The sequence below is a fragment of the Globicephala melas genome, chromosome 19 (genome assembly GCF_963455315.2).
Source record: "Globicephala melas chromosome 19, mGloMel1.2, whole genome shotgun sequence".
Taxonomy (NCBI): domain Eukaryota; kingdom Metazoa; phylum Chordata; class Mammalia; order Artiodactyla; family Delphinidae; genus Globicephala; species Globicephala melas.
Window position 1 is genome coordinate 4,423,837 of NC_083332.1, and position 72,089 is coordinate 4,495,925.

At 39.7% G+C, this 72,089-nt stretch overlaps 1 protein-coding gene and 1 pseudogene across 1 annotated transcript; both read right to left on the reverse strand.

Annotated features, from left to right (window-relative positions):
* Positions 1 to 6,533: 6,533 nt before the first annotated feature.
* LOC132594006 (zinc finger protein 677-like) lies at positions 6,534 to 7,731 on the reverse strand (annotated as a pseudogene).
* A 10,205-nt stretch (positions 7,732 to 17,936) lies between these two features.
* On the reverse strand, positions 17,937 to 49,480 carry LOC115847716 (zinc finger protein 677). The gene is given in 6 exon segments (XM_070044240.1): positions 17,937 to 19,622; positions 34,767 to 34,786; positions 34,788 to 36,081; positions 42,572 to 42,698; positions 44,094 to 44,185; positions 49,333 to 49,480. Coding segments are annotated over 5 exon segments (1,599 nt in total). The 5' UTR covers positions 44,109 to 44,185; positions 49,333 to 49,480; the 3' UTR covers positions 17,937 to 19,479.
* Positions 49,481 to 72,089: the final 22,609 nt, after the last annotated feature.

The following is a 72,089-nucleotide window of genomic DNA, read 5'->3' on the forward strand; positions in this document are numbered from 1 at the left end:
TGAAAAAGGAGAAGTTACAACAGACACCGCAGAAATACAAAGCATCCTGAGACTACTACAAGCACCTTTATTCCGATAAAATGGACAACCTGGAATGGACAAATTCTTAGAAAGGTATAACCTTCCAAGACTGAACCAGGAAGAAACAGAAAATATGAACAGACCAATCACAAGTAATGAAATTGAAACTGTGATTAAAAATCTTCCATTAAACAAAAATCCAGGACCACATGGCTTCACAGGTGGATTCTATCAAACACTTAGAGAAGAATTAACACCCATCCTTCTCAAAATCTTCCAAAAAATTTCAGAGGAAGGAACACTCTCAAACTCATTCTATGAGGCCACCATCACCCTGATACCAAAACCAGACAAAGATACTACAAAAAAAGAAAATTATAGACCAATATCACTCATGAATATAGATGCAAAAATCCTCAACAAAATACTAGCAAACAGAATCCAACAACACATTTAAAGGGTCATACACCATGATCAAGTGGGATTTATCCCAGAGATGCAAGGGTTGTTCAATATAAGCAAATCAATCAATGCGATACACCATCTTAACAAATTGAATAAGAAAAACCATATGATCATCTCAATAGATGCAGAAAAAGCTTTTGACAAAATTCAACACCCACTTATGACAAAAACTCTTCAGAAAGTGGGCATAGAGGGAACCTACCTCTACATAGTAAAGGCCATATATGACAAACCCACAGCAAACATCATTCTCAATGGTGAAAAACTGAAAGCATTTCCTCTAAGATCAGGAACGAGACAAGGATGTCCACTCTTACCGCTATTATTCAACATAGTTTTGGAAGCCCTAGCCATGGCAATCAGAGAAGAAAAAGAAATAAAAGGAACACAAATTGGAAAAGAGGAAGTAAAATTGTCACTATTTGCAGATTACATGATACTATACATAGAGAATCCTAAAGATGCCACCAGAAAACTACTAGAGCTAATCAATGAATTTGGTAAAGTTGCATGATACAAAATTAATACACAGAAATCTCTTGCATTCCTATACACTAATGATGAAAAATCTGAAAGAGAAATTAAGAAAACACTCCCATTTACCACTGCAACAAAAAGAATAAAATACCTAGGAATAAACCCACCTAGGGAGACAAAAGACCAGAATGCAGAAAACTATAAGACACTGATGAAAGAAATTAAAGATGATGCCAACAGATGGAGAGATATACCATGTTCTTGGATTGGAAGAATCAATATTGTGAAAATGACTATACTACCCAATACAATCTACAGATTCAATTCAATCCCTATCAAATTACCAATGGCATTTTTTACAGAACTAGAACAAAAAAATCTTAAAATTGGCATGGAGACACAAAAGACCCCAAATAGCCAAAGCAGTCTTGAGGGAAAAAAAATGCAGCTGGAGAAATCACACTCCCTGATGTCAGACTATACTACAAAGCTACAGTAATCAAGACAATATGGTACTGGCACAAAAACAGAAACATAGATCAATGGAACAAGACAGAAAGCCCAGAGATAAACCCACACACATATGGTCAACTAATCTATGACAAAGGAGGCAAGGATATACAATGGAGAAAAGACAGTCTCTTCAACAAGTTGTGCTGGGAAAACTGGACAGCTACATGTAAAAGAATGAAATTAGAACACTCCCTAACACCATACACAAAAATACACTCAAAATTGGTTAGAGACCTAAATGTAAAGCCGGCACTATAAAACTCTTAGAGGAAAACATAGGAAGAACACTCTTTGACATAAATGACAGCAAGATCTATTTTGATCCACCTCCCAGAGTAATGGAAATAAAAACAAAAATAAACAAATCGCACCTAATGAAACTTCAAAGCTTTTGCACAGCAAAGGAAACCATAAACAAGACGAAAAGACAACCCTCAGAATGGGAGAAAATATTTGCAAATGAATCATCAGACTAAGGATTAACCTCCAAATTATATAAACAGCTCATGCAGGTCAATATTAAAAAAACAAACAACACAATCCACAAACGGGCAGAAGACCTAAATAGACATTTCTCCAAAGAAGACATACAGATGACCAAGAAGCACATGAAAAGCTGCTCAACATAACTAATTGTTAGAGAAATGCAAATCAAACTACAATGAGGTATCACCTCACACCAGTTAGAATGGCCATCATCAGAAAATCTACAAACAACAAATACTGGAGAGGGTGTGGAGAAAAGGGAACCCTCTTACACTGCCGGTGGCAATGTAAACTGATACAGCCACTATGGATAACAGTATGGAGGTTCCTCAAAAAACAAAAAATAGAATTACCATATGATCCAGCAATCCCACTCCTGGGCATATACCCAGAGAAAACCATAATTCAAAAAGACACATGCAGGGCTTCCCTGGTGGCGCAGTGGTTAAGAGTCCGCCTGCCGATGCAGGGGACTCGGGTTTGTGACCTGGTCCTGGAAGATCCCACATGCCGCGGAGCGGCTGGGCCCGTCAGCCATGGCCGCTGAGCCTGTGCGTCCGGAGCCTGTGCTCCACAACGGGAGAGGCCACAACAGTGAGAGGCCCGCGTACAGAAAAAAAAAAAAAAAAGACACATGCACCCCAATGTTCATTGCAGCACTATTTACAATAGCCAGGTCATGGAAGCAACCGAAATGCCCAACAACAGATGAATGGATAAAGAAGATGTGGTACATATATACAATGGAATATTACTCAGCCATAAAAAGGAACGAAGTTGAGTCATTTGTTGAGATGTGGATGGATCTAGAGACTGTCATACAGAGTGAAGTAAGTCAGAAAGAGAAAAACAAATATCGTACATTAATGCATATATGTGGAATCTAGAAAAATGGTACAGGTGAAATGCAAGAGGGAAGAGATATGGAGACATATGTACATGTATAACTGATTCACTGTGTTATAAAGCAGAAAACAACACACCATTGTAAAGCAATTACAGTCCAATAAAGATGTTACAAAAAAAGACCCCCCAAAAAATAAAAGGAGTTATACAGCAGAAACTAACACAACATTGTAAAGCAATTATACTCCAATAAAGATATTTTAAAAAAATACATATAAAAAAATACCGCAAGATTAGTTAACTTTACAGAAAAAAACAACAGAAAAACAGTATGGCACTGGCACATAAACAGAAATATAGATCAGTGGAACAGGATAGAAAGCCCAGAGATAAACCCATGCACATATGGTCACCTTATCTATGATAAAGGAGGCAAGAATATACAATGGAGAAAAGACAGCCTCTTCAACAAGTGGTGCTGGGAAAACTGGACAGCTACATGTAAAAGAATGAAATTGGAATATTTCCTAACACCATACACAAAAATAAACTCAAAATGGATTAGAGACCTAAATGTAAGGCAAGATACTATAAAACTCTTAGAGGAAAACATAGGCAGAACACTCCATAACATAAATCACAGCAAGATCCTCTTTGACCCACATCCTAGAGAAATGGAAATAAAAACAAAAATAAACAAATGGGACCTATTGAAACTTAAAAGCTTTTGCACAGCAAAGGAAACCATAAACAAGACCAAAAGACAACCCTCAGAATGGGAGAAAATATTTGCAAACGAAGCAACTGACAAAGGATTAATCTCCAAAATATACAAGCAGCTCATGCAGCTCAGTATCATAAAAACAAACAACCCAATCCAAAAATGGGTAGAAGACCTAGACATTTCTCCAAAGAAGATATACAGATTGCCAACAAATACATGAGAGGATGCTCAACATCACTAATCATTAGAGAAATCCAAATCAAAACTACAATGAGGTATCACCTCACACCTGTCAGAATGGCCATCATCAAAAAATCTACAAACAACAAATGCTGCAGAGGGTGTGGAGAAAAGGGAACCCTCTTGCACTGTTGGTGAGAATGTAAATTCACACAGCCACTATGGAGAACAGTATGGAGGTTCCTCAAAAAACTAAAAAGAGAACTACCATATGACCCAGCAATCCCACTACTGGGCATATACCCTGAGAAAACCATAATTCAAAAAGAGTCATGTACCACAATGTTTATTGCAGCTCTATTTACAATAGCCAGGACATGGAATCAACCTAAGTGTCCATCGACAGATAAATGGATAAAGATGTGGCACATATATACAATGGAATTTTACTCAGCCATAAAAAGAAACGAAATTGAGTTATTTGTAGTGAGGTGGATGGACCTAGAGTCTGTCATACAGAGTGAAGTAAGTCAGAAAGAGAAAAAAACAAATACCATATGTTAACACATATATACGGAATCTAAAAAAAAAAAAAAAAATCGTTCTGAAGAACCTAGTAGCAGGATGGGAATAAAGACGCAGATGTAGAGAATGGACGTGAGGAGATGGGGAAGGGGAAGGGGAAGGGGAAGCTGGGATGAAGTGAGAGAGTGGCATGGACATATATACACTACCAAATGTAAAATAGATAGCTAGAGGGAAGCAGCCACATAGCACAGGGAGATCAGCTCTTTGCTTTGTGACCACCTAGAGGGGTGGGATAGGGAGGGTGGGAGGGAGATGCAAGAGGAAGGAGATATTGAGATATATGTATATCTATAGCTGATTCACTTTGTTATGCAGCAGAAACTAACACAATTGTAACGCAATTATACTCCAATAAAGATGTTAAAAATATTTTTAAAAACTTATTCTTTAGCAGCAATATCATGGTTTAATTTTGGTAAATTACCAATGATACTTCTGTATAATCCTCATTATAGCCATCATAATGTCCCTGCAGTTACAAAAGGGAGGGAGCAATACAAGAAGCAAATTGTGGAAAACGTAATCTCAAATTATATGAGATATAAATCCAAGAGGAAAAGGGATTACTAGAGACGTCATCCTACTGTGTTACCAGATACTTTGTTACTGTCTTTTACCTACAACTTTAAATAAGGTGGGAGCGGTTAATGTTGGTTGTGGGGTCACACTGCATTATTTAAGAAGTTTCACACATTAAAAACCATTCAGTTTTATTAACATATATTAAGTTCACACATAGTCTAAATAAAGCCTTTCAAAATCAACGGTATGATCCTGGAACAAAATACAGATTACAAGAATTCAAAAGCATTCTTGTTCTTCTGATATAATGATCTTAGAATTGTGATTTCTGTGGTTTACAAAACTGAGACTAATCATTTAGTGAACATGAAAGGACATTAATTTTATGACCTTTTACTAAAGGGTTACCTATACTTTTCTTGTATATCTGTGAAGACGTCTTTATTTCAACCATGTCAACTAATGTTCATGACTTCTATCTATTACTATTATGACAATACACTAAGACTTTAAAAAACTGCAGTTTTTTATCCGTAAAAAGCAAGTGGTACAGCTATTTAAAATTTAGAATGATCCTCCATATACTTTAATATGAAGATGATTCCCTGAATATTTATCTAATGTCACATCTATGATGGTTTTAAATCAATGACAAGCAGTATCTCCATTTAGATTTTCATTGTACATTTTACATTTCAGGATTCTCAGTCTTCCATGGAAAAGTAGATATAAGTGATTCACACCTAATATAGAAGGGCTTCTCTATTTTTAAGGCAGCAACAGTCAAAACCATGAGTTCACATACATACTAGAAATAAAAGCATCGCATGTCATAATTTGAGAGTTATGTTAATTTTTGTTTTCAAGTAATCTCAAATAATGTCACTATAAATAAGGACACAATGTTAATAATTATACCTGTGCAATCATCCATTCCCTTGATGATCCATACTAACAAATAATTTTTCAAAGTGTTTTAATTTTGGATTATTTTCTATAATGTTCTGATTTAGACTAATACCAGAAAACAGTTATTGACTGAATGCTATCTACTATGACTTATGTGGTATTTATTTGCATTTGATTTTTTATTAAAATCTTTCTTATGTCTTTCATGTCATTAAACTTTCTTTCCAGTTTGAACTTTTTGGTGTTTTCAAATGTGTATATTTAGGACTAATGTCTTTCATCACTTATTACACTTGTAGGGTCTCTCTCCTGCATGCACTCTCTGATGCTGAGGGAGGTGACAGCTCTGGTTAAAAGTTTTGCCATATTTGGCAAAAAACTTTGCCATATTTCTCTACTTATGAATTATCTGGTGTTGAGTAAGATTTGAGCAATGGGTAAAGGTTTTACAACATACTTTACATGTGTATGGTTTCTCCCCAGTATGAATTCTCTGATGTTGATTAAGAACTGAGCATTGGGTAAAGGCTTTGCCACATTCTTTACATTTGTAATGTTTCCCTCCAGTATGGATTTTCCTACGTCTATTTAGATTTAATAATTGTTTATAGACTTTCCCACATTTATTACACTTGTAATGTTCTTTCCTAGTGTGACTACCCTGATGTTGAGTAAGTTTCGAAGACTGGTTAAGAACTCTACCACATTCGCTAAATGTGTAATTCTTCTCTCCAATATGGAGAGTCTCATGGGTAATAAGACCTGAGCTTTGACAAAGGACATTACTACATTCATTCCTTATCTAATGGTTCTCTGAAAATTGAGTTCTCTGAGGTTTCATAAGATTTGAGTCTTGGTCAATGGTATTCCCAGTTTCAATGCATGGATATCCTCCAGTTCCATTATAAACACTCTCATAATTATTGAACATAGGGCTTTTGCTTAAGGTGTCACTCATTTGATTACACATGTAATGTTGTTCCACAGTATCTCTACTATGATACCTACTGAAGGATGATGGTTGGATAAAGACTCTGCCTTTATTATCAACATTACAGAGTTCAGAACAGGGAGAAAATGTTTGTTGGTTAAAGAATAGTAAACCCTTGGTAAGGGACCTCTCAAATTGATCATATTGGGATATTCATTCTACATTTTTAAACCTCTGGTTTTCACACATGTTTGAATAAATGTTTAATCCAAGCCTATATTCATAATGATCTGAGTGATTATTTGCAGCATAGGGTCGATGACTTTCCATATTTTTCAAATTTCCTTTCAGAGAATATGGATTTAAAAAAAATAATGTGGGTCTTTGCTGTCAAAAATGTATTTTTCTGCAAATATTATTGTAAAATAGATTTTTTCCCCAATTGGACTTACATCCTTGATTTCTTTTCAGAGTAATGTTTTCAACATGGGTAAATGTCAAAACTTGTTTATGTCCATAATAATATCCTTTCAACACTTCACATGCTCCCTTACATTCCCAGTCTTTTATTAAATATAAATTTCCAAGGTGACAGCTGTCTTATTTTCCCAGCAGCACTTTTTTGGAATAAATCTTCTATGCATGGCTTCTTTGGCAACAAACCCTGAGTGTAATGAGAAGTATGGCTGAAAGATATCAAATAGCAAATTATTCCACTTACTACTTTGAGTGAATATACTTTACAATTTTAAATAAACTTGACAAACCCCTACCTAGATGAAGAATATAAGAGAGAAGACGTAAGTAAAATCAGAAGTAAAAAGAGACATTATAAATAATACCATAAAACTGAAAGTAATTACAAGACACTGCTATGAACAATATTACACCAACAAATTGGACATTTTGAAAAAAAGAGATTGAATTTCTAGAAAGATACAACCTACTCAGACTTTATCACGAAGGGATTTTAAAAACCCACAACAAAAGTACAACTAGTAAATAGGCGAAAAAAGTAATTTTAAGAATCCCTGAAGCAGATAAATTACCTGGATGATTCCAGCAACATTTCAAGAAAAAGTAACACCAATTCTCCACAAACGTTTCCAAAGTTTAAAGAGAAATTATCAAAACAGTTTCTGTGAGTCCAGGGTTACCACATATCAAAGCCAAACAAAGACAGTCCAAATTATTTTTTTAAAAAAAACCTACAAACCAATATCTGTGATGAATACAGCTACAGAGCCTTCAATAAAATACTATCAAGCTACATTATAAAGGATATTAATATAATTATATGCCATGGGGACTTCCCTGGTGGTCCAGTGGCTAAGACTCTGCCCTCCCAGTGCAGGGGGTCCGGGTTCAATCCCAGGTCAGGGAACTAGATCCCACATGCCACAACTAAGAGTTAGCATGCCACAACTAAAAATCCCGCATGTCACAACTAAAAGATCCCGCACCCCGCAACTAAAAGATCCCACATGCCGCCATGAAGATCGAAGATCTGGTGTGCCACAACTAAGACCGGGCACAGCCATATATATATGCCATGAAAAATTCAGAATTATTTGTAGAATTCAAGGGTGTTTCAACAAATAGAAACGTTAAAAGACCACATACACAGAATGAAGTTTATACCATATAATCTTATCAAATGATGCAGAGAAATAAATTGGCAATATTCAGTACCCTTTCATCATGAAAACACTCATTCTAGGAATCAATGGAACACACATAAATGTAATAAACGTATACAAAAAGCCCAGAGTTGGAGAGAGGGGGAAGATGGCGGAAGAGTAAGACGCGTAGACCACCTTCCTCCCCACAGATACATCAGAAATACATCTACACATGGAACAACTCCTACAGAACACCCACTGAATGCTGGCAGAAGACCTCAGACCTCCCAAAAGGCAGGAAACTCCCCCACGTACCTGCGTAGGGCAGAAGAAAAAAGAATAAACAGAGACAAAAGAATAGGGATGGGACCTGCACCAGTGGGAGGGAGCCGTGAAGGACGAAAGGTTTCCACACACTAGGAGCCCCTTTGCGGGCGGAGACTGCGGGAGGCAGAGCGGGGAGCTTCGGAGCCGTGGAGGCGAGCGCAGCAACAGGGGTGCAGAGGGCAAAGCGGAGAGATTCCCGCACAGAGGATCGGTGCCGACCGGCACTCACCAGCCCGAGAGGCTTGTCTGCTCACCCGCCGGGGCGGGCGGGGCTGGGAGCTGAGGCTCGGGCCTGGGCCTTCGGTCGGAGCACAGGGAGAGGACTGGGGTTGGCGGCCTGAACACAGCCTGCAGGGGGTTAGTGCACCACGGCTACTGGGAGGGAGTCCGGGGAAATGTCTGGAGTTGCCGAAGAGGCAAGAGACTTTTTCTTCCCTCTTTGTTTCCTGGTGCGCGAAGAGAGGGAATTCAGAGCGCTGCTTAAAGGAACTCCAGAGACGGGCACAAGCCGCGGCTAACAGCGCGGACCCCCAGAGATGCGCGGGAGACACTAAGGCTGCTGTCGCCGCCACCAAAAAGCCTGTGTGCAAGCACAGGTCACTATCCACACCTCGCATCCCGGGAGCCTGTGCAGCCCGCCACTGCCAGGGTCCCGGGATCCAGGGACAACTTCCCCGGGAGAACGCACGGCATGCCTCAGGCTGGTGCAAGGTCCCGCCGGCCTCTGCCACTGCAGGCTTGCCCCACATCTGTACCCCTTCCTCCCCCCGGCCTGAGTGAGCCAGAGCCCCCGAATCAGCTGCTCCTTTAACCCCGTCTTGTCTGAGCGCAGACGCCCTCCGGCGACCTACACGCAGAGGCGGGGCCAAATCCAAAGCTGAACCCTGGGAACTGTGTGAACAAAGAAGAGAAAGGGAAATCTCTCCCAGCAGCCTCAGAAGCAGCGGATTAAATCTCCAGAATCAACCTGATGTACCTGCATCTGTGGAATACCTGAATAGACAACGAATCATCCCAAATTGAGGAGGTGGACTTTGAGAGCAAGATTTATTATTTTTTCCCCTTTTCCTCTTTTTGTGAGTGTGTATGTGTATGCTTCTGTGTGAGATTTTGTCTGTATAGCTTTGCTTTCACCATTTGTCCTAGGGTTCTGTCCGTCCTTTTTTTTTTTTTACTTAAAAATTTCTTTTTCGTAATAATTATTTTTTATTTCAATAACTTTATTTTATCTTACTTTATTTTATTTTATTTTATCCTCTTTCTTTCTCTCTTTCTACTTTTTCTCCCTTTTATTCTGAGCCCTGTGGATGAAAGGCTCTTGGTGCTGCAGCCAGGCGTCAGTGCTATGCCGCTGAGGTGGGAGAGCCAACTTCAGGACACTGGTCCACAAGAGACCTCCCAGCTCCACGTAATATCAAACGGTGAAAATCTCCCAGAGATCTCCATCTCAACAGCAACACCCAGCTTCACTCAACGACCAACAAGCTACAGTGCTGGACACCCTATGCCAAACAACTAGCAAGACAGGAACACAGCCCCATCCATTAGCAGAGAGGCTGCCTAAAATCATAATAAGGTCACAGACACCCCAAAACACACCACCAGACGTGGACCTGCCCACCAGAAAGACAAGATCCAGCCTCATCCACCAGAACACAGGCACTAGTCCCCTCCACCAGGAAGCCTACACAATCCACTGAACCAACTTTAGCCACTGGGGGCAGACACCAAAAACAATAGGAACTATGAACGTACAGCCTGCAAAAAGGAGACACCAAACACAGTAAGATAAGCAAAATGAGAAGACAGAAAAACACACAGCAGATGAAGGAGCAAGATAAAAACCCACCAGACCTAACAAATGAAGAGGAAATACACAGTCTACCTGAAAAAGAATTCAGAATAATGATAGTAAAGATGATCCCAAATCTTGGAAATAGAATAGAGAAAATGCAAGAAACATTTAACAAGGACCTAGAAGAACTAAAGAGGAAACAAGCAATGATGAACAACACAATAAATGAAATTAAAAATACTCTAGAAGGGATCAATAGCAGAATAACTGAGGCAAAAGAATGGATAAGTAACCTGGAAGATAAAATAGTGGAAATAACTACTGCAGAGCAGAATAAAGAAAAAAGAATGAAAAGAGCTGAGGACAGTCTCAGAGACCTATGGGACAACATTAAATGCACCACCATTCAAATTATAGGGGTCCCAGAAGAAGAAGAGAAAAAGAAAGGGACTGAGAAAATATCTGAAGAGATTATAGTTGAAAACTTCCCTAATATGGGAGAGGAAATAGTTAATCAAGTCCAGGAAGCACAGAGAGTCCCATACAGGATAAATCCAAGGAGAAACACGCCAAGACACATATTAATCAAACGGTCAAAAATTAAATACAAAGAAAACACATTAAAAACAGCAAGGGGGCTTCCCTGGTGGCACAGTTGTTGAGAGTCCGCCTGCCGATGCAGGGAATGTGGGTTCGTGCTCCAGTCTGGGAAGATCCCACATGCTGCGGAGCAGCTGGGCCCGTGAGCCATGGCTGCTGGGCCTGCGCGTCTGGAGCCTGTGCTTCGCAATGGGAGAGGCCACAACAGTGAGAGGCCCGTGTATGCAAAAAAAAAAAAAAAAAAAAAAAAACAGCAAGGGAAAAACAACAAATAACACACAAAGGAATCCCCATAAGGTTAACAGCTGATCTTTCAGCAGAAACTCTGCAAGCCAGAAGGGAGTGGCAGGACATATTTAAGGTGATGAAGGAGAAAAACCTACAACAAAGATTACTCTACCTAGCAAGGATCTCATTCAGATTTGATGGAGAAATTAAAACCTTTACAGACAAGCAAAAGCTGAGAGAGTTCAGCACCACCAAACCAGCTTTACAACAAATGCTAAAGGAACTTCTCTAGGCAAGAAACACAAGAGAAGGAAAAGACCTAGAATAACAAACCCAAAACAATTAAGAATATGGGAATAGGAACATACATATTGATAATTACCTTACATGGAAATGGATTAAATGCTCCCACGAAAAGACACAGATTGGAGACAAATGACAATGGAGACACGATGACTCAAAACCTATGGGATGCAGCAAAAGCAGTTCTAAGAGGGAACTTTATAGCAATATAATCCTACCTTAAGAAACAGGAAACATCTCAAATAAACAACCTAACCTTGCACCTAAAGCAATTAGAGAAAGAAGAACAAAAACCCCCCAAAGTTAGCAGAAGGAAAGAAATCATAAAGATCAGATCAGAAATAAATGAAAAAGAAATCAAGGAAATGATAGCAAAGATCAATAAAACTAAAAGGTGGTTCTTTGAGAAGATAAACCAAATTGATGAACCATTAGCCAGACTCATCTAGAAAAAAAGAGAGAAGACTCAAATCAATAGAATTAGAAATGAAAAAGGAGAAGTGACAACTGACACTGCAGAATACAAAAAATCATGAGCGATTACTACAAGCAACTCTATGCCAATAAAATGGACAACCTTGAAGAAATGGACAAATTCTTAGAAATGCACAACCTGCCAAGACTGAATCAGGAAGAAATAGAAAATATAAACAGACCAATCACAAGCACTGAAATTGAAACTGTGATTAAAAATCTTCCAACAAACAAAAGCCCAGGACCAGAAGGCTTCACAGGTGAATTCTATCAAAAATTAAGGGAACCCAGTCATTCAATCCAATTACAACCTTTTAAATATAATAATAATGTGACAATAAATGATTTTGAATTTTCAAAAAAAAAAAAAATTAAGGGAAGAGCTAACACCTATCCTTCTCAAACTCTTCCAAAATATAGCAGAGGGAGGAACACTCCCAAACTCATTCTACGAGGCCACCATCACCCTGATACCAAAACCAGACAAGGATGTCACAAAGAAAGAAAACTACAGGCCAATATCACTGATGAACATAGATGCAAAAATCCTCAACAAAATACTAGCAAACAGAATCCAACAGCACATTAAAAGGATCATACACCATGATCAAGCGGGGTTTATTCCAGGAATGCAAGGATTCTTCAATATATGCAAATCAATCAACGTGATATACCATATTAACAAATTGAAGGAGAAAAAACATATGGTCATCTCAATAGATGCAGAGAAAGTTTTCGACAAAATTCAACACCCATTTATGATAAAAACCCTGCGGAAAGTAGGCATAGAGGGAACTTTCCTCAACATAATACAGGCCATATATGACAAACCCACAGCCAACATCATCCTCAATGGTGAAAAACTGAAAGTATTTCCACTAAAATCAGGAACAAGACAAGGTTGCCCACTCTCACCACTCTTATTCAACACAGTTTTGGAAGTTTTAGCCACATCAGTCAGAGAAGAAAAGGAAATAAAAAGAATCCAGATCGGAAAAGAAGAAGTAAAGCTGTCACTGTTTGCAGATGACATGATACTATACATAGAGAATCCTAAAGATGCTACCAGAAAACTACTAGAGCTAATCAATGAATTTGGTAAAGTAGCAGGATACAAAATTAATGCACAGAAATCTCTGGCATTCCTATACACTAATGATGAAAAATCCAAAAGTGAAATCAAGAAAACACTCCCATTTACCACTGCAACAAAAAGAATAAAATATCTAGGAATAAACCTACCTAAGGAGACAAAAGACCTGTATGCAGAAAATTATAAGACACTGATGAAAGAAATTAAAGATGATACAAACAGATGGAGAGATATATCATGTTCTTGGATTGGAAGAATCAACATTGTGAAAATGACTCTACTACCCAAAGCAATCTACAGATTCAATGCAATCCCTATCGACTACCACTGGCATTTTTCACAGAAGTAGAATAAAAAAATTCACAATTTGTATGGAAACACAAAAGACCCCGAATAGCCAAAGCAATATTGAGAACAAAAAATGGAGCTGGAGGAATCAGGCTCCCTGACTTCATATTATACTACAAAGCTACAGTAATCAAGACAGAATGGTACTGGCACAAAAACAGAAATATAGATCAATGGAACAGGATAGAAAGCCCAGAGATAAACCCACGAACCTATGGTCACCTTATCTTTGATAAAGGAGGCAGGAATGTACAGTGGAGAAAGGACAGCCTCTTCAATAAGTGGTGCTGGGAAAACTGGACAGGTACATGTAAAAGTATGAGATTAGGGGCTTCCCTGGTGGCACAGTGGTTGAGTGTCCGCCTGCCAATGCAGGGGACACGGGTTTGTGCCCTGGTCTGGGAAGATCCCACATGCCGTGGAGCGGCTGGGCCCGTGAGCCATGGCCACTGGGCCTGTGCGTCCGGAGTCTGTGCTCCGCAACGGGAGAAACCACAACAGTGAGAGGTCCGCGTACCGCAAAAAAAAAAAAAAAAAAAAAAAAAAAATTATGAGATTAGAACACTCCCTGACACCATACACAAAAATAAGCTCAAAATGGATTAAAGACTTAAATGTAAGGCCAGAAACTATCAAACTCTTAGAGGAAAACATAGGCAGAACACTCTATGACATAAATCACAGCAAGATCCTTTTTGACCCACCTCCTAGAGAAATGGAAATAAAAACAAAAATAAACAAATGGGACCTAATGAAACTTCAAAGCTTTTGCACAGCAAAGGAAACCATAAACAAGACCAAAAGACAACCCTCAGAATGGTAGAAAATATTTACAAATGAAGCAACTAACAAAGGATTAATCTCCAAAATTTACAAGCAACTCATGCACCTCAATAACAAAAAAACAAACAACCCAATCCAAAATTGGGCAGAAGACCTAAATAGACATTTCTCCAAAGAAGATATACAGATTGCCAACAAACACATGAAAGAATGCTCAACATCATTAATCATTAGAGAAATGCAAATCAAAACTACAATGAGATATCATCTCACACCGGTCAGAATGGCCATCATCAAAAAATCTAGAAACAATACATGCTGGAGATGGTGTGGAGAAAAGGGAACCCTCTTACACTGCTGGTGGGAATGTGAATTGGTACAGCCACTATGGAGAACAGTATGGAAGTTCCTTAAAAAACTACAAATAGAACTACCAGATGACCCAGCAATCCCACTACTGGGCATATACCCTGAGAAAACCATAATTCAAAAACAGTCATGTACCACAATGTTCATTGCAGCTCTATTTACAATAGCCAATAGATGGAAGCAACCTAAGTGTCCATCATTGAATGAATGGATAAAGAAGATTTGGCACATATATACAATGGAATATTACTCAGCTATAAAAAGAAACGAAATTGAGTTATTTGTAGTGAGGTGGATGGACCTAGAGTCTGTCATACAGAGTGAATTAAGTCAGAAAGGGAAAGACAAATACCGTATGCTAACATATATATATGGAATCTAAGAAAAAAAAAGGTCATGAAGAACTTAGGGGTAAGATGGGAATAAAGACACAGACCTACTAGAGAATGGACGTGAGGAGATGGGGAAGGGGAAGGGGAAGGGTAAGCTGTGACAAAGTGAGAGAGTGGCATGGAGATACATACACTACCAAACGTAAGATAGATAGCTAGTGGGAAGCAGCCGCATAGCACAGGTAGATCAGCTCCATGCTTTGTGACCACCTAGGGGATGGGATATGGAGGGTGGGAGGGAGGGAGACCCAAGAGGGAAGAGATATGGGAACATATGTATATGTATAACTGATTCACTTTGTTATAAAGCAGAAACTAACACACCATTGTAAAGCAATTATACTCCAATAAAGATGTTAAAAAAAAAAAAGAGTTGCTGGTTTTGGAGAAGATCAAAAGAATTTAGATAAAGATGGCATTTAAACAGATGGAAATTGAAAATTTTTTTTGATTGTGTATTCAGTAAAAACTTTAATAAACAAGAAGAAATGACAAACATTTCCAACAGGTCCAAAAAAAACAAAAGAAAACAAAAAAAACAACAAAACGCCCAGAGTTATCAATATACTCCATAGTGGAATACTGAAAGCCTTTCCTTTGCAATCAATAAAGTCAAGAATGTACACTTTCATGACTTTAATTCAACACAGTACTGTATTGCCTAGATAAAACTATCAGACCAATAAAAAAGGGGGGCATCCAATTCAGAAAGGAGGAAGTAAACTGATCTCTATTCACAGATGATAAAATCTTACATAGAAAACCCTAAAGAATCCTCATGAATAAACAAATACAGAACTCATAAACAAAGTTAGCAGAATTCAAAATATAAAATCAAACATAAAAATTAGTTGTGTTTCTATAACAGAAAAAAATCAAGAAAGATATTAAGAATATATGTACAGTGAGAGAGTGACATGGACTTATATACACTACCAAATGTAAAATAGATAGCTAGTGGGAAGCAGCCACATAGCACAGGGAGATCAGCTCGGTGCTTTGTGACCACCTAGAGGGGTGGGCTAGCGAGGGTGGGAGGGAGACGCAAGAGGGAGGAGATATGGGGATATATGTATATGTATAGCTGATTTATTTTGTTATAAAGCAGAAACTAACACACCATTGTAATGCAATTATACTCCAATAAAGATGTTAAAAAAAGAATATATGTACATTTATATTCTGTAGCATCAAAGAGAATAAAATACTTAGGAGTTAACTTAATGAATGGGTGAAAGACTTGTATGATAAAAATTATAAAAGATTGCTGGAGGCAAATAGAGAATATATAAATAAACAAAACCACATTCCATGTTCCTGAACTGGAATACTTAATATCATTAAGTTGTCAATAGTACCCAAGGTGATCTATAGTTGCAAAGCAATCTCTATCAAAATCCCAATCAAAATTTTGACACAAATAGAAAAGCTCATTCTAAAATGTATGTGGAATATCACAAAACACTAAATGTCCAAAACACTCTAGTAGAGAAAGTGTGAAGTTGGAGGCATGACACTTCCTGATTTTTAAAACATAAAACTATAGCATTTTACAACGCTGTAGTTATCAAAAAGGGTAGTACAAACATGTAGACAGAAAAAGAATAACGGAACAATAAAGAGAGCACAAATATAAGGTCTCAAGGTCATGGTCAAATAACCCCCAACAAGAGTGCCTATACCACCCAATGGGAAAAGGATAGTATCTTAAGCAAATGGCACTGGGAAAGTTGGATGTCTGAATGAAGAAGAATGAAGTTGAACTCTTACCTAACATCACTTACAAATACTATCTCAAAAGGGACTGAAGATTTAAACATAAACCTGTATCTATGTATCTCTTAGAAGAAAACAGTGGGGAAATGTCCTAAGACATTTGCTCTGGCAAAGATTTCTTGTATATGAAACCAAAAACTCAGGCAACAAAAGCAAATACAGTCAGGGTGGTCCAGTGGTGGTCCAGTGGTTACAAATCTGTCTTCCAATGCAGGGAACACGGTTTCAATCCCTGGTTGGGGAACTAAGATCCCACATGCCGTGGGGTGACTAAGCCTGCACACTGCAACTACTGAGCACGTAGGCCACAACTAGATAGCACGTGTGCTGCAACTACAGAGCTCACTTGCCACAACTACAGAGCCCATGTGCTCTGGAGCCTGTGCACCACAACTAGAGAGAAGTCCACGTGCTGCAGGGGAGGATCCTGCATGCCCCAACAAAGATCCCATGTGCCGCAGCTAAGACCCGTCAAAGCCAAAAATAAAATAAATAAATAAATATTTTTAAAGAAAAGCCAATGGGATTACATTACATGTAAAAACTCATGCACATTAGAGGAAACAGTCAATGGGGTGAAAAGGCATCCTGTGGAATAAGAGAAAAATTTTGCAAAGCATGTAACTCATATGGAGTTACAATCCAGAATACATAAAAAACTCCTACAACATAAAACATTATGTTTATGTTGCAACTCCTAGCAACATTAAGAAACAAATAACACAACGTATGGGCAAAGGATTAAATAGACATTAATCCAAATAAGATACACTTATGGACAACAGAAATGTGAAAGATACTAAAAATCAGTAATCATTTGAGAAATAAAAAAGAAAACAACAATGAGGTGTCACCTTACACCCAACTTGCATATATATATATATATATATATATATATATGCGCAAGGATGTGGAGAAATCGGAATCCTTATGCACTAAGGAAATATAAAATGTCACAATCGCTATAAAACACAATATGGAGGTTTCTCAAAAAATTAAAAATAGAATTTCCCTCACACAACAATAATATAAATTCATCAGTAAATAGATGTGAAATTAAGACTATTTCTATAACTACTCACCAAGACAGAATAAAACAAACATTGATCATTAACTAAGAAGAGAAATAAAGTAGGTAAGCCGCAAACACAGTAGGGGTAATAATTAAAAGACAAAGACATGCATAATTTTATTGGCAGTGGACATATGGGACATTCAAATTTGAATGCAACACCACACTGTCTTAAGTGTACTGAGTTGAAAATTGCCATGTACATTCATGAAATACAGGTAAAGACAAAAATACAATTAACTAACTCGGGAGAACCTATCATTTAAAAAAAAAAAGCAAATAGTTATGGAATTGCTAAACAAGAATAAGAGAAAATTTTACTCTCAATTTCTGAAAAATCATGTATATACTATTAAAATATAATCCTTCTAAATACTATAATTTCGAAATGGTTTATGCACGCATAAAGCAACCATTCTGAATCACTGGCATGTGTTGCAAGGCAGGAGAATTTCACAGAAAATGCATTACAATGAATCATTTAAAAATCTCTAATGGAAAATTTGAATGAATTATTTAAATAACAGCAGAGAAATTTGTCATGTTATTATTACTGCTATACATACACAAATTATCAAGGCTGTAACCCATACTTTAGAAGAAAAATAAAACCTTATTTAAAAATAAAAGAACATGAAAGTTGTAAAATCTGCAGAGAATCATCGATATATAAAATAATAGTTGTGATCACATCATACCATGATTCAGATACACACTGAGGAAAGTAAATGAATAAGATGACTACTTTTTGGTTGGAGAAAGGAACCACAGATTTTCACAAATACAGGGTGCCTTCTAATTATCTAAGGCCCTTCTTACCAAAGACGTTTTCATCTGAGCATGTTATACTAGATCTTTTGAATCTAAAATCATGTATGATTTTGACACAGAACTAATGAGAAAGTGAAAAAATACAGGACACAGCAAGCATAACGCCATATTAAATAAGGCAGACTTATAAAATTACAGTTATTAGGAAACTAAACAACAATTGGGACTTTAAAATACGGTAGCCAATGTTCCAAGCGCTGCTATGGAATGAACATATTCAAGACTTCTATGAGATAAATAAACATATTAAGTTATTCTACCATTGATAGATTGGGAAAGTACACTTAAAATGTCTCACGTTAGTTCATAGAAAGTAAAAATGTCTCATGTTAGTTCATTGGAAGTAAAATGGACAATTACATTCTATAATTCTGGGGAGATGCTTGATGCTATGATGAAATGACTGAGTCTGAACTTTGTAGGGTCATGTTTGAAGTTTCCATTGGATTGGGTATTCCAAGAATTTTGTCACCTAATCCCAATATCTCCATGATTCTCCTCACACAGTTCTGACTTGAGGCAGAAACAGAACTTAACACAGAGTTACTCAGAAATGTAAACAGTTTTCCCTAGAACCTCCAAAGCAACTGAACAGCAGTCAGGTCATGAGGGTCATCACAGGCCAAGAGGAGGATTTTGGCTCTCACTGTGAATGTGAGGGATAATCACTGGGGCTGAAGACGAATACACGGAGGATTTAAGAGCCTAAGACGGGAGCAGGAGATGCCCCTCTATGACAGCAACAGAAATAAATCTAGGCTTCGCAAATATCATTTCCATTGAAGCATGCCTTCCCAAGCCATATTATAAGATATGACTTCCTCTGCGATCTTTGGACCTCGCACCTGTGTCATCTGCTTCATCCATTCGCACGTACCTGGTTATACAGCTACTGTCTCCATTCCCTTCACATCTCAGGGATTCTTCTTTTACTCCAAAAAGGGGACCTGTTAATTAGAAAAATGAACGTAAGTTTTCCTGGAGATCCTACAGTTTCCAATCCAGTATTGAGCTTAGATGAGAAGAGAAGGTATTGTAGAATGTTAAAATGTTCTAGAAATTGACTTCCCCGATTACCGGTCTTTTGAAAGCTCCTTTATTGTAGTAGACAACAGTTAAAAAATCAGATCCTGAGATTCTGACCAAGATCTATTAAGTAAAAAATAAAGGGTAAAAGTCTGATTTTAAGATGTGGGCAGCACTATCTTATAGCACTGAACTTATAGAATTACCACTAATCTAGTGAAGGATGAAGATTACCTCAAGAAAGAAGGTCGGAATTATGATGAATCATCATGCAGCCTTTCTGTCTATATCCACAAACTCCCATTTTTTCCTTGAAAGCAGGGATCTGAAACTCTATTGTAGGACACAGAAGATTCCAGGAGACTTTCTACAAACGAAGGAACCAAAACCCTGTGGACGGATAAGGAATTCTGGAAGGAAGTTATCCACACCCAAGGAGACCAGGTTCCTATAGTTCTCTAACATCACATTCTTGTGAACAAGATCAGGCATTCCCACTCATCCTGAGAAAATTCTATGGCCACATTTGTGAATGTCAACAGTCCCTGAGATTAAAGAGTACATTTGCCAAGTGGCAATGGGAAGAGTTCATTATTTGACCCAAGATGAAAACAGCAAGTTAAGAGAACTGGTTTGATTTAGGACAGTGTCTTGAATTATGCAATAAAATAATTTTTTTTACACAGAAATGTTCTGTGTCATATTTCTAACTCCAAGAAAAGAGGATGACATATGATTCATGACACCACTGTAGAGACTATTATTATCTTGAAGAGAAATTATAAAATGATGGCATCAACACAGGCATATGCATTTTTGAATGTTGTACTTCCATTACACAGGATAAACTGTATATATTTCTCAGGTGGAAAAGTCATAATGAGTTAGAAGTAAAACTGTCATATTTTAATACATAAGAAAGCAAACTGGGGATAATGTAAAAATGCAGATTTTTGACTCAAGAGCTCTGGAGTGGAGCCTGAGTTCCACATTTTTAACAAGCTCACTTTTAACTAGTAATGCCAATGTCTCTGGTCCATGTACCACATATTTTGATACCATAACAGTAGAACAGCATGGTAACAATCTATGGTTAACTTTGAACTTAAAGTGTTTAATGGATTTTGCAGGTCTAATAGAATAGTAAGCATACCGGCAACAATTCTTTCTCAATATTTATGATATATAATATAGCTTTCTACCTTTTTTAACATATTATTGAATGCACCACATAAATAATTGAAGAAACATAATGTTACTCTTCCTTTTTTTGAGAATATTTTGTCAAACATTCATAAAATGGTAGAGCTTGGGTTTCACTCCAGTTTACTTGAACTAGAATTCATCTAAAAAGAACACAGACAAATACACAGACAATCCTACTCAAAGTTTATAGCAGTTTCCATAACTGGGAAGAGCAACAGAAACAGTAAAAAAGGATCAGACAATGTTAACATATCGTGCACACAGTTATACATAAAAAGAGCAACTTTGTACATATTTAAAGTGATAGAGTATGTGGAGTCCAAACTACAACACAAATGAATATGTCTACACAACAGAAACAGACTCACAGACACAGAGAACAGACTTGTGGTTGCCAAGGGGGAGGGGATTTGGGGGAGGGAGTTTGGGATTAGCAGATGCAAACTAGTATATATAGGAAGGATAAACAACAAGGTCCTACTGTATAGCACAGGGAACTGCATTCAATATCCTGTGATAAATCATAATGGAAAAGAATATGAACAAGAATATATATACCTATAAATGAGTCACTTTGCTATACTGCAGAAATTAACACAATATTGTAAATCAACTATACTTCAATAAAATTTAAAAACATAAACGTGACAGAGAAGAAAGTATACATGTCAATGAAATCAAAATTTTTACTTAGATAAATCTTATAAATCTGTGGAGGATAATCTTTGTATTTTAAAAATACACTAGGGTGCAAACATACATAGTGAAATAAAATAAATTAGAGCTATTGGTTTAAATCTTTTCATTCCTTTAAGATCTTTATAGTTTATGCTGAGCTATATTTTAGAAATTTGACACCATTAATGTAATATGATGCTTGGAAACTTTCTGGAGAATGCAAAGGAGTGATTAAAAAAAAAAAAGAGTATGTCGGCGACATGAGTGTGGAGTATAATGGAAACTGACAAAACCTTGACTGATGAAAAGGCTTGAAGAAAACCTTCACTTAAGGGCTTCCCTGCTGGCACAGTGGTTGAGAGTTCGCCTGCCAATGCAGGGGACACGGGTTCGTGCCCTGGTCCGAGAAGATCCCACATGCCGCGGAGCGGCTGGGCTCATGAGTCATGGCCACTGAGCCTGGGCGTCTAGAGCCGGCGCGTCCAGAACCTGTGCTCCGTAACGGGAGAGGCCACAACAGTGAGAGGCCTGTGTATCGCAAGAAAAAAAAAAAAAAAAAAAAACCTTCACTTACAAAACCCAGTATCTCTAATAAGTAAAGTTGAATTTTTGTATTTCAAAGCCAACTGCAAACAAAGAGAAACTAAAAAGAAATGGAGTTTCTACATTAACTGGAATGGTTTATACATTTCCCTCATTAAATCTTTCCAAGACTGTTATTAAGGCTAAAAAAATTTTGAACTTCATAGTGCAGGAAATTGGCAGAAAGTACCTGAATCAGTGAACCTCAGGTGTAATGGGATAAATTGGTATCAGGTGACTGAAGCACGCAGCGGGACACATTATCACTGCTTAGGTATTTTGGGCAAAAATAAGGAAATCAGAATCTACCAGGGGAAAATATGAGTTTTATGCAAATTCCAATCCATATATACCTCCCTTGTTCCGTATCCCTAACAGTGCATTTAAATAGTAAGTTTTTCTTACAAATAGTCTAATGTTTTCTTCAGAACTTTGAGGAATTCTGGACCACTAAAGTCAACCTGTTTATATGTGCATTTCCTTAATCCTGTTCTAAAGAGCTGATGTTGCATCCATATATCAACTAAACACTTCACTCTTCTCTTCTTCACTAAGATCCCCAGATCCAGCCCCACCCCAGTGGGAAGCTTGGCTATCAATGCCTTCCCGTGTTGATCTCTCACAAAGAGCTCTCAGTAGCTGAAAGTCATTAATTCTTGGTGAGAATTCTTCAGGCTCTGCAGGGAGCCTTGATGCAGACACCTGAGAAAAGGCTCTGGGACATGAGGGAGAAGTATTCTAAAGCACTGATTTTGACTATAATAAAAGGAAAAAAAATTAAGTAGTTGAAAATGACCACACTAGGCAACATCAGAAGTAGAGAATTAAAGGTTTGTAAGTTCTTAGCCCATGATATTTCAGGAGGAAAAGCAGACACAGCCTCTGATATAGGACTGGATATTTACCTGAGAAACTGCCGTTTCCTCCTTTCTCCTCCTGTGCTGGGTCCTTTTCTCATCAATATTATGTTGAGGAATCACACCAGCATCTTGAGAATATGCCGTCAACGGTGTCAGCACAGCTCCTTCACCTGCTCCCAGCACAGCCACAGGCAGAAGGACCTTGAAATGCTGAAAAAGCCAACCTCTCCTGTCCTTTGTCTCGGGAGAGACTGGACAAGGAAAACAAACTGAGGTTTTTCTTTGTTGTCTACACGTGTTCTCTCCTCATACAGACAACCTAAAATTCTTCTAACACAGAATATGTGGGCTGCACTGACATTCCCCTTCCAACCCCACGTACAGGCGACCCCGCTGCCTCTCCCAGGACTGAAGCTTTGTCTGAACTCTCACAAATGTAGCCGGGAGCCGACGTATTTCACCCAGGCGTCACCTTAGAATCACCTGGAGCACGTAATACAAACAACGCTGACGCTCCCACAGCACCAATAGCCAGACGCTGTGGGGAGGGCACAGGTGATGTGATTTATTGATATTGGTCATGTGATTCCGCTGGGAAACCAGATAAGAATCACTTAGCTAAACGTTTTCTCTGAAACTTTAAAGTGAATACAAATCTTTTGGGGCTCAGCTCCCCAATCTAAGAAGTTATGAATCAGCAGGTTTGAGGTGAACCCATGAAATGACATGTTTAACAAGTTCTCTGTTGGTGCTGATGTTACTACCTACAAGACCTGTTTTCCATAGCACTGAGCTATAGAGATATCACACACAGCACACCTGAGACCTCTGAGTAGGGTGAGCAATTTGGGGCTGTAATTTCTAGAAGCACTGGCTCTGTCAGCCTGATATCCTGGGGATGGGGCCTTTTTTGTTGTGGGCATGGCCCTGTCATAGCCTAGTTCATATGCCCTTGGGGAAGGGGAGGTGAGTGATTGACAGGAATCACACAATGACATTGGGATTGTGTGAGACTTTGCTCTCAGAATTCTCTCAAAAGTTACCCTGAGTCCTTAGGTCCTTTCACCCCCTCCTCTCCCTGGGGCCACATGCATTCACAAAATGATTTGCAGCGACCTCCTATCTGTAGGTGAGAGAGCCTCCGTCTTAAGAGAGGAGGTGCATGAAGGTGTTTACATCACAGCTTTCTTTGAAAATAAACCAAAGGCAGCAATGGAGGATGGATTAAAATGTTGGAAAGGGACAACAGCCTTTGGAAATGATGTCATAAATGTGTATTTGATGATACACAAAGGAAGTAATGATCAATATTAAGTAATAATGCACATTATAACTGAATTAACAGATGATTTTTTTTGGTGTTTTTGCCCTATTGTATGTGTGTTTCTATGTTCTAAGAATTGTATGGCTATAGTTTGTTCTCTCCCCACTCCTTACATAATACTTATATTTTATCACATCTATAAAGTGCATTAATTGAGATAAAAATAAAACAAGGGAAACATGTCCATTTTCTAAATATTATTTGAGAGCATTAAATATTTTGAAATATCCTATTAAGTGTGCATGCACCCATACCAATGTATTTTTTTTTTTTAAGTTTAAAGAGTTTTTTTTTTTTTTTTTTTTTTTTTTTGCTGTACGCGGGCCTCTCATTGTTGTGGCCTCTCCGTTGCGGAGCACAGGCTCCAGACGCGCAGGCTCAGCGGCCATGGCTCACGGGCCCAGCCGCTCCGCGGCATGTGGGATCCTCCCAGACTGGGGCACGAACCCACGTCCCCTAGCATCGGCAGGCGGACTCTCAACCACTGCGCCACCAGGGAAGCCCTATGAGCTACTCTTACTGGCAGCCTTGGGATTTGCATCTTGAATTCTTTTACTTGCAAAAATGCCAAATTAGCTTCTGAATATTATAGGAAAAAAATGCCTTTTTACAGATCTCAAATTACATGCAATTTTACCCCAGAAATCACGTATTTTAAAATTTTCAACGCTCACCTGATGTCTTTAAAAAATTAGCAAAAACATGTTTTGTGCTCTCTTTCAGCCACTCTAGATCTTACTGGCCACTTCCAAATGAAAATGTTTAAATGTGCTAATGTGCATTCGTAACATCATATTTCAAATGACTGCAATCTCTTCAAAGATTAAATAGAAGACGTTCATATTTAGGACCCCCCAAATCTTTACTCTCTGAATCTGAAATACCCTTCAGCCTAACACCACACTGTTCACTCTTTTCTGGGATTTTTTTTCTTGAATGACCATCTTGGATGCTGTTTATGTCATGTAGCGTTTCCTACAGTTCCATGCATACTTTATTTCTGGGAAAATTATTATTCCAGATTGATAGTTACATACACAAACACTTCTCCGTAAGTCTCAACTCCTGCTTAATACTGCCTAGACTCTGAAGCTCTCTTACAAGCATTAATAAAATTTCATTTACATAAGTATTTATATGATAATTGCACAATAATGTATTTAAAATTGTATTGCTTCTTTAGGAGCACGAACTTAACTGTTTTGTTTACCACCCTTGTAAGTGACTGTTTAATAATTGTACTTAGGACTCAAAGAGGGATGAATAAACAGCTGAACAAAGTGCAAATACAAGCAATTTACATATGTCTCATAAGATTAGGTGATCATTTAATCTTTATACAAGAAAAGAAGAGCCTGGATACTCTGAGGTCATGACTCATGAGAATATAGGGGCTTACGGTTGGGAAACATGCAGTAATGAGTGCAGCAGAGTTCACCAGCCACCTGCTGCGATTGTTAAAAAGAGCGAAAGAAATGTGAAAGATTGAAGAGAGAGTGTACAAAGACACAGAAGTGCTCACCAGGACAAGGATACTTCGGGTGGCTCTAGATTCAGGGGAGGATCTTGGAGAGATATTGGTTGTATGAACGTATAGCACCCTTTGCTTGTGCCTAGGCAAGATGAAAACCACGGAGCCACTGGACCAGATCATGAGCACCAAACATGAAACACCAGGAAATAACAATAATCCTACATTCAGTAAGACTGTGATTCTGTTATGAATTCAAGCAGAACAGAATCCCAAATCTTTTTTCTTTGTGATGTTTTTGTTACTCCCATTATCTGTCACATACCTAGTAAATATAATATTTATCAACATGTGCAGAATCCAGCAGAGGAAAATAGAGGATTCAACGTATTTGGGCACTTTCATTTTAAGCTGTGCCCACCTGGAGTTCCTGGGACTGATGTTGATGGTCTGGCGGACACTCAAGAGGCAGATGTTGCCAATGGACACACACCTGGCCTCGCTGTGAATACAGTAAACAACTTTGCGTTCAATATCATTGAGAAAATGTTTCCACCCAAACGCTCCCATTGTCCTTGGGATTCCTGTAGAGAGCATGACCAAGGAGTTGGCTATAAGCAGACGCTCAACAATCAGATCTGTGAATCTTAGGCTGTATCCAGTGAAGTGACAGAAGAGATAATGGTAAAGAAGAGAGAAATTTCCCAGGATTCCAAGTATATTCTGGGATAGGAAGATCATTTTATTGCAAAATCTCTGGTAGCCATCCTGTCAGTTCTCTGTGAATGATATTTCCCTTCTGAGCTAGAGTTTCCTGAACAGAAAGATGAGGCATGTGTTACGTGTGTCATATCAACTGAAATCCAATCTTCTCAACTTATTATTAGTTTCCACTGAGATAGTTTACCTTAATGTTCTTCTTTTAATAAGAGGTTTCCAAGATTTTAATATATAAATTTTAAAGAGCTTTTATATGTCATATGATATCACATATGTGGAATCTAAAAAGAAAATAGTACAAATGAACCTATTTACAAAACTGAAATTGAGTCACAGATGTAGAAAACAAACTTATGGTTACCAAGGGGGAAAGGGACGAAGGATAAATTGGGAGATTGGGATTGACATATACATATTACTATATATAAAACAGATAACTAATAAAACTTACTGTATAGCACAGGGAACTATACTCAATACTCTGTAATGACCTATATGGGCAAAGAATCTTAAAAAGAGTGGATATATGTATATGTATAACTGATTCACTTTGCCGTACAGCATAAACTAACACAACATTGTAAATCAACTATACTCAAATAAAAAAATTAATTTAAAAGGAAAATAAAATAAAAGCAGAGAAAATCTGAAAAAAAAAAAAAAAGAGCTCTACTGATGAGTGAATCACTGCTGTGAAGGTCATACATGTACTTGGTAACTTCTTTATTTTTCCCAAACCTGTGAGAAGGAACAGGTTACTTTTATTCTCAAGAAGAGGAGAACTTAGATACAGAGAAATTAAGTGGACTAAATTTACACCATAGTTATAGGCAGGAAAGGACTTAAACTTGACTTGTCTGATAAAAAACTTAGCACGTTTAATCGCTATGACATACTGACAAATCCAGGTAGCTGTGTTCTCCTAGTAGTTTAAATATATATTTAGCTGCTTTGATAATGTGTCATAATATTTGAAGTCAGTGGTCATTTATTTTATAATTTTAGTTGTAACAAGTTTCCATAATGTGTAAAAATGTATTTCATAGACAAATAACAATTGTTCATAAAGATTTAGTGATCTTAACCAAATGTAAATTCTGGGATTTTTAAATACTACAGAAAGCGGCCACACGGCCAAGTTGGATTTAATAAATACAAGAGCGGTTCAGCGTCAGGACCACAATAGACAGTGTCACTCGCTTTTGTGCCTGAACAAAATGTAATACCACCAAACACAGGAATTATCGAACATCATACTGTGCCATAAAGTCGTGGATATGAATCACTAATGTGTAATATAATTGCTAGTGTAGAACAATTTTTAATAATTTCTGATCATGTATTCATGAATATATTAATTCATGAGCAAAAGTATTAACAAGAAAGGTAGATTGTCTTATATTTTAACCTTTAAGAAAGTATGCAAAATGGAATCTCTAATGTGTAAAACTGTGCTTTTTATTAAGTTGGAATTAGACATTTTTAATCGATAGGAGAACATTTTTAAATAAGTGAAAGTATCACGATATATTTGTGTCTGACTGCGGCTATCTGAGACTCATCATAAATTTACATTTTTCTTATGTACTGATTCCTTTTCTTCAATAGGGAAAACAGACTCATCAAATTAAACAGACCAAAGACATTTCCAGGAGGTAACAATTACGGTCTCCATTAAGTACTTCGTATACCCAGAGTTAGAGCAAACAGTTTTATACCAGGAACTGCCATTTCGATTCACCATTTCTGCACAGGCCTAAATGACTTGTAGATTCATCTTACTGTTTATGATAAGCAGAAGGTGTTATAGGCACACACATCTGCAGTAATCCTGAAAATTTAATATATGGTTTCAGTAAACGAGGCTGAACTTCAGACTGCGTTCAAAACTATGGTTCTTCAGAAAATTAAAAGTCAAGCTGCATAATCACTTCGAATCAATGCTGGGAATCAAGGTCATTGTGGATTACACTAAATCATACTCTATAAATTAGGAGCCATTATGGATTGATGTTGGATCTATAATCCTGATCTCTCTTTACTAGTCCAGCTCAAGTCTCAGAATCATTCCATTTTTCTGTGTGGCTTTGGCGCTGGACTAGATTTGAACCCTGAAGAATTCCTCTTTCTGAGATAATCACTTACCCCTGTTCCTGATACTGGCAGACTCTCCCTCTCAGACTGAAATAGAAAATTGTAACACGACTTCTTTCAGTTCCCAGGATGCTGTGCAATGCAGTGTGATGGTTTGAAAACCAGCACCTGTGTTACATGGGGGGCAGTCAGACCCCTAGATATGGGTTTACGTTTCTGTGACCTCCCCTCCTCTCAGAACTGTATTTATCTTTTCACTTTTAGCTGCAGTGCGAAAGCAGGCTCAAGAGGATATGTGTGAAAAACTTAATTAACTTTTTAAAAGCTGTTAATTACCATTAACACTACAATCAACTTGTCATTCCCAAGGAGACCATTGTAGTGCTTTGAGAAGCTTTTTCTTTTATATGATCTGGGGAGGCAGACAGGTTCTCATACGGAATGAGCAGGAAATACTGAGTTGACTGGTGAGAGTCTGGCAATGAAGCTCTTGTATCTTGCTGACTTCTCTGCTCCCCTGAGAAATTTTTCTACCCAACAGTGAGTTCTTTCCTAATCTTCAGACCCGCAAGCACCAGCATCAGTTAAGTATGAGCAGAGAAAAAGAACCAAAGTGCCTGAGAATTTCCAAGCCCTATAAGTAAAAGGAAGGCCATGATGACAGCAATTTATATTATAAATTATTGCATATATTTGTCCAACTCAATGCCAATGAATTTGGAAGTCTAAGTGGTGATAAAGATGCTTTCTAGTAAAATGTATTTTGCCAATATGGACCCATTCTCAAGTAGTCTAAATAGAAAAATATACATAGAAATATATAAATCTATAAGCCTTTCCCCCCAAAAAGCACCTCAATAGTAAGTTTTAACAGATGCTACTATTTAACTGTCACATAAGTCATTGCTACTTGCTCAGTTCAAGAATGTTGAATGGTTACTACCATCCTCTACAATATTTTTTCCCTGCATTTTCAGCAAAATTGATTGCTTTTGTAAATAAATAAATATAAAATGTGAGTTCAACTAATCCTTTTTTCTGCATACAAATCTACATTTTTTTTCTGGGTTTACTGTTCAAACCCTCCCAATTTCCAAGCCAGAAATAAGAGCAATAAGCTAGACTTCCCCAGTAACTACTACATCTATATACACACACACACAGAGAATTTACGTTCATTTGTTATTGCTATAAAATCAGAGTGACTAAGATTGTTGTGGTCTGATAAAAGAAGAGGGATAAGCATGAGATGGAGGCTTGGAAGGTTAGTAGGTTGATTAGTAGTAAACCTACTAGTAGGTTTACACTCTCTTCTCCATCTTCCAAGTCTGTGTTGCTCTTTTTAATAATCCCAGTTGGTTACCAGTGAACATCTCTGCGTTCGTTGCTGCATGTTTCCCAACTGTCAGTCCCTTTCTTCTCACAAGCCATGACATCAATGTAATACAGGCTCTGCTTTGCCTGTGTAAGGAATGCAAAAGCTCCTGATCTTATCAGAAAGAGATAAAGTTATGTTTTTGTACCATGTTCACTTGTGTATTCACTCATCCTCACGGAGCTGTAAGTGAAATTATGGAACTCACATCACAAGGAAATGGTGCACAAGACATAAAATTCTGCCCCATAATAAACGATGAAAAGTAGTAGCAACTGTAAATGAAACATTATGTAATTATTATGTAATTACTTATACAACTGAATTGTATTAATGTTTTTAGTGGAGTAGTTGAGTCAATGAAATTTTTAAAAAGCAGAAACAAAAAAACAGTAGAGCCTGACACAATCTGGATGTCCTGAGGATGTCTTTGAGTGTGTAACTTTCCATTTCACATAATGAATTTATCCAGAAGTTAACTAAACATGGAATTTCTGGAAAAGTTCCATGAAAATAAAGAATAGCATGTAGGATGGTCATTAAGAAACTGAAGAGAAAAATGTTCTCAGGGAGTAATGAGGTACCATGGGGTGAAGATGGAATGGAAATCAGTTTCAGAGAGTAGGTATATTGGGAGCCAAGTTATGAAATTTGTATGTTACATCGTTATAAAGATGGTGCTCATGTGAAGTATAATGATATATAGGAAGACAGCATATTTAATTTTTTTTTTCACGTAGCAATGGCCAGATTAAATGGAGTGGGGAAAAAGAGAGTATAAAGATGTTTTGGACAATTTAAAAAAAAGAAAAAAAAAAACCATGAGGTGAGTGAGAAAATTTAAAAAGACATGATGTTTGGGATAAGATGGCACGGGTTTTGGCATCTGTAGAAGATAGATTTTTCTGTATAGTGTGAGGACGCCAGCTGACCGTATTGGAAAGAAAGCGATTTGAAGGAGTACTCTCATGTCAATTACATGAGGAATTAAGTGGAGGTTTTTACTAAACACACACAGTGGAGGAATAGTTATTTGGGGAAGAAAGTTATGAATCCTTTTTGTTTCTGTGGAGTTGATGGCAGGTGGATTTCTGCAGGAGCAAAACAGTTGTCTCAAGTATAGGAAATATTTTAATATAGCTATCTCTGTAAAGTATTAAAGATACAATCAATTGAAAAACAAAGAATGAGTTTGAAATAATGGATATTGATATGTTGAACCTTGTGGCCTGGAAATAGAGAAATACAAATTTTTAGCTGAGAAGAGGCACTTTGAAATATTTACCACATATTAGACCATAAACATACACACACACACACACACAATTATGTTAGATTATGTTTGTTATTCATCAAGTAATAGTACTGGGAAATTGTACCTTAATAAATGTTGTAATAGTACCATTTAATTATACTGATGACCTACTGTAAAGTCTATTATATGGTCATGTTGTGTTTTTAATAGGTTAAAAAGCCATGACATATATTTTTCTTTCTTTTTTTTTTTTCTGTACTTGGGCCTCTCACTGTTGTGGCCTCTCCCGTTGCGGAGCACAGGCTCCGGACGCGCAGGCTCAGCGGCCATGACTCACGGGTCCAGCCGCTCCGCGGCACATGGGATCCTTCTGGACCGGGGCATGAACCCATGTCCCCTGCATCGACAGGCGGACTCTCAACCACTGCGCCACCAGGGAAGCCCTAAAATAAAATAATTAAAAAATATATATATTTGATGAGATTATGGCTGAAAAATTCCTGACCCTGAAGAAAGAAACAGATATCCAGGTACAAGAACCACAGCGAGTCCCAAGCAAGATGAACCCAAAGAGACTCACACCAAGGCTGAGAGAATGGCTTTGGAGGTGGTATGCTCTTACAAGGGCATAAATTGCTCTTAAATTGAGAATCCCATGAATTAGAATACAGTTACACGCCCTATAATGGGAAGGCTCACACAAGCATAGTGCCTCCTATTTACCAAATGATTGCACAGGAAGGTCCCTGTGAGCCTCACAGTACTCGACTGAGATCTGCAGGGCAGGTGCCACCTCAGGGGGCAATCTGAGACTCACAAAGTTAAACAACTTGTCAGGACCCAGAAGTTCTGCCACAAAGCTCAACTAGTAATCCTCATACTACACCACAACTATCTTTATACTCCTATTCTTGTCTCATGCTGTACAAAATTAAAAGAATCTCCCCAACTGTCACTACTGGAAGTGTGTGTGTTTTATTTCAGGAACTATGGCATTCACCAGTATGCCCATAAAATTCTCTTAGAAGCACTAGGAATGCCTGGACCCCGCTCAGAGTTTCTGTGCAGGGACATACGGTATTAGAGAACCGTATTAGAAGACACATTCCATCCAAAAGGTAAGACCTGTGCTTGTGCATCTTTCTCCATGGTCAGGCTCTTGAGAAGCCCTGCCTTGAACAACTAAGCTTCTGATCCCTGTTTTTAAGGACAAGATTGAAGCTCTGTTCATTCAGAAATGAAAGAATCACAGTGGTGCTTCTAGACTTCGGTCTTCCTCTTTCCTCAGAAGGTCTGCTCACTTCATGCAGGATCGGTGGTGGTTCCAAAACGAAGTATCCACCAAACCATAATACAGCAAACACTTTAAATACCGAATCCTCTAGTTCTACCCTTGTGCTCCTGATTCAGGAGTTCTTGCAAGTAGAGTAGACCTGCATTATGTGGGATGTAGGCACATCCACATTTACAATACTCATGAAACAGGAAGAGGTGATGAGCAGACAGCTGTAAGAATTATTGTTAAGACTCATTTATCATATCCTTTATTCTCATATCAACAAACAGCTGGATTTGAATTTTGTAAAAGCCACAGCAAACCACATTCCCTTTAACTTTTTATTTTGAAATAATCACAGATGTACAGGAAGGTACAAAGATAGTAGAGGCATCACCTAGTTTCCTCTGATAGTTACATCTTACACAAATATAGTACAGTATCACTCTGTGGACACAGTAAACAAATTTGCAACCAAAATGGCTGAGAAAATGTTTCTGCCCAAAAGCCATCACTGTCCTGGAGATTCCTGTAAAGATGAGGACGAAGGAGTTGGCTACAGGCAACCTGACCATCAAATCTGTGGACCCTAACCTTCACCTAGAGAAGGAAAGCAAGATATAATGGTAAAGAAGTGAGAAATTCTCCAGGAATCTAATCATAGTCTGTGATAAGAAGACCATTTCTATTGCCAAGAAAACCTGCAGGATCTGTTAGCTCCCAATGACTGACATATTTCTTCTGGGGGATGCTGCAGGAGAACCTGAAGCAATGGTTATATTTATCATTTCAACTGAAATTCAATATTCTCCACTTACCATTAGTTCTCACTGAGAAATATTTACTTAAGTTTTACTTTCATTAAGAGCCTTCAAAGAGTTGAATATGTAACTCTGAAAAACCTTTACAATGTAAGAATCACTGCTAGGAAGCTCAGTAACATCTTCATTCTTCACAAATCTTAGAGATGGAAACTACTACTATTTTTATTCTAAAGAGAAAGAAAACTTAAGCACAGGGAGTTCAGTGATTTCAATAAATTCACACATTGGTGAGCAGCAGATATGGGGACTTCAACTTAGTGGAGACGGTAACAAAGTATAGTATTTAACCATCATGATATACTGAAGAAGAAGTTTAGCTACGTTCTTCCAATAATCTAGACCTATATTTAGTTGTTTTTGTAACTTGTCAGCATGTTTTAGATTAGTGGTATGTTATTTTGTAGTTTTGGCCGTGACAAGTTTCCATTTGAGTAAAGATTTTTCTATATGCCAATACCAATTATGCATCAAGCTTTTGAGATCTTAATAAAATGCAGATGCTCTGACTGCAACACAGAATAACAGGAACCTGGCCCATGACCAATTCGGATTTAATGACTGTAAGACTGCGTCAACATTAGTATGGTAACAGAGAGGCTCTTTACGCCATGAACAAAACGGGGTGGCACCTATCACTGGAATTGAACAATTGCATGATACCCTAAAGTGTGGTACATAAAACACCACAATACAATAAATACCCTACAATACAATAATACCCTAAAGTGTGGTACAATAAAACACTACAGTAGGGCTGCAGGATACAAGGTTAATGTATATATACCACCAATGAACAAGTGCAACTGAAAATTAAAAACAAAAACCAAAAATAAAGGAAAGAAAATTTAAAACAAATCACTTTTTACATTAGGACCGAAATTTTTAAAAAGTTCCTTTACAGGTGTGTTTCATCATGGCAGCACATGAGAGGTCTGTGATGAAGATATAACATCATTAACAGATTTTGAACCTCAGATTAAAAGTCACTAAAAATGGAGCCTTAACAAGAAATCTAAGAATAAAAACATTTCATAACTTGGTAAGAGGGTCTTTTCAAACATCCTTGATCCTTTGACCCCCCCTGCCACCATCTCATGAATTTTAAATGATTTTAACTTTTAATTACTCTGCAGAGTGTAACATGATTTGACTAATCTTCAAGAAGGACTAGACTTAGTTCTCCCTACTAATAATTCCCTGATGCACAGTACATTCTGAAACCTGCTTAAACAATTTACCTCACTCATTATACTTGTAAGGGTTTTCTCCATTATGAAATCTTTGGTGGTCCTGAGGCCAGGTCATTTCTTGAAGGCCTTAATATATTCTCCTGTAAGGTTTCTTTCCAGTATAAATCCTCTCATCACTCCAAACATATGAACATTTAATAAAAGCCTTACCACACACTTTACATCTGTATCTTCACTCCATGTATATTCTGGTGTCTGTTGAGACTTGAGTACTGCTTAAAGGCTTTGCCACACTCGTGACACTTGTAAGGTTTCTCCCCAGTATGAATTCTCTGATGAACTGTAAGGCTTGAATTCTGACTGAAGGCCTTGCCACATACATGACATTTATATGGTTTCTCTCCAGTATGAACTTTCTTATGTTGAGTAAGGTTTGAGCTCCCAGTGAAGGCTTTGCCACACTCATGACATTTGTAAGGTTTCTCTCCAGTATGGATTCTCTCATGGCCCCAAAGGTGTGAACGTGTGGTGAAATCCTTACCACACTCATGACATTTATAAGGTTTCTCTCCAGTATGGATTCTCTTATGTTGAGCAAGATTTGAATGCTCAGAAAACGCTTTGCCACACTCATTACATCTGTAAGGTTTCTCTCCAGTATGAATTCGCTCGTGACCCCAAAGGTGTGAACGTATCATAAAGTCCTTACCACATACGTTACATTTATATGGTTTCTCCCCGGTATGAATTCTCTGATGCCTTGTGAGGTTTGAGAGTCTGTTAAAGGTTTTGCCACACTCACTACATTTGTAAGGTCTCTGTTCAGAATGAATTCTTTGATGATTAGCTAAGACTGAGCAATGGCTAAAAGCCTTCCCACAGTCATTACATTTGTAGGGCTTTTCTCTAATATGTGTTTTCTGGTGTTGTGTAAGCAATGAAGGATGCGTTAAAACCTTCCCATTTTTATTACAAATGTTGGTTTTGACACTAGCAGGCATTATTTGAAGTGGTGAAACTGAGGAACAGTTTTTGATAGACTTCTCGACGTGATTACATTCGTAAATCTTCTCCTCAGTTTGAAAAATCTGCAGTTCAGGCAAATGTGAACGAAGGCTTAATCCAAGCCTAGTTTCCAAACATTTCAAACACTTGTTTCCTGAACAGCCTACGTTACTTTTTAGTTCCTTATTCCTCATATATGACTTGTAATACTTGTAATATTGAGACATACTTCTTACAGAAACATTCTGCTTTAAAGGAAAACTATTCCAGGATTTATGATGTTGTTGATCTCTACTACCAGTGAGATTTTTGCAAGGGGTTGTAGTCACTCCTTTGTAACTTTCTTCTTCATGTTCCCACTGATTCGCAAACTTGTGCATATTTTGCTGGACTTCACTGAAATCAAAATCATCAAAATCATGACTTACAAGTCTTTCAAAAGCCAATGTCTGAAATAAGTCTCCATTATTAATGTCCTCTTTTGGTGATAATTCTTTGATCACACATCTGGTAGACATATCTGTAAGATATAAGGCTTCCTTTTAACCAGATTGGAAGATAGATATTTTATGCTGAAAAATATAATATTACACCAAAGGTAAAACTCACAATTAACAGACTTATCAAGCTTTACAACCATGGTCTGCAAATGTTTAGGAACACAAATGAATAAGATTCCTCTAGAAAGAAAGGGTGATTACATGCAATTCAAATTATTTTCAGGAAAGCCTATTTTCAAATGCTCTGTTATCAAAAGTTACAATAACCTTGAAAGAAAAGGAATTTCCCCACAGGCACCCCAAAGCACACACCAACTCATGGGAGGCATACAACTGTCTAACATTTGAAAAATAAAAGATATTAAAAATAATCACTGGGGTCCAGTGGTTAAGACTTCACGCTCCCAATGCAGGGGGCACAGGTTCAATCCCTGGTAGGGGAACTAAGATCCCACATGTTGCATGGCGGGAGGAAGGGAGGGAGGGAGGGAGGGAGAGAGGGAGGGAGGAAGGAAGGAAGGAAGGAAGGGAGGGAGGAAGGAAGGGAGGAAGGGAGGGAGGAAAAGTTTCTTAAGAAAATTAATATTAAAAAAAACACTACTGAATACTTGTATACAACACTAAAACAACACTGTAAGAATAGCAAAACATTATTTTGAATACTTGTTATACAACTATACCCATGAAAAACAGGCATACTGCAACATAACGATTAGTTCACTGTGCTTATATTACATAACATATGCTAAATATTAATTATCTGTTAATCAAAATAAACAGTAACAAACATTTTAGTAATGTGAGACAAATCCAGCCATAAATCATAAATAATAAGCATTTACATTTGTTAAATACACACACACACAGACACACACACAGTGTATGTGGAATTCTAAAGAATTCACCTATAAGACTAAAAGAAAGAACGTATTTCAGAAGGAGCACACAATGTGAGAACTGGAAAATATGTTAAAAATCACTGATTTTGAAATAAAAGGTCCAGGTAAATATGCAATATTACAGAAATTAATGGGGAAATGTGAAAACAAAACTGACAAAGCAGGGAACGCCAAGTGTACTTCTCTGTACAAAACAAGAAATGAACTCACAAAAACTGTCAGAATCAACTTTATAAGAACTCTGGAAATTAATCAAAGGATTCCAGCTACCAGGAACACTCTTAACCAAGAAAAAGGCAGCTGTTTTTTCTTACCTTGACCCATCCCTGTTCTTCAGCTAGGCAGTGGTCTTGAAGATGAGAGCCCACAGGCTGGTACAGGTTTCCAGAACCAGAGGTGACAGGACAGACCTTATAAAGAATTTCAACTGGTTGGGTTTTGGTTTTTTGGTTTTGTTTTTCTTGTTTTGATCTGCATGATGGATACCTAAAGGACTGGCTCAAAGTACTTGCAAAACTATACCTAGGTGGAACTGCTAACCTGAGGGCTTGGTCAAAAACATTTAAAGGTAAATATACTAGCCACTGCCACCTAGGGCAAGGGATAACAACTTGGGCAAACAATGGACAAATCGAAAACCCTGAGAAAAATGTAGGGAGTGAGTTGTACTGGGAATTAAGGACTTTGAAAATCTCCCACATATTCCAGGGAATCTAGATAGATTTGGGCATGCCTAGGACTGGCAATATAAGAAAAGACCTGAGAAGCTCCTAAGCCCTCATGTCCAGCTGAACATCAGATTTTCTGCAAGAAGTGAATGCTAAGGCAGAGTTGTAAACTCCTTGCCTGAGTGTTTAAGGAATTCTCCAACACAAAGAGCTCATCTACAAAGAATATAAGGTGGTTTTGTTTTGGTTTTGGTTCCAGGTGTTTAAGGAAATCTGTCAAATCACTAATTGACCAATAAGTCAACAAAGACTTCAGTGGCCACACACAGCAATGAAAACACATCACACAAAATTAGTTGAGAGAAATAAAGACAAAACAGCAGTCACAAGAAACAACAACAAAATCCAGGGGGGTGAGCATGGGGGGAGGAGTGGATTATGATTTCCAAGGTTTCAACATACTCAAAATATCCCATTTGTTAAACAAAAGGTTACAAAGCAGGCAAAGTAACAATAAAGTATCAATATAACCCATACAGAAAAATGAATAAATAAATAGCATAAATTGTCCATAATGGAGCCTAAACTTTGGACTTAATCAACAAACACTTTAAATCAACTAATTAAGCTAAAGGGAATGATGGACACAGAATTAATGAAAGTAAGGAAAACAGTGTTTAAACAAATAGAGAATATCAATAAAATGATAGAGCTTATAAAAAGAAACTAAACAGAAATTCTGAGGCTGAAAGGTAAATTTATCAAAATGAAAAATTTCCTAGAGAGGTTCAGCACCAGATTTGATTAGGCAAAAGGGAGTATCAGCAAACTTATAGGTAGGTCAGTCAGAATTACCTAGTCTAAGGAGTAGAAATTTAAAAAGACTGAATATAAATGAACAGAGCCTAGGAGACCTGTAGATACCATCAGTGGACGAACATACGAATAATGGGAGTCCCAAAGAGAAGGAGAAAGAAGGCAGAAAGAATATCAGAATATGGTCAAATATTTCTTAAATGTGAGTAAAGACATGAACCTACAAATCTAAAAACTGAATGAACCGCATGTAGGAAAACTCAAAGAGAATCACACGATAACAAATTATAATCAAACTGTTAAAAGACAAAGGGAAAGAGAGAATCTTAAAAGCAGCAAGGGAGAAGGCAGGTATTTGTCATATACAAAAGATCCTCAGTAAGATTAAAAGCTGATTTCTTGCCAAAACCATGGAGTCCGGAAACAGTGGATGATGTATTTGAAGTGTTGACAGAGGAAAAAAAACTGTCAGCCAATTCTACCTCTAGAAAAACTGTCTTTTAAAAATGAGGGAGAAATTATGACTTCCAAGATAAACAAAAGTTGATGGATTTTCTTATGATTAGATGCCCTATAATAAATAAAAGAGAGAACACTTCTTTTTTTTTCCTTTTCCATTATGGTTAATTACAGGATATTGAATATAGTGCCCTGTGCTATACAGTAGGACCTTGTTGTTTATCCATTCTATATATAATAGTTTGCATCTGCTAATCCCAAACTCCCAATCCATCCATCCCCTACCTCTCCTCCCCCTTGGCAACCACAAGTCTGAAAAGAGAGAACATTTCTTAATTCATTCTATGAGGCCAGCATTATTCTGATACCAAAGCCAGACAAAAACAGCTCAAGAAAAGAAACTACAGACCAACATATTTTATGAATATAGATGAAAAATCCTCAACAAAATACTAGCCAATTGAATACATAGCATATTAAGATTATACATCATAAAAAAGGCAGCCTTGTTCCAAGAATTCAAGGGTAGTTGGTTCAACATATGGAAATCTATCAATATAATAGCCCACATCAATAGTAGGAAGGGGGGGAACCTACATAATCATCTCATTGTATGCAGAATAGATATTTGAAAAAAATCCAGAAACCGTCATGATGAAAACAGTCAGCATACAGAAAGTGAACTTCCTCAACCTGATAAAGATCATTTATGAAAAACTCACAGCTAATATCATACACAGTCAATGATGAAATAATAAAAGCTTTCCACCTAAAATAAGAAATAAGACGTGTTGCCCACGTTCACCACTGCTATCCAGCTATTCAATGTTGTACTGGAAGGTCTACCCAGAGCAATTAGGCAAGAAAAAGAAATTAAAAGTATATAAATTGGAGAATAAAAAGGAAAATTATCTCCATGAGCAGATGACACAATCCTGTATAACGAAAATTCCATAAAATACACACACACACAAACAAGACCTACTAGTCTTATAAGCGATGTCAGCCAAGTTGCAGGATACAGTATCTACATGTGAAAATCAGCTGTGTTTCTATACATCAACAATGAACAATTGGAAAAAAAAATTTTTAATAATTCCACTTACAATAATATCCAAAGAATAAAATACCTAAGAATGAATTTAAGCAAGGAGATGAAAGACATATAGACCGAAAACTACAAAACATTGCTGATATAGATAACTAATAAGGACCTACTGTATAGCACAGGGAACTCTACTCAATACTCTGTAATGGCCTATACGGGAAAAGAATCTAAAAAAGAGTGGATATCTGTATATGTGTAACAGATTCACTTTGCCATACAGCATAAACTAACACAACACTGTAAATCAACTATACTCCAATAAAAAATAAAAAAAAACATTGTTGATAGAAATTAAAGAAGACCTAAATAAATGGGAAGACACTCCATATTTATGATAATATTTACCAACATGGTCTATAGATTCTATGTAAACACTATCAAAATTCCAAGAACATTTTCTGGAAAAATGGAAAAGATGATGAAATTCATACAGAACCGCAAAGGGCCCTGAACAGTCAAGACAGTATTGCAAAAGATATGATATACACAGAATAGATAAATCCACAGAGACAGAATGCAGACTGGTAGTTGCCAGGGACTGGGGACAGAGGAAAATGTTGAGAAACTGCCTAGCAGGGAATGAATGCTAATCATACTTTTTTGAACAATAAACAATGGCATACACATGCAATGAACACAGTTGCAAGAACAACAGTTTGGCCAACGGTCTCACTGATATGTGGTTATGAACTTGCAATTTTCTCCCTAGAATAAATCCCTGTACCTGAGACAACCCCAAATCCAACAGGATGATCGTTAGTATACTTAATCAACATTGCCACACTGCCCTTCGGAGACACTTTTGTGATGATCCACAAAACCCAGAAGGACAACTGGAACCATGTGTGCCAGGCTCTCATGATACTTTCTACCTCGGCATCCTGGAACATGCTGACCACTCTACTCAGTTACTTCAGAGGGCACTTGCCCATGAAGCAGGATGATACTGTAACACCTAGATCAAAGCATTCTCCACTCAGAATTTTACCCAGTGAAACTCCTCGTGGGAGAGTTCACTAGAGCTTCTCCAGCACCTAAGGGTGGGTTATCACAGCAGAAAACAGAGAATAACATTTCGGACACCAAGGAGGTGTATTTCAGAAGCAAGTTTCAGAGGCAAAATCACACACACTCAAAAAAACATGGAAATCAGGTACAGCCCAAGTTTTTCCACATTTGCATACTAAGCAGGCACTGCAAGAGAGAGAAAAATAAAAGATACGAGAGTAAAGCAAGGGATTCAGATTTTGTGGGATGTTGAAATGGGCCCTGGGGTCTGCCTACAAACCCCAAAATGTGCCTGAGATATGCCCCCCCCGAAGGACTGTGGATCAAAGAAAGGTTCTCTCTGCCCACTGTCTTTACAATACTGCTGAGGAACAATCTCAAAAGATTCATGCCAGTCCCATGATACATGCTCCTAAAGGCAAAAGCAGAAACGAAGAAACGTCTGAGGCACCTGAAGGGGCACAGAGGGCTTGAGACAGGCCCCTGTACTCGCCTGGGGCCCCAGATGCAGTGGATGAGCAGCCCGTGTCCCCCATCCCCAAAAGAAGGTCTCTCACGTATGTGAAATGGGGATGGAAGCTAGAGAAGGAGAGGAGCCGGGACAAGGGAGACCTCAGCTTGATGTGTGTGGACTGAGAACTGAGTCTAGAATGAGAGGCTGGTCCCCCAAAGTCCATATACAAAAACAGTCACAGACGGCAGGTAACAGAAAGTTGTGAGTCAGGATAAAGACTTTGCCTTTGTCTTTGCAACGAGATGGAATACCACTGGGACGGGAGGAAACTTTTAAGACACATGAATAAGAGGAGGGGAAGTACAATTTCCTTCGAGAGCTCACAGCAATAAACTTCTGTCTTCCCAAAGACCTCTCACACTTAGGAAGAATTTCCTAAAAAACATTTGATGAAGTAGCCACCTCTTTGCCGTCTGAGTTCTTCCGTATGTTCGTATCGTTGATACATTCCCGCCCACCTCATTTTTTTTTTTCTCTCTATTTTCACCTCACTCTTCAGAGGCCAGGGCTCTCTCCCCTGCTCCAAGATGAAAATAATATTCACCTCAGAAAGACAGACTCCTGCTTACATGAAAAAAGGTGAATGATGTGCTGTGCCTTTTCCATAATACAATTCCAGCCCTTTGCCCAGCTGAAAAGGACAATACAGATGGGATAGAATAGTATTTCACAAATTTGTTCAATGACGGTCTTCTTCCAAATGCTTAAAGAATATTTTAAATATACAGATATGTAGCTTTCTTCCAAGAACTACTAAACCAATAGTACAGAAGTAAAAGCAGGCAGATAGCTTAAAATTTCGCGGTAAGATTTTGTGCTTACTCAACTTCCAGAACCACCACCACCTAGCATGTTGTGGACAGATCAGCTGAAGAAAGAGGAGGTTGAAATTCCAGACACTCCATTATAAAGCCTCTCATTTCTGAATCAACATGGCTTCAGCCGTAGGTGAACAAGGCAGGGGTTCCCAAGAGACTCAAGATAAATGCAAAGACACCCGAGGGCAGATCCCAATTTCTGGAGGGAAACTATCCTCACCCAGGGAGACCAGGTTCCTGTAGTTCTCCAACATCACGTCCCTGTACAAGGCCCTCTGAGCAGGGTCCAGGCATTCCCACTCCTCCTGAGAGAATTCTATGGCCACATCCCTGAATGTCAACAGTGCCTGAAATGAAAACACATTTCACCAAGAGGCCATCAGGAGAGTCCTTATCTTCACACAAAATGAGAAGAGGAGAGAGGCGCCAGCGCCAATTAGATAGAAGTGAGTGTTCTGATAGTGCCACAAAGAGAATCTTGAACAATATATCCCTAATTTTGCTTTATTACACTGTTCTATCAGAGGATGTCAAATCTACTAAATTACTGAGGAATTTAAAATTGCATGCAAAAAAAGTATATATATATATATATGTATATATATATATATATATACACACACACACAAATGAAAAAAATTCAACAAAGCGTTGTCTATACACAGGTTCCAGACATTATACACCAAATGATAACTAACTTCCAGATGAGGTACAGTAATGTCTTTAGGGATGACAAAGTCCACAGTAGCTTTAAAGAAAGGTGAGAACTGAAAAAATGGGATAATGATAATTACAGTAACAACCAAAAGTTACCATACAGTAAGCATTACTCCAAATGTTTTATAAGTATTAACTCATATAACAACATAGCATCCAATTTACTCCCACCTTACAGAGGACCCAACTCTGTTATTCAACAGCTAATAAATGGCAGCCTTCCCCTGAACCAGGTGGTCCAGCTTTAGAACAGAACCTACAGCATCATACATTTAAGTATCAGATATGACATTAAAAGTACGATGACACAGTTGTTTCCTAACTGAGAAAACCTGAAACAAGTTCAAGGCTGAAAACACAGAACTGGCTGAAAGGTCAATACATATACGCGTACACACACATGCGTACATTCAATGAGCACTGTCCTTACTGCTCTTAACTCATTAACATGGCACGGTAGGAGAAAACTTAAGGACATGGAAAGCATGTAAGACACACTTCCAAAGTTAAAATAAATATAAGACTTACTAATGAAATGATGGTGTTGTTTAGACACACCATGGGTTCCTGCTCACATACACAAGTGGGTGCACTATAAACATACACACCAAAATGAACTGAAATAAAAGTGGTAGTGTCTAAAATGACATTTTTAAAATACATCTTCATTTTCTATTATTTTTTACTTGTGTATTTCAGCATTTTTGGTACAATGAACATGTATAAATTGTACTAAATTTAATTAAGATTGTCAACATTATTCTATAGTAGCCTGGTTATTAAAAAACACTACAAAAATTGAGAAAAAATACATTAGAAAACTTAACTTTGATCTCTATAAATACATAGAGTGTGTAAAAATACAGAAGAGAATCTGTGTGGCGATGAGAGAAGACTGAAGGAAGGCCGTGGGGCGAGTCCGAGCAAACCCGTCAGGCAGGATACTTGAGAGTGAGAGATTATCAAGTCCAAATGGCATTTCAGGACAGAGAGGACTGAACAGTAAACTAAGAATATGATTTTACCTGAGAAAGAGTCATTCCTGACTCCTTGTCCTTTCCTCTTCTTCCTCTTCAGGGCTTCTTTCTCAGGCAAGGTGAGTCCTGAGATGTCAGTCCTGAGTGTCAAAAGATGCTGTTTAATGCTTGGAATCGACACACCCCCTTCCTGTACCACAACCACACACAGGGAGGACCTCAGCATGTGGAACAGACGGTCCTCTGCTGTAAGGCTTTTGACCCCTTTCTTCAGAACTCACTCCCCTCCTGGTTAAGCCACACACAAGCTGCAGCAGTGGGGACCTAGGAAGGACTGACCCTCCCCTTCAGGTCAGAGACCCAGTCCTGACCGAAGGCCATGCAGAAGACAGCACCCCCTCCACCCCTCTAGTTTAAGGGCCGGTCTCAGTCCTCAGAAACAGATGAGCCACAGCCCTAGTGCTCAGGGCTGGATACAGATTCGATCACCTGAGGCCACTTAGTCAGCCATGACCTAGAAGAAAACTCTACGGGAACTGGGCACAAAAGAGGTATCTGAAAATGGCTCAGCAATCTAATGGCAAGTCAGGGTTGAGCATCATTCAGAGGGGTCAACTCCAGCACACCTCCCACTCTGTGGCCCTGCTCTCTCCTCGGGCCCTGCCCTCTGTATCTGGATAGTGGAATGGGAAAGAGCAGAGAGAAACACACAGAGCAGGCATTACAGGCTAGGGCGGGGGGAGGAGTGTGGCTGCAAAGTTAAATGAGAGACTCAGAAAAGGCCCCACTGAGAATGGGGGCAGGTGTGTTATCAGAACAAAGATCTGGAGGAGGAGGTTCACCATGTGCATTTGAGGGGTCAAAGAGTTCTAGGAATCCCTGACTGACTAGTTCTAGGTGACCCTGACTCCGGGAAAAGCAGAGACATCTGTGTGGCTCAATCTCAGTGAGAAGGGAGGAAACAAGCAGGAGACGATGTCACACGAGTACTGCAGGAAGCAGATCAGCAAGGCCCGTGGTCTTTAGACATTTTTCTACCCCATCCCAAGTGAAACTATGTATTGTCTCATCCACCTTAACATCTAATTCTTTTGTATCTCAAGTTAAAACACATATGAATAATGTAATATCCTGTATATTTGAAAAGCAGCCAAGATGGTCACACTGGCCCCAGGAGGTATGCCACAGCTCTTAACGGAAATGTGGAGGGCTGTAGGGTCCAGGAGCTAATGTCTGCACAGTGTGGCAAGAAGATGCCTGTGAGACGCGCCAGCAGGGACGTGAAGGGTACCGCTGGACAACAGGAGTCTGGAGTTCAGGGCTGAGGTCTGAGAAGGAGATGTGGAACTGGGAGATGTCAGGGTGTCTAAAGCCATAAGATAAGATGATATGGAAAGTCACTGAGTGCGGCCAGAGAAAAGGTCCCAGATGGAGCTTGGGGCCCTGCCCCCATCAGCGACCAGGGGTTGAGGCAAAACCAGGAGAAGAAAATGAAAAGTGAACAAGGAGAAAAGAAAATTGAAACAGATGGCCAGACTTAAAATGATAGTTTAAGTTTATCTTTAAATACTGGGATGTCCTGCAAGCCATGAGAAAGAAAAGAAAAAAGTGTTTAACGGAAGAGGGAGTGATCAACAGTTGCTGACAGGACAAGACAAAGACTGTGAATTAACCAGTGGGTTTAGAAACAGGGAGGACATTACAGCCTCTGACAAGGAAAGTGGATGGTAGATGGGAAAGCTTGATTGGATGGGGTTCCAGCAACAGCTGGCAGCAAAAGCTGATGAACTGTGTTTGACAAATGGTGCCATGATGTCCTCTTGCTTGAGGACTAATCACTGTTTGTCTTGAGAACATGTACATAAGGGGTTGTGTCTGCTTGGCTATAAAAAAGGGTTAGGTTTCTTTCTGCCATAGCAATCTTTTTGGTGGCGTCCCTGTGATGCGGGTATATGTCCAGAAGTGCAATTGCTGGATCACACGGTAATTCTATGTTTAATTTTTTGAGGAAATTACCACTGTTTTCCACAGCTTCTATATCATTTTATCCTTGTAAACAATGCACAAAGGTTTCAATTCTCCACATTCTCTCCAATACTTGTTATTTTCAGTTTCTTTTGATAACAGCCATCCCAATGGGTGAGATACCACAGTATCTCACTGTGGTTTTGACTTGCATTTCCCCTACGATTGGTGATATTGGGCATCTTTTCATGAGCTTATTGGCCATCTGTATATCTTCTTTGGAGAAATGTCTATTCAAGTGTTTTGCCTCTTTTTCAACTTTGTTTTTCAGTGGTAGTTCTTTATATATTCTAGATAATAATTCTTTATCAGATATATGATTTGCAAAATTTTCCTCTTATTCTGTGGGTCGCCTTTTCACTCTGTCGATAGTGTTCTTTGATGCACAAAGTTTTTTTATTTTGATGAGGCCCATTTAACTATTTTTTCCTTTGTTGCCTGTGCTCTCTGGTGTCACATCCAGGAGCCTGGATTTTGTCCCAAAGGCAATGGGAAGCCAGCAGAGGGGTTAATGCCAGGTACTGAAATGGTCTAACTTCAGATTTACTTCCGATGTAGAGACAGAACTCTGAGACAGACTCTGTCTCTGAGCCCTGTATCTTTCCTAGTAGTTTTCATCATCGTTGTTGGCCTGGCACTCTTTTAAACTTATAATTACAATGGTTACCCTCTTGCAGAAAAATGCCACATAGATATCCATACAATATTGTCAATCATTTTAGGGATCACTGTCATTCAGCAATCCTGATCTTGTTCATCAACTGTGTTGTAGGTAGGTTCACAGAGGCCCAGAAGGGAAGTTACCTTGAGAACATCTGAGCTGAGTGAGAACTGCATGTCACTGAATTTTGAAAGGGTGGCCTAGAAGAGACAGTGAGCAGTTTGTCCTTATCATCTCATTCCCCTTTGAAAAATTCCAGGATCATGTTTAATACACCTGAGCAAAAGACACCTCTTTTGTGGTTTTAATCACATTGATCCCAAGCATTTACTCCCTCTTTTGCAGAAAATCACAGTGAAACACTGAAGAAATATAAAATGATGAATACAGATTTTGGTGCTGAAACTTTTAAAGAGGGTTAGCTATGGAAATAGGATCAGTGCAAATTTCTTTACCATGAACAAATGGGCTGTTAGAACAAAGTTTCAAGTCGATCCAGCCCATCCCTCATTATTTTCACAGAATGGACAAAAGGGACTTGAGCAGAACATCTACTTTGTATCTCACAGCTCACTAATTCAATAAATCACACAAAGGGGACAAAAGGGGCTGCTGAATATTAGACTAACTCACTAAACTAAGTTCTAACCATTAAGATGCTATACACCCTTACCAAGTATATATTGAAACAGTCTAAAATTATTTACTAAGTACTACACAATGTTCCAACATATGACAAAGGGTAGAAAGAATGCAGTCTTTATAATCTGAACTAGACACAATATATTCAAAAGGGAAAACAATTTGGGACTATTTTTTTTTTAATCTAATGACTTCTGGGGTCAAAAATTTTTTTTAAATTGAGACTACCTAATATTTAGAATAGAATGATGACAGCTGGTTATCACATGTCACCGAAGCTTATTTCAGAAGCTGATGATAATTTACAGAGAAAGGGGAATTCGGTATACTAAAATTTACCTCAATATGCTTTAAAAAAAATGAATTAAATGTAAGAGGGGTGCAAAAATGTATGTGTCCATTTAAAAGAAGAAAAAGCAACGGTTTTAATATTCCCTTAAAAAGCACCACGTAGTGACGGATTCAGTAATTTCTTGTCCCGGCTCACCTCCCTCACACCATTCCGAGCAAAGATGGCAACGCACCACTCACAGACAAGTCTCCCCTCGTTGTCAGAGTAAAGGGCTGCAAATGGAAGCTACACTGTGAGGCGAACAATTATAAAACGCACAAGCCTTATAAACAGGAGTTTTGCAACTCTCATTCTCATCTGTAAAATTAAAACAATTAAGCAAATTTTAAACTAAATATATTACAAAGCCACAAGTCAATATATCACACCTTAGCCATATCCCATCAAGTCACCACTCACGCAAAATCAGGTTCCCCTTCTTTCACTCTACTCTGTATTTCTGTTAATCTGTTTATGTCTCCCTTTCCTTGTTTCTCTCCACCGTTCTCCTTTTCTGTGTTTCCTCTCTCACTCCCGCTGCTCTTTCTCCCCTTTTCTCTATTCCTTTCCTTACACTTGTTTTGCACAAGGCTTGAAACCTATTTCAACTTCAGTTTCTCCTTCTCCCCAGTCTGTTCCCAATCTCTATATATGTCTGCCTTTTTCCCCCTGCATTTCTGTGTTCCCTCTGCTCTCCATCACATTGTCTTTCCTATTACACCCCCTCTGCCCCGCCTCACTGCATCCCTAGCTGGCTAGGTTCTCTCAGCGCTGTTTCTCACTCTGCCAACCCTAAGCCCTCGTTCTGTCCCTCCACTCAGCTCCCCCAACTGTTTTTCTCCTAACCACTCTGTCTGAAGTGCCTTGACCTTCGTGGCTGGAGCTCCTACCTTTCCTCTGTGTTTCTATTTTCTTTTCTCCTCTTGCTACTTTGCCGAGTTATTCCCTTTCACTTTGTCTCTCTTCAAGTCCTTCCCAGATCCTCTATTTTTGCCTTAAATTATGCGCCGCCCCATTGATCTTTTTCTCCCTCTCACTTTCCTATTTCTCTTCATTCTCTCTCTGTCTCTCTTTCTCCTGATCATCCTCACTCCCTTGTCCGGCCGCTTTCCTGGTCTCCCCTTTGCAATCATCACTTCCACAAAGCACCAGATCCCCGCGCGGGGGAGGTGACTTGCTCTTGGGGCACCCCGAGTTCTTCAGTCCTAAATCCCATCCTTCTGAAAAGTGTGTTCTTCCTAGACACTGGGCTTCTTATTAAGGGCGGGGGGGGGGGGGACGGGGGGAGGTTCCCAGGAAGGCGGTGGGGTCTGCTGAATCCCAGGGCCAGGGAGAAAGCCAGACCTCTATCGGCCAAGAGGGACGAGGATGAGGGGAGACGCGCAAAGTGTTTGAATCTATCTCAAAAGTCCATCTGCCATGACGCTGAACAGCGCGGGGCGGGAGGAGTGGTCAGTGAAGGGTTTTACAGGACAACAACGCGGCAGGCGGGTCTAATGGCCCGAAGGCCCAAAATCCATGGGCGGGGAAGGCCTCGGAAATATTTTAACCGAAAATGAACGTGGACCCCCAACCCAGCAGCGAAGCGGTCAGGCTTCGGGAACTCTCACCGGGACGCCAGAACTTACCGAAGGTAAGAGGCACGGGTGCAGGAACGTTAACGTCCGTAGCAACCCCAAAACTCCAGGCGTATAGGACTGTGGACTGAGACGCTCAGGTTTAAACTCAAAAAGACGAAAACACAGACGCCGACGTGACCCTAGGCCCACGCTAGCCTCTTCCGGTCTGCGAGATACTGCGCGTGCGCGCTTCTTTCGGGGAATGTTGGGGGCGGGGCCTAGGCGGAGCTCCTTCGGACAGGGGCGCGAATGGTGACCAGGCGTAGGCGGGGACCGCGGGGGGGCGGGGCGGAGCCGAGCCGGGGCGGAGCCGAGCCGGGGCGGGGCCGGGGCGGAGCCGGGGCGGACGGGGCGCCCCTTGGCAGCTCCCTAAGGGCGTGTTTTCTTTCCGAGTTTGGATCACTTTGAATTTCTTTCCTGTGCCGCGGAGCCGGGCTGCTCCTTGCCTGTTTTAAGTTGATGTTTCAAACAACTTAAGGGGAAAACTTAGAGTTGAGAGACCACTTGTTGAAAGCTAAGATGTTTGCGTTTTAAGTAGTTGAAAACGAGTTTAGTCAAAAATCGTTTTTGCAAAGGGGTGCCGGGTCCTGAGAGAGAGACGAGGCGGACTCTGCGGTCTGGGAACCCGGACCTGGATTCGGAGTCGATGTGGGGAGATAGTTGGATCCAGGAACGCCTCCTGCAATTAGAATTTAATTTAAGCGATATAATTAAGCAAGGAGTGCAGTTGTCTGTGCAAGAAATTCAAACTTGAATGTGAAATGCAAACCTCTACGGGTGGGAAATGGGCCACTTCGTACGGACGTCCATCAGAACGTCATATCCATTTACATTCCCCATTCACCCTGTGCTCAGCCCTGTGCTCAGTTCCAGAGGCTTTCATAGGTACAAGACCCGGACAGGGGGAGGTAGACGCATGAGGCATATGATGATTTAGGTCACCAACCACTGCTTTAAAAAAATTAAAAATCAAAAATTAATATCAACTGTATTGTTCTTTATAGTACTTGTTATTCTATTCCACACCTGAGGCGAATGATAAGTACCTCTGAGATAAATTTTTGTGACGTCATAATTCATTTGTCAGTAATTTCCAAAGATAACAATCTAATTCACTTTACATTTATCCAAGAGTAACTAGGAAGAATATTTTTAATAAAAATATTGTTTTACATTTTAGCTCTTTTATTTTCTATTTCTCAATGTTCTGTCAGGTGTGAATAACAAACCCTATATGTACTCTTTAGACTACTGAAGTTGTTTTCACCTTAAAAATACTATTGCAGGGCTTCCCTGGTGGCACAGCGGTTGGGAGTCCGCCTGCCGATGCAGAGGACACGGGTTCGTGCCCCGGTCCAGGAGGATCCCACATGCTGCAGAGCGGCTGGGCCCGTGAGCCACGGCCGCTGAGCCTGCGCGTCTGGAGCCTGTGCTCCGCAGCGGGAGAGGCCACAACAGTGAGAGGCCCGCGTACAGCAAAAAAAAAACAAACAAAACAAAACAAAACAAAACCCACTATTGCAATATTTCCAGGGGCATTTGATAGGGACGTCTATATTATTTTATATGAACCCTAAAGGAAGCAAACTAGATTTATAGAATTTCCAATGGTCTCTTTTATAATCTTTAAGGCAATTTCCATGAGTTAATATCCACCATGAAATGTGTTTCTTTCAAATCCCTAAACGTAGAAGATTTCTCTCCAGTAAGAATTTTTTAATGCGATAAAAGCATTTTGAATAAAAAGTCTTTTAATGTATATTTATTTATTTATTTATTTATTTATTTTTTGCGGTACGTGGGCCTCTCACTGTTGTGGCCTCTCCCGCCGTGGAGCACAGGCTCCGGACACGCAGGCCCAGTGGCCATGGCTCACGGGCCCAGCCGCTCTGCGGCATGTGGGATCTTCCAGGACCGGGGCACGAACCTGTGTCCCCTGCATCGGCAGGCGGACTCTCAACCACTGCGCCACCAGGGAAGCCCTGTATATTTAATCTGTAAGGTTTCACTGCAGTATATATTATATGATTTTTCACACATTTTAAGCATTGATTATAGCTTTTTGATGTTCATTACATTTGAATTAACTGATATTTAAGGCTTCAGCATCATTACTCATAAATTGAAAAGATTTCACTCCCAAAATAATATTCTGACGATCCCCCACAGATTGACTTTTGGACGAGAACTTCACCACACACATTATATTTTTAAAAATTACTCTTGTGTATTTATTTCCTGATGTTTAGTAATGTTTGGTTTTTGGTTAAATACATAGCCCCATTCATTATAATTTTAAGATATCCCCCCGTATGCATTTCTGATGACCAATGATGATTCATGCTGCCTAAAGACCTTCCAACTTCACTGCATTCGTTAAGCTTTTTTCTAAATGGTATAACTCTGATATTTTGTAACCAATGAAGAATGGATCAAAACTTTCCCACCTTTATTGCAAATATTGGTTTTGACACACGAAAGGATTCTTCCAAGTAGTGAAACTAAGGAACCATTTTGATAGATTTCTTATCTTGATTACATTTATTCTATGCATGCTCAATTTTAAATCTCTGCAGTTCACTAAGATTTAACTGAATGCTCAATCCAACCCTATTATCAAATTATTCCATGCATTTGTTTCCTGCGCTAGACACATTTTTTAATGAAAAAAATATATACAGTGTCAGGGCTAGATTTTCAGATCTTTAGAAGGAAGACTGTGTAAATTATGCTGTATTATGTATTATTGCCAACTAGCCATGTTGGCACAAAAGAGATTTCAGCATAGACTCCCATGTTCTCATGCAAATAAATAAATGGATGGTGAAACTTTTCATCAAACAGAACATCTGGAGAGAAGCCGATCATAGGTGAAATTCATGAATCCACATTGCTTAAGGGAAGTTTTGTTGCCTGTATAATTTACAAGGGAGCAAAACGAACTAATTCACAAGAAAAAGAAAGGATATTTCCTTAATCGCAGGAAGATTTTGACATATGTCTCCCTGTAGTATTATAAAAACAGATGCAACTTATTAAAGATTATTAAAGACTTCAAAATAAAGACTTCAAAAATTTGAAAAACACAGGAAGTAGTTTGACCTACTGTATTAAACTCTGTGTCAGAAAAATAGAGACACTACATTTTTAAAGCACACTGTAATATACAATACTTACGACTGCCAAAATTTAAAAAAATATCTCGACTTAGGTAAGGAGACACTTTATACAAAAGATGATTGCCAATAGAGAGAATGCTCTGACCACAAGATCTGCACATCTATAATGGGTCTTTTAAAAAGGAACATTAAAAACTTAGGCTAAAGTGGGGTTTATCCCAGGAATGCAAGGATTCTTCAATATATGTAAATCAATCATTGTGATACACAATATTAACAAACTGAAGAATAAAAACCATATGATCATCTCAATAGATGCAGAAAAAGCTTTTGACAAAATTCAACACCCATTTATGATAAAAACCCTCCAGAAAGTAGGCATAGAGGGAACTTACCTCAACATAATAAAGGCCATATATGACAGCCAACATCATTCTCAATGGTGAAAAGCTGAAACCATTTCCACTAAGATTAGGAAGAAGACAAGGTTGCCCACTCTCACCACTATCATTCAACATTGTTTTGGAAGTTTTAGCCACATCAATCAGAGAAAAAAAAATAAAAGGAATCCAAATCAGAAAAGAAGAAGTAAAGCTGTCACTGTTTGCAGATGACATGATACTATACATAGAGAATCCTAAAGATGCTCCCAGAAAACCACTAGAGCTAATCAATGAATTTGGTAAAGTAGCAGGATACAAAATTAATGCACAGAAATCTCTTACACTCCTATACACTACTGATGAAAAACCTGAAAGAGAAATTAAAGAAACACTTCCATTTACCATTGAAGCAAAAAGAATAAAATACCTAGGAATAAACCTACCTAAGAAGACAAAAGACCTGTATGCAGAAAGCTATAAGACACTGATGAAAGAAATTAAAGATGATACAAACAGATGGAGAGATATACCATGTTCTTGGATTGGAAGAATCAACATTGTGAAAATGACTCTACTACCCAAAGCAATCTACAGATTCAATACAATCCCTATCAAACTACCAATGGCATTTTTCACAGAACTGGAACAAAAAATTTCACAATTTTTATGGAAACACAAAAGACCCCGAATAGCCAAAGCAATCTTGAGAAAGAAAAACAGAGCTGGAGGAATCAGGCTCCCTGACTTCAGACTATACTACAAAGCTACAGTAATCAAGAAAGGATCGTACTGGCACAAAAACAGAAAGATAGAGCGATGGAACAGGATAGAAAGCCCAGAGATAAACCCACGCACATATGGCCACCTTATTTTTGATAAAGGAGGCAAGAATATACAATGGAGAAAAGACAGCCTCTTCAGTAAGTTGTACTCAGAAAACTGGACAGCTACATGTAAAAGAATGAAATTGGAACACTCCCTAACACCATACACAAAAATAAACTCAAAATGGATTAAAGACCTAAATGTAGGGCCAGAAACTATCAAACTCTTAGAGGAAAACATAGGCAGAACACTCTATGACATAAATCACAGCAAGATCCTTTTGACCCACCTCCTAGAGAAATGGAAATAAAAACAAAAATAAACAAATGGGACCTAATGAAACTTCAAACCTTTTGCACAGCAAAGGAAACCATAAACAAGACGAAAAGACAACCCTCAGAATGGGAGAAAATATTTGCAAATGAATAAATGGACAAAGGAGTAATCTCCAAAATATATAAACAGCTCATGCAGCTCAATATTAAAGAAACAAACAACCCAATCCAAAAATGGGCAGAAGACCTAAATAGACATTTCTCCAAAGAAGACATACAGATGACCAAGAAGCACATGAAGAGCTGCTCAACATCACTAATTATTAGAGAGATGCAAATCAAAGCTACAATGAGGTATCACCTCACACCAGTTAGAATGGCCATCATCAGAAAATCTACAAACGACAAATGCTGGAGAGGGTGTGGAGAAAAGGGAACCCTCTTACACTGTTGGTGGGAATGTAAATTGATACAGCCACTATGGAGAACAGTATGGAGGTTCCTTAAAAACCTAAAAATAGAATTACCATATGATCCAGCAATCCCACTATTGGGCATATACCCAGAGAAAACCATAATTCAAAAAGACACATGTGGGCTTCCCTGGTGGCGCAGTGGTTGAGAGTCCGCCTGCCGATGCAGAGGACGCAGGTTCGTGCCCCGGTCCGGGAGAATCCCACATTCTGCGGAGCGGCTGGACCCGTGAGCCATGGCCGCTGAGCCTGCCCGTCTGGAGCCTGTGCTCCGCAACAGGAGAGGCCACAACAGTGAGAGGCCCGCATACCACACACAAAAAAAAGACACATGCACCCCAGTGTTCATTGCAGCAGTATTTACAATAGCCAGGTCATGGAAGCAACCTAAATGCCCATTGACAGACGAATGGATAAAGAACAGGTGGTACGTATATACAATGGAATATTACTCAGCCATAAAAAGGAACGAAATTGAGTCATTTTTTGAGATGTGGATGGATCTAGAGACTGTCATACAGAGTGAAGACAGAGAGAAAAACAAATATCGTATATTAATGCATGTACGTGAAACCTAGAAAAATGGTACAAATGAACCAGTTTGCACGGCAGAAGTTGAGACACAGATGTAGAGAACAAACGTATGGACACCAAGGGGGAAAACTGTGGTGAGGGGGGATGGTGGTGTGCTCTTTTGGGCGATTGGGATTGATATGTATACACTGATGTGTATAAAATTGATGACTAATAAGAGCCTGCAGTATAAACGAACAAACAAACAAACAAAACAACTAATACTAAACTTTCTTTGAGTTATTTGTATGGAAATATGTTAATATAAATGTTTCAAACATTACATGAAATTTCTAAAAATCTTATATGTTCTGGTGTAATGTTATAAGTCATAATTCTAGTTATTACTTTAAAATGTATATCTCAGAAATAACTAAATTTCCTTGTCAATTGCATTATTATGAACTTTCATCAAATATTTAACTGTGGTCATTTTTAAGTCTCTTGTCATTTACAGACAGTTCTGGGTGTACTCTGATGCTTTTGCACATATGTTCCTATAAAAGGGTTTCATCTTCAAGGAATTCATGGAAAAGACTCTGACAAGTACAGGCTTCTGTTAACTGAAAATGCTGCTGAACTGAATGAATAAGCATTTTCAGAACTCTAATGGAAAACTGATGAATTCATAAAAGTGCTAACAAAAGATCAAGATAAAAAAATTAATTACATGGGACTGAGTGAACTGATGAGGATAATTACAATTGTTGTGACTTTCTGTTTGAATTGAAAAAAAAAATCCCACAAGGACTCAGAGGGAAAAAATATACAAATCAATTTTCACTGCAAAGTACAGGAGCTGTTACAGTGGAGGATTCCTGGACCGAATGTCAATATTATGACATAGTGTGAGTGTGTTTCATGTTTGGTAATTGCAGTCATTGTTGCTTTTGTTGTGGTCAACAATTTCCAATGCCTGGTGTCAGTTTATTTATCTCTTGTAAAAATAAAATACGGTGTGTGTGTGTGTGAAAAGAAAAACACACCTGGGGAAGTGTAAAACACACGTATAGAAGGGCTCCATTTGAAATAGGTTAACTACATGAAAATAGAGGATACTTAGAGGAGAAAACTTAAAAAAAAAATTAAAATTAAATAAATAGCATTAGATGATGAAAACTCTAATTCAAAAAGATACATGTACCACAATGTTCACAGCAGCACTATTTACGATAGCCAGGACATGGAAGCAACCTAAGTGTCCATCGACAGATGAATGGATAAACAAGATGTGGCACATATATACAATGGAGTATTACTCAGCCATGAAAAAAAGAATGAAATAATGCCGTTTGCAGCAACATGGATGGACCTGGAGATTATCATACTAAGTGAAGTAAGCCAGAGAAAGACAAATATCATATGATATCACTTATATATGGAATCTAAAAAAATGATGCAAATGAACTTATTTACAAAAGAGAATTAGACTCACAGACATAGAAAACAAACTTATGGCTACCAAAGGGGAAAGAGGGGAGGGAGGGATTAACAGATACACATGACTAAATATAAAATAGATAAACAACAAGGACCTATTGTATAGCACAGGGAACGATATTCAATATGTTGTACCAACCTATAATGGAAAAGAATCTGAAAAAGAACCTGAATCACTTTGCTTACACCTGAAACATAAATCAACTATATTTCAATTTTGAAATGTAAATGAATGGGGATATATGTATATGTATAGCTGATTCACTTTGTTATACAGCAGAAACTAACACACCATTGTAAAGCAATTATACTCCAATAAAGATGTTATAAAAAAAGTAAATGAGTAAATAAATAACATTGGATGGTTACCACATTTTTCTATACCTACTTTTTCCTGAATTTTCAGTATTCAGCTCTAATTGCTTTTGTAATTAAGAAACAAAATGCATTGTCAATTAATTTTTTCCTTAAAAACAAATACATAATTTGTCCATATCATCTATTTAATACTCCCCCATCCAAGTCAGAATAGAGCCACAACTGTGGACAACCCTCCTGCACAGGTGCAAACACACACACACACACAAATACAAACACATTTGCACATAGATGAAAACACACTTGTGTATTTACAACACACAGGCAAATACACAGCAATATACCCTCACATACTAACACACACTCTCCATACACTTTCCATAACCAAATCACACTCATCCACACATTGAGAAGCACACACTCACATTTACACACTCTCACTGTTAAAGGTACTCACTCATACTCACACATTCCCTTTCACACTCATAAAACCACATTCACAGTCAATATGCAGGTACGTATCTCAATAATGTGCTCATATATTGAAGCCAGGGGGGTGTATTTTAAGGTAGTGGCTCAGGAGATTATGGAGGCTGAGAAATCCCAAGATCTGTGGTGGGCAATCTGAAGACCCAGAAGAGCCCACTGTGTAAGTAGCAACCTAAGCCCAAGTCTGAGGGCAGGAGAAAATCTATATCCTGGCCAAAAAGATCGAGCAAATTCTTCTTAACATTTTTGTTCTATTTGGAGGGATTGAATGAAGCCCACCAACACTGGGGAGGGCAATCTGCTTTACTAGGTCTACCCATTCAAATGTTAATCTCACCCAGATACACCCTCAAAGACACCCAGGAGGATAATGCTTAACCAAATATATGGGCACCCTGTGATGCAGGCAGGTTGGCCCATAAATGAACCATCACACCATTTAACAGAACTAGCAAATAAAACATGGAAAAGGTCCCTGGGTATCCTGGGTATTACTACTTCCATAGTAAATAAGACCAAATCTTATAAAAGTAGGGAAGTGGCCCCTCACACTTTCCTCTTTTTTTTTTTTTTTTTGCGGTATGCAGGCCTCTCACTGTTGTGGCCTCTCCCGTTGCGGAGCACAGGCTCCGGACACGCAGGCTCAGCGGCCATGGCTCACGGGCCCAGCCACTCCGCGGCATGTGGGATCTTTCCGGACCGGGGCATGAACCCGTGTCCCCTGCTGCCAGCAGGTGGACTCTCAACCACTGCGCCACCAGGGAAACCCCCTCTTCATTTTTTTACAGCAGCTGTCTTGCCACATTGCGAATAAGAGCTGTGTGATAATTCTTATATGTGGAATCTAAAATTTGACACAAATGAACTTATCTACAAAACCCAAACAGACTCTGAGACATAGAGAACAGACTTCTGTTGCCCAGGGGGAATGGGGGAGTGAAGGTATGGATGGGGATTAGCAGATACAAACTATTATATAAAGAATGGATCAACAACAAGGTCCTATTATATAGCACAGGTAACTATATTCAATATCTTGTGATAAACCATCATGGAAAAAATATGAAAAAGGTACATATATAAAATATATACAAAACTGAATCACTTTGCTGTACAGCAAAAATTAACACAACATTGCGAATCAACTATACTTGAATAAAATAATTTTTTCAAAAAAGCTGTGTGATAATAAAAGTAGGGTAGGTAGAAAGAGGTAGACCGGGTCCTTGATGACTTCCTTGGACAGCTGTCACATCCTGAACTGCAACCTCTAGATATCCTATTGTATGAAATAATAAACCTCCTTGTTCCTGTCACCATGTTGCAGGCAATCTTTCACTCACAAACAAAACCATAACTACCTGACAAAGCACACTATTGTTTTGTGTTGGGAGTCGAGTGCATTTAAGAGGGAATCTTGAAATATTTAAAATCAAGTGACTTAGAAACAGTGAATGAAAACCTTTCTCCAATGCATGTTCACCAACGCCAAAGCTCTTCAAACCTTGTCCTTCAGGGGGTTTTGGAGGCTTCATTACATCGGCACGATTAATTAAATCATTGATCATCGGTGATTGAGTCAACCCTCAGCCCCACTCCCCTTGGAGGTCAGGGGTGGGACTAAAACTTCCAACCAATCACATGGTTGGTTCCCTGGCAACCAAGCCCAATCCTTGGGTGCTTTTCAATAGTCACCTCATTAACATAACAAATGATAACTTTGTAGCCACTTAGGAAATTCCAAGTGTTTTAGGAGCTCTGTGCCAGAAAAGGGAAATAAGACCAAATATATAATTTTATTATAAATCACAATATTATAGTGTCTCAGATATAACTACATGTTTACTTAGCCATAAGAGTTTATTTATTGTACTGACTTTGTTCTTTGAATTGACAAAATATAGTCAGTCTTTTATTCTTTTCTTCAACATATATGTGTGGAGTATTGGCCGTCAGGAACTGTTTTAATCATTAGTGATCTAGCAGAAAACAAAACCTATTCTCTGGCCTCAAGTAGCTTTTTTCTATTGGTGTTATGGACTGAATGTGTCCTCCCAAAATTCATATGATGAAATCCTAACACCCAGCCTGATGTTATCAGGATCTGGAGTTTTTGAGAGGTGATTGGATCCTGAAGGAGGAGCCCTCATGGATGTGATTAGTGTCCTGATAAAAGAGACCCCAAAGAGCTTTCTCACCCAGTTCATATTGTGAAGACAGAGGGAGAAGAAGACCATCTATGAGCCAGGAAGAGGGCCCTCACCCAACATCGAATCTGCTGGCGCCTTGATCTAGAACCTATTATCTTCTAAAACTATCAGAAATAAATATTTAGTTTTTATGGTATTTTTATTATAGCAGCCTAAAAGGACTAAGATAACTGGGATAAGTAAGCACTAATTAAGTAAAAATACAATATGATGATGAGTCCAATGAAAGTGCATTTGTTGGGTTACAGAGGGTGAGGGGTGTGCTAATTTAAAACTGGGAGATTGGGATTGACATATATACACTAATATGTATAAAATGGATGACTAATAAAAACCTGCTATATAAAATAAATAAATAAAATAAAATAAAAACTGTTTGTGGAATGCCTGTGTGAAAAGGTGATAAATGAGCAAGACACGGAAATAAATGGAGCTGTTCATGTAGATGAAAGGGGCCAAACAGAATTAGGCAGAGAAAATAGATGGAGAAAATTCCCGGGATTGATACATAGCTTGGTGAGGTGTGTGTTTCTACTGTACACATTTATAATTTGGGATTTCAGATTTTTTGTGTATGTTTTCAGGATTTAAAAGTCAAGATCTATGTAAACTGATTGTGTATATTTTTGATCGTTGATGCTTTTAAAAATAAAAACCATAAAGAAAAAAATCCCTAGGAAGCTTTGTTTTGTTTTGGCCACACTGCTTGGCTTGCAGAATCTCAGCTTCACGACCAGGGGATTGAACCCGGGCCACGGCAGTGAAAGCACCAAGTCCTAACCACTGGACCCCCAGGGTATTCCCTCTAGGAATTTTAAGATATAAGTAGAGGATACATAATCATGATGCATTTGGGGTCCTCACAAAAAATTTCCTTTAGGACAAGCTATTTACTTCCTGGGGTAGGGTAAATAATGAATGAATGGGAAGAAATTTAATGTCGTTTTCCAAAACTATCTGAGATGTGTAATTACTAACACTGCAAGTCATTTTTAGAATACACCCTTTTCCTGTAGTCCCCACAGTAGCCACCAAGGGGAACATTGTTACTTTCACTTATGAGTGAATATTGAGTAAAATTAATGAGTTCAAAAAATGTTTTAATCTGCAATTTTCACCACTCTATACCTTCAAGGTTGATGTCACAAAGGAAAATATTTTAACATTTAATAAAATTTTGTAGTTTCAACCAAATTGCAGCATACTCCCTCATCTCCATACTCTCCTTGTTTTGAATCCAGGACCTACTGGCTCTGACTGAATTCTGGGTTACTCTTCCAGTTGAGACCAATTTCGTGTCATCCTTGCTTAATATTTGACCCTAAAATGGACTTGTCGGTGTTCTTCTATTTCCCAAATTTTATAATCACACACACACACACACACACACACACACACACACACACACACACGATAAAACATAAATCTACATCAAAAGTAGCAATTTTTTTCTGTATACAGCCAAATAATAACTATTTCAGTCTTTGTAAACTACTCTGCCTTTGTCAGACCAACAATGTGTAAACGAATGGATGTAACCGGGTTCCAGTGTAACTTTATTAAAAAACAAAAGAACGAAGAAACAGAGGGTGGAGGGATTTAATGAAAATCCAAGGCTTCATCTCTCCACAAAAGCAACTGATAGGGGAACTTCCCTGGTGGCCCAGTGGGTAAGACTCAGTACTCCCAATGCAGGGGGCCAGGGTTCAATCCCTGGTCAGGGAACTAGAGCCTGCATGCCACAACTGTAAATAAAATATTAAAAAACTGATGAATCAACTGTACTTCAATTAAAAAAACCAGCAACTGATGAGCTAGTGAAAACTATCAGAGTCAACTTTTGCAGAACTCTGCAACAATTTAAAAAATTACAGCCAGGGGAAGCCTTCATGTAGGGAGAAGATACTGCTTTGCCCTGAGAGACTGCTGGGGTGCATCAAAATGCCTGCTTTCTATCACCAACATTCCATATGAATGGCAGTCATGGGGATGCCAGCACACACTCCTAATGCATATTGCTTTTGCCAGGAGGAGTTACACTGTCCTCCTCACAACCAATTGCACTTTAGTGTTTTGATCTATCTGCCTGAGGGACAAGGGGAAGGGTTTGCCTTTGCTTCACCAGAAATCAGGGCATTCTCAGGACTTGGACAGCTTCCCAGGCAGCTTTTGCTACAAGCATTTAAAGGTGTAAGTATTAGCTTCAGCAGCATGGGGCAAGGGACAACCGTAGGGGCAAGAAAAAAACAGACCAAAAAGCCTGGAAAGGAGCAGGTTGGTTTAAACGTTAACCACATCTGGAAAATACCCTCACTACAATATCTCAGCTAGGCACCATAGTCTAGCATAGCCTAGCAAGTTGACACATAAAGTCAGCCGTCACAGGGGAGAATCTGATTTTCAGTGTTAGCACATTAGAGTATTCAAAGGTACGGTTTTCCACCCTAACAAATAAAACATACAAAGTAATAAAAAAATTTTTTTAACAGAAAAAGCATGGACCATTCATAGAAAAAGAAGGAAGAGAAAGAAGAGGAAATAAATTAACAAAAATTCTCTCTGAAGAAGCCCAGAATTTGGACTTGCTGGACAAAGACCCCTTTCAAGATTTGCCACTTTTTTTTTTAACATCTTTATTGGAGTATAATTGCTTTACAGTGTTGTGTTAGTTTCTGCTGTATAACAAAGTGAGTCAGCTATATATATACATATATCCCCATATCCCCTCCCTCTTGTGTCTCCTTCCCTCCCACCCTCCCTATCCCACCCCTCTAGGTGGTCACAAAGCACTGCACTGATCTCCCTGTGCTATGCGGCTGCTTCCCACTAGCTAGCTATTTTACATTTGGTAGTGTAGATATGTCCGTGCCACTCTCTCACTTCGTCCCAGCTTACCCTTCCCCCTCCCTGTGTCCTCAGGTCCATTCTGTACGTCTGCCTCTTTATTCCTGTTCTGTTCAAACTTTTAAGATTTTGATAGACAGGTACGGAGATCTACTCATCTTGTGGCCGCCCAAGACAAGCCTTCTACGTCAGTTTCCTTGCTTATTAAACCGCCACCTACCAACCTGGACACATCAGCTTCTTTCTTCGGTCTCTCCTCACCCCTCCTGGTCCAGTGGCCCGTTTCAGGTTTCACCCAGGAAGCACCAGACGTTGCAAACCAACACATGGTGTGTTGTCTCTCTCTACACTGGGAATCACAGCTTCAGAAAGATGGAAGCACATAAAGTGTGTAAAACACTTAGTTCAACTCCCAACACAGACCAAGCCTTAGCAGCAAGAAGAATGTTGTTGAAACCACGGGTAATCATTAGTTAAATCCATTTCACCGGTAACCCACCTTCACTAATCAAGGTCGTTTTAATTGTTGCTACAAAGACCTGTGCGTCCTCCAAGCAGCATGTATAGCCTGAACAATAAGACGTTAGCCCAACTTATTTTCCAGGAACGTGGAGTCAGCTGCGTCTATTTCGAGCTGAGTCAGTTAAGTCTGGTTAGGACCCCCGACCCTGCAACTGGACATGCACAAGTGTCCACTCAGTGACCTTTTGGTGTCTGAGAGAAGAAAACTCCACCCTCAGATTGTGCTGTGTCTCCATTTTTGAACGTGCAGAAGCCCGCACAGAACGATGATTACTGCACCTTTCCCCGGGCTCCCCACACCCCCCATGCCTCAGACCAACCTGCTTCTTTATTCTTTGTCCCTAAAATATCTCAAACCGCTTTCCTTTCTGGGAGGCAGATCTGAGACTTGTTTTCCCGTCTCCTCGCTTGGCGACCTTGTGGATAAACCCTCTCTTTGCTGCAAACCTTGACATCTCAGGGTTTTGGCTTGCTGTGCGTTGGGCAAAAGGAACCTGGTTCAAAAACATTGTCACCTTATTATAAATAAATGTGCTAATGTCCTTAAATTAATACAGTGTCCTTAAATACATACAGTATTTATCCATACTGTGGAAAAAATCAAATATCAATTGTATATATTTTAATAGTTATTCACATGTATAAACAAAAAATTTTAAATATAGAAAAGGGGGACAAATAGCCTTCAAATTGATTTACTCCCAGGTTTGTCAAATTGACTTAGCTGGAAAACCGAGGTAAATAACCTCAGATGGTGGAAATTTTGCTACAGAAAAACACCAAATGCATACCAAGTGGGTCTTTGATTAAAGATTCCAGGATGAGTTTTTCCTTTCTTTCTTTTTTTTTTTTTTTGGCTATGTTGTGTGGCATGTGGGATGTGGGATCTTAGTTCCTCAACCAGCGATCGAACCCATGCCCCCTGCAGTGGAAGCACGGAGTCCTAACCATTGGACCACTGGGGAAGTCCCAGGATGAGTTTTTCTTAGTGCTTGTCTCTAGATTATCTGCATCAAGAACACCCAGGGCATTAATTCAAGTCATAGGTTCCTGGACCAACACAATGACAGTTTCTTGTAGAACCCGAATTTTCTGTTTATCAAAGCATCACTGGTGATTGTAGGGCTCTTGATTCCAACGGCTGTCACTTTTCTCCAGCTTGCTAAGCTGGGCTGGAAGCAGGGGAGCTCAGAAGACTCACTGAGACTCTGAAGCTGACATCAATATCATATTGTTATTCTGCAGTGCTTAGTGGGTGTCTTAGGGGTGTTATTTCTGCTTCCAAGGAATCCTCTTTGCAGCAACCTGGGTACTCAACGTTGAAGAAACAGCACTAGTGTGATATATATATATATATATATATATATATATTTTTTTTTAAACCTTAGATTAGACTGAAGTAGTTCAATGCGATGACATGGCCTTTAGGGACAAGGTCCTGGAGAGACAGAAAAGCTCTCCTGAGACAGAATGACACAGGGAGAAAGGGGACATCTCCTTTGCTGCTTCCAGTGAAATCACACTCTGAAGAGAGCCATTTACTCTTGTTGATTCAGGGCAGTTTCCCCAAAAATTGAAAACGGGAGAGGATGGGTTAGTGGGGCATTATCTTTGCCCTCTCCTTCCAGAGAGGATGCAGGTTATACATAAGTGCAGAGTGTTTTACAATCCTTATGTCCACTTAAATAAAGAAAAACCCAGGACTTCCCTGGTGGCGATATGTCCCCATATCTCCTCCCTCTTGCGTCTCCCTCCCACCCTCCCTATTCCACCCCTCTAGGTGGTCACAAAGCCCTAAGCTGATCTCCCTGTGCTATGCGGCTGCTTCCCACTAGCTATTTTACATTTGGTAGTGTATATATGTCCATGCCACTCTCTCACTTCGTCCCAGCTTCCCCTTCCCCTTCCCCTTGTCCTCAAGTCCATTCTCTACGTCTGCGTCTTTATTCCCGTCCTGTCCCTAGGTTCTTGAAAACCTTTTTTTTCTTTTTTTTAGATTCCATATATATGTGTTAGCATACGGTATTTGTTTTTCTCTTTCTGACTTACTTCACTCTGTATGACAGACTCTAGGTCCATCTACCTCACTACAAATAACTGTTTCATTTCTTTTTATGGCTGAGTAATATTCCATTGTACATATATGCCACATCTTTATCCATTCATCTGTCGATGGACACTTAGGTTGCTTCCATGTCCTGGCTATTGTAAATAGTGCTGCAGTCAACATTGTGGTACATGACTCTTTTTGAATTATGGTTTTCTCAGGGTATATGCCCAGTAGTGGGATTGCTGGGTCATATGGTAGTTCTATTTTTAGTTTTTTAAGGAAACTCCATACTGTTCTCCACGTGGCTGTATCAATTTCCATGCCCACCAGCAGTGCAAGAGGGTTCCCTTTTCTCCACACTCTCTCCAGCATTTATTGTTTGTAGATTTTTTTGATGATGGCCATTCTAACCGGTTACTGGGTGGCCTTTCCCGTTGCGGAGCACAGGCTCCGGACGCGCAGGCTCAGTGGCCATGGCTCACGGGCCCAGCCGCTCCGCGGCATGTGGGATCTTCCCGGACCGGGGCACGAACCCGTGTCCCCTGCATCGGCAGGCGGACTCTCAACCACTGCGCCACCAGGGAAGCCCCCGTCATTGTAGTTTTGATTTGCATTTCTCTAATGATTAGTGATGTTGAGAGTCCTTTCATGTGTTTGTTGGCAATCTGAATATACATATTTTTAATTGTCTCATACCATGTCTCAAACCAAACCCAATAAATAGATATCTCTGGGGGAAGGCACAAGTCGTTATACTTTTTAAAACTCACCATGTGATTCTGATGTTCAAATTCAGATACAGCTTATTTTCGTGCTTATCAACCTACATAATTATGCTTGTCACACTTCAACCTAAACATGAAACACCTGGAATTGTCACTCAGCACCAAGATACTGGTTCAAGAGGGCTGGCTTATGCCTGAGAACTTGTATTCCTTACAAGCTACAGGGCCCTGGATTTCACTGTAGGTACCAAGGTCCTCTTTACTCAGGTCAATAAAATTTGATGAAAAAAATAAAGAAAATTGACCTGAGGTGATAAGGAAAAATCAACACACCTGCAATATATGTTCTATTTCAGAGAAGTTTATTAATATTGAAAGGAATCGATCAAACATAACGTTGCAATGGTTTTTGATAACAAACTGTCCAGGTTAAGAAAATAGTTCCCATTAACCAAGGTGAAGAGAATTTCTACTGAAACTCTTCCTCAGCGTCAAAAATTCTACTCACAGGAAACATTGTTTAAAAAGTGCAGACCTTTTCCAAAATCATAAAAAGGCCTTTTGTCCAGTTCCCCAAATTTCATTTATTCACCCACACAGATGAATTTCATAGCACTCTACTGACATTACAGTGTAACACGGTTTCCTTGTATTGACTCCGTTTCTTATACACGTAACTGACAAAGGACTACATATGACAATTTCACAAGCTCCATTTTAAATACAACATGAATTTACAAAATTTAAAGGCAGTGTTTGTCCCTTAGTCCCTAGTCGTACTTGGAGTTCCAGAAGTTGCACAGGTACCACGTGGGGAAGTGCTGCTTCACCAGACACAGGTGCTCCTACATCTTTCCCATCCTCAGTCTTTCAGTCTCGTCCAATCACATGAGACTTGAGGTTGGGCCTCCTTCCATGGCGGTGGGGAGGGGGACGGTCACACAGTCAATGGGAGGAAGAGACCAGGAGGTCCTCACAGAGGACACTTATTAGGACTGAAGAACCTGTCCCTCAGACTCCTCTATGATGTGAGGGCTCCGACCAACAAGTGTAGACTTCTTGAGGAAGATGAGAGCACTTGAGATTCAGAGCTCGGCCATTGCTTGTCCAGTCTCATAAAGATAGTTCTGTCCAGCTGGCCTGAAACATTCATGGTGGGTGCTGGGGACACCGCACATCTCGACTGGACTCAGGCAACGTGAGTCGGATGGAGTCTGCAGGTCAAAGGTGGACATCAGGGGACTTCCCTGGCGGTCCATAAGACTCTGTGCCTCCACTTCAGGGGGTGCAGGTTTGATCCCTGGTTGGGGAACTAAGATCCCACAGGCCATACTGCGCGGCCAGAAAAAAAAAAAAAAAAAGCTGGGCATCAGGGCTGGTGTCTTCCTGGTCACGTGGGGTTGCTTGTTAGGATCCAAGTCCAGGTGTACGAGGGGAAGCTGAAGAGCTTGTCAGCCCCAGACCAGGTCACTGAGAAGTGGGCTGGGAGCTGTAGGATAGGCTGAATCTTGCTCTTTTGTGGGGAATTCTGGCAAGTCTGGAGGGGATCTGGGATGACCTCTCAAATCATGCCTTGATGCTACATTCACAGTTCTGGCCACATAGTTGTGTGGCAGGTTGTGGGCTGGGCTTTGAATCCCCATCAGGACAGTTGACCTGTGCCTGGAGGTCACAGACACAACCCAGGGCGAGTGTCTTCCTGTTAGACTGCAGAATGTCACAGGAGACACCATCAGGCCTGCTGGCTGTCAACTTGTCCATGAAAGATGCATCCCAGCAGAAGCTCTTTAGAGCTTGGTGGGCAAGGCACTGGAATCCACCTCATGTCTTGGGTCCACAAGCACTCAGTTCAGGGGCTTTCTTTTTTTTTTTTTTTTTTGCAGTACGCGGGTCTCTCACTGTTGTGGACTCTCCCGTTGCGGAGCACAGGTTCCGGACGCGCAGGCTCAGCGGCCATGGCTCACTGGCCTAGCCGCTCCATGGCATGTGGGATCCTCCCGGACCGGGGCACGAACCCATGTCCCCTGCATCGGCAGGCGGATTCTCAAACACTGCGCCACCAGGGAAGCCCGGGGGCTTTCTTGAGAGACTGTGTAGGGCAGAATCATCTCCTATTAAGGTTCTTGACTGGTGGCTGACCTGTGAGAACAGGACCCAGGACAGATCTCCTCCTGGACGTTTGGACAGGCACTGGTCGGGTGGGATGCTGTGGGAGGAAATTCATTTAGACACTTCAGGAGTCAGAATTATCAAACTGCATGCAATACAGGGCTGACAGTTTCAACCATATCATAATAGAAAACAGGAAAATCATAAGCAACTTAGGACAAAGGGAAACTGGCAGACTAATAGGCAGAAAATAACCAATATACGCTAGGATTCTTTTCTGTATCAGGAGGAAGAGGAACAACCCAATAGAAATAGACAACACATGCAAAATTAAATTTCACAAAGGCATGCAAATGATCATTACACATTTGCAGAGATACCTACCTCAGAGGTGGTCAAGGGAAAAAATTACAATACGAATCTGAGTTTTTTGCCTATCAGATATGGTATGAAAACTTTCCTCATATTGCCTGTTGTTGAGGTCAAGGGTAAAAACATTTTCCTGTGCAGTGTGGAGAATATCAACAGCAACTATCCTTTTGAGGACAATTGGGAGTATTTACAAGTTAAATGATCCCTTGTCTTGACATGAAGCCAGAGAAGGAAGCTGATAAAACACTTCACACACACACACACAAAAAACACTTCACACATGCGCTGAAAGGCTTCCACTAGCATTTGCTGGCCTACTTGCACAAAATAGGAAAAAAATTCAAATAAAAAAAAATGGACAAAAATAAAATGGGACCAGAATTTTGGATTACCTGACCCATAGAGAAAAAAAAGGAATATGTAAAACACAGAAAAAAATTAGAATATGAGAAATACAGGGAGAAAAGTAACAGGACTCCTAGCATCCAGCCTGGGTTTAACATAATCCTGCACACATGAGGGCCATAGGACTGAAGCACAATGGGGATGGAGGGGAGAAACAGCAGGGGAGCAGGGGCAGGACTCACCCTCACAAAGGCACACGATTCCACGGATTCCTTCCAGGGTCTCTGCCTCTTCTCTTGGCGTCTCTCGGGACACGTCTGTGGTAGAGGATTTCTCTGCCGCCCCTCTTGCCTGCAGAACAGTTCATCTTAAGTGTCTGGATGCCCTCACCAGTGACTGGGAACCAAGAAGACGGTGGTAACCCAGTCCTAGCCCTTGTTTGGGGGTGAGGGAGGCATCCGAGACCCTGTGACCTTTGTAAAGGCAAGTCCTTCCATGACTTCAGAGGCAGCCCTCACTTCCGGGAAGCACCTCCTTCCCTGCCGTGGTTTCATCATTGAATACTTTCAGGTGGTTCTCTGCCTGCCATGTGCATCATTCCAAGGGAGTTTCGGGCCCTCCCCCTTCATGATTCTCAGGACTAGACTGAGCTCTGAGTGTGCAGCCCTGGAAGGCACAAAGCTCTCGAACGCTGCTCTTGAGTCTCCCTGTCTGCACCTGAGAGATCTATACAGAAAGAGTAGAGGGGCAAGACCGTCTCCCTTGATACCACTGTCCCCCAACTCATTCTGACCCTGTGGTTCCTCACCTCAGTTCTGGTTCCTTCTCTCTGGCAGCCGTGTTGACGGACCCTGGAGTCTGGAGGTCCTGGGGGTTCGTGGGTGTCAGATTCTCCTTCTTATTGGAGCCCAAAGGCTGGGGAGCAAGGGCCCCACCCCAGGACTTCATGGGGCACCACTTGCTGATGGCCAAGTGTCCAAAGGCTCCACAGTTCCTGCATTTCATCTGGGGGTGGAGGAGGAGGGTGGGGTCAACAGAAACCACAGGCAAGTTTCTTTCTTGTTTTAAAAATTAATTAATTTGGGGCTTCCCTGGTGGCACAGTGGTTGAGAATCTGCCTGCCAATGCAGGGTAAACGGGTTCGAGCCCTGGTCTGGGAAGATCCCACATGCCGCGGAGCAACTGGGCCTGTGAGCCACAACTGCTGAGCCTGCGCATCTGGAGCTTGTGCTCCGCAACAAGAGAGGCCACGATAGTGAGAGGCCCGCACACCGCGATGAAGAGTGGCCCCCGCTTGCCACAACTAGAGAAAGCCCTCGCACAGAAATGAAGACCCAACACTGCAAAAATAAATAAATTAATTAATAAACTCCTACCCCTAACATCTAAAAAATAAATAAATAAAATTATTTTTAAAAAATTTATTTATTTTATGGTTGTTTATTTTTTAGGCCATGCTGTGGGCATGTGGGATGTTAGTTCGCCGACCAGGGATCGAACCTGCACCCCCTGCGTTGGAAGCACGGAGTCTTAACCACTGGACCACCAGGGTAGTCCCTGCAGGCAAGTTTCAAAGGTTAACACAGTTGACTCTTCAATGACGTGGGTTGGAACTGGGCAGGTCCACTTACACTCAGATATTTTTCATAAACCTGGACTATAGTACTACACCATCCAGAGTTGGTTGAATCCTCGGGTGGGGAACTTCAGGTACAAAGGGCCAGAGGGCTGGCTATAAACTTATACGTGGATTTTCCACTGACTAGGGTTTGCTGCCCCTAACCCCTTTGTTGTTCCAGAGTCACCTGCATAAGGACAGATTTTTGAAGTTGGATAGCGGTTTGGGATACAGGACATGGATTAGAACTGCCAGGACATTCGAGATACTATGGTGCTGCCCATGGAGCATTTTCGAGAGAGATCAAGGAGAAGAGAATTTAGTATCTAAAGGTGATGAAAATGAGCCAGATTTGTGCACTGGACAGACACCAAGTTTGACATTGAACAGGGACACTGTTCAATGTCAAGACACTGAACAGGGAATAAGGTAGCTCCTCAGAGGAGCCGACGGGCCAATCACCCAGGTGAGGATACTACAAACCGGGCCAGCCTGACTTGGATAAGTAAGAACATCTGTCATAAGGCACAGGCGTTTCCAAGTTCCCTGGTGGACCCGTGGTTAGGGCTCGACACTTTCACTGCCATGGGCGGGGCTTGATTCCCTAGTCGGGGAACAAAGATCCCGCAAGCGTTTCCATGGTAAAAACCACTCTCTGGGTTTCCCTGGTGGCGCAGTGGTTAAGAATCTGCCTGCCAATGTAGGGGACACGGGTTCAAGCCCCAGTCCAGGAATATCCCACATGCTGTGGAGCAGCTAAGTCCGTGTGCCACAACTACTGAGCCTGCACTCTAAAGCCCGCGAGCCACATGCCACAACTACTGAAGCCATGTGCCTAGAGCCCATGCACTGCAACAAGAGAAGCCCACACACCACAACAAAGAGTAGCCTTGCTCGCCACAACTAGAGAAAAGCCCATGTGTAGCCACGAAGACCCAACGCAGCCAAAAATAAAAAATAAATTAATAAAATAACATAAATTAATTTTTTTAAGTTAATTAAAAAAAAAACCACTCTCTGGGATCCATGCAGACACCCTGGTTCTTGAAATATCCAAGCCTCCAATTACCTTGGTACCCTTCTCTCCTGAGAAGGGAGTCTTCTGCCCCACTGGTCCCCTCTGTAGCATCTTCACATTCTGGGCCGTAGCGGGTCTTTGGGGCGGATTGTGAATGTTGTGACCTTTTATCTGCCTCATGTCCTTGGGCTTCTGGTCATTCTTCCTCGGGAATTGACTGTTCAGTTTTCTAAACACAAGAAAAAAATAAAAAATAGTATGTAGACACAGAGACAGAAGCCCATCATACCCCTACTTCTGAATGAATGTGGGGGCTCACTGACCACTAAGTCGTTCCCACTATGAGTTGGTCTCTCCTCAGGAAGTGATGTCCCATTCTGGGAAATTTGTGACCTTTTTCCATCATTACTAACTCCCAGAACGGGACACTGCCTGTGATAAGACCCCTAGATGAACAAACAGTGAAATTAGATTTGCAACCTGGAATGCCTGGCTTTGGCGAGTTGGCTGTGCTCAGGGCTGCTCATAATGTTTCTCCCTGAGAATTTCAGTGTAAACTTGGGCCTGTGTTTTGGGTTTTTAGACAGGCCCTCCCTCCAACATTTAAGCATCTATCAATATTTATTGAAGCCAATGCACAGGCAGACAACAACTATGGATTTTTTTCCCACATATTTTCAGAAAACTCACAATTTTCGCAGAACAGCTTCTTCCTGAGAAAACCTGTCAGTTCGTCTAACAAAGCTTGGCAAAGATTTGATAGTAAGTTAATGAACACCTGTGAAAGTTCAGACATGACCCCTGAACCATATACTTGTGTTCAACAGAGGCTTGCACAAAGCCACAGAGGAACAAGCAATCTGAGGATGCTTGTGCAAGCTCACATATATGTGCAAATTCACACCAGGCAACTCACAAATAAAAGCCTGTGTTATGCTGAGGGATACACAAGTCAAAATTCTATCCTGGCAGAAATCTACAATGCACACCTGTGCCCTGTTGGAAACCCTCCAGGCTCTACCCCATCACTGCCTGACATTTGACCTACCTCTCCTCTT